This window comes from Heterodontus francisci, chromosome 5 (assembly GCF_036365525.1).
Source record: "Heterodontus francisci isolate sHetFra1 chromosome 5, sHetFra1.hap1, whole genome shotgun sequence".
In the NCBI taxonomy this organism is placed as follows: Eukaryota; Metazoa; Chordata; class Chondrichthyes; order Heterodontiformes; family Heterodontidae; genus Heterodontus; species Heterodontus francisci.
In genome coordinates this window covers 76366269-76438357 of record NC_090375.1, presented here as the reverse complement: position 1 = coordinate 76438357, position 72089 = coordinate 76366269, and the positions used below count along the sequence as shown (strand labels likewise).

General features: G+C 43.9%; 1 protein-coding gene and 1 non-coding gene across 2 annotated transcripts; both read left to right on the top strand.

Annotated features, from left to right (window-relative positions):
* Nucleotides 1-16791: 16791 nt before the first annotated feature.
* Nucleotides 16792-41146, top strand: LOC137369921 (carbonic anhydrase 13-like). Its single transcript, XM_068031661.1, has 7 exons — nt 16792-16972; nt 19747-19947; nt 23180-23298; nt 31163-31258; nt 35442-35504; nt 37056-37211; nt 40552-41146. Exons 1-7 carry the CDS (start codon nt 16936-16938, stop codon nt 40660-40662), a joined length of 783 nt encoding a protein of 260 aa, XP_067887762.1. The 5' UTR covers nt 16792-16935; the 3' UTR covers nt 40663-41146.
* A 1282-nt stretch (nt 41147-42428) lies between these two features.
* Nucleotides 42429-42587, top strand: LOC137370363 (U1 spliceosomal RNA). The gene has a single exon (XR_010975126.1). It is a non-coding gene; the product is annotated as a U1 spliceosomal RNA (small nuclear RNA).
* Nucleotides 42588-72089: the final 29502 nt, after the last annotated feature.

Here is a 72089-nt window from a genome sequence, read left to right as displayed (position 1 = left end):
GGGGGGTACTTAAAAAAGTAATGAGGAGAGCGAAGAGGGGGCATGAGAAAACACTGGCAGGCAAGATAAAGGAAAATCCCAAAGCATTTTATAAGTATATTAAGGGCGAGAGAATAACCAGAGAAAGAGTAGGGCCTTTTAGGGACCAAAGTGGCAATCTGTGTGTGGAGTCGGAGGATATAGGTGAGGTTTTAAATTATTACTTTTCATCTGTGTTAACTATGGAGAAGGACGATGTAGGTGTAGAGATCAGGGAGAGGGATTGTGATATACTTGAACGAATTAGCATTGAAAAGGAGGAAGTATTAGCTGTTTTAGTGGGCTGAAAAGTGGATAAATCCCCAGGCCCAGATGAGATGTATCCCAGGCTGTTGAGGCAAGGGAGGAGATAGCATGGGCTCTGACACAAATTTTCAAATCCTCTCTGGCCACAGGAGAGGTACCAGAGGACTGGAGGACATTATTCAAGAACAATAACAGGGATAAACCAGGTAATTACAGGCCGGTGAGTCTAACATCAGTGGTAGGGAAACTACTGGAAAACATTCTGAGGGACAGGATTAATCTCCACTTGGAGAGGCAGGGATTAATCAAGGATAGTCAGCATGGCTTTGCCAGTGGGACATCGTGTCTAACAAACTTGATTGAATTTTTCGAGGAGGTGACTAGATATGTCGATGAGGGTAAGGTAGATGATGTAGTCTACATGACTTCAGTAAGGCTTGTGATAAGGTCCCGCATGGGAGATTGGTCAAGAAGGTAAGAGCCCATGGGATCCAGAGTAATTTGGCAAATTAGATCCAAAATTGGCTTAGTGGCAGGAGGCAGAGGGTGATAGTCGAGGGTTGTTTTTGCGAGTGGAAGCCTGTGACCAGTGGTGTACCACAGGGATCGGTGCTGGAACCCTAGCTGTTTGTAGTGTACATTAATGATTTAGATGTGAATATAGGAGGTATGATCAGTAAGTTCACAGATGACACGAAAATTGGTGGTGTCGTAAATAGTGAGGAGGAAAGCCTTAGATTACAGGATGATATAGATGGGCTGGTAAGATTGGCAGAGGAGTGGCAAATGGAATTTAATCCTGAGAAGTGTAAGGTGATGCATTTTGGGAGGACGAAGAAGACAAGGGAATATACAATGGATGGTAGGACCCTAGGAAGTACAGAGGGTCAGAGGGACCCTGGTGTACTTGTCCATAGATCACTGAAGGCAGCAGCTCAGGTAGATAAGGTGGTTAGGAAAGCATATGGGATACTTGCCTTTGTTAGCTGAGGCATAGAATATAAGAGCAGGGAGGGTATGATGGAGCTGTATAAAATGCTGGTTAGGCCACAGCTGGAGTACTGTGCGCAGTTCTGGGGCACCACGCTATAGGAAGGATGTGATTGTACTGGAGTTGGTGCAGAGGAGATTCACCAGGATGTTGCCTGGACTGGAGCATTTCAGCTATGAAGAGAGACTGAAAAGGCTAGGGTTGTTTTCCTTAGCGCAGAGAAGGCTGAGGGGGGACCTGATTGAGGTATACAAAATTATGAAAGGCATTGATAAGATAGATAGGAAGAAACATTTTCCCTTAGCGGAGGGATCAATAACCAGGGGGCATAGATTTAAGATAAGGGGCAGGAGGTTTAGAGGGGATTTAAGGAAAATAAATTTCATCCAGAGGGTGGTTCGAATTTGGAACACACTGCCTGAAGGGGTGGTCGAGGCGGGAACCCTCACAACATTTAAGAAGTATTTAGATGAGCACTTGAAACGCCATAGCATACAAGGCTACGGGCCAAGTGCTGGAAAATGGATTACAATAGATAGGTGCTTGATGGCCGGCACAGACATGATGGGCCGTAGGGCCGTTTCTGTGCTGTACAACTCTATGACTCTATGGTTTCTCCATCCCCAGCATCTAGCATGACTCTAAGTCAATGGGGAGTCATGGCGGGGGGCCCGTAAAATGCCTCCAGCAAAGGATGCTGGGAAGGCTCGGCCCGATATTGCTGGCAGTGGCAAGGCCTCGTGGCAGCACCCACTGCCCCCCCCCTCCAGCCACTTGGTGAAGGGAGAAAAATCTGCATATTTTAAAAAATGCAAAACAATTAATTAATTACTTACCCGCTCCCGCCATCCGTCCCGCTCCAATATTGGTGCCAGTGGCCGGCACTCTCATGTCTTTGGATCTCCTAGGTGGAATACTATTGGGGGGGCAGGGGTGCAGGTAAGTTTCTCTGTGCAGTGGTGGGGGGGGAGTGGCGTCAGAGAAATTTCATTGTTTTAGGGGTGGTGGGAAGGGGTAAAGTTTAAAGTTTATGAACTTTAGGTAGGGAAGGTCAGGTGCATTAGGTAAGTGTTTTGGGGGATGAGAGGGCAGGTACTTAATTCTATGGTTATGGGGGTGGGTGGAGAGGGTCAGGATCAAGTTATTTATTTAATTTTAATTAAAAAATGTCCCTTTAAGTTTTAAATGGCAATGTAAGGCTCTAAGCCCTTTTAAAATGGCATTAGTGCCTGTGCAATGGGGTCTGACGCCATTGCTGGGACAGACAGCCCACCCCCTCCACGTCATCAGGGTGGGCAGTCTGCCCCAGCCATTTAAATTAGCCACCGCAGTGAATATCATAGTGAGTCTGCGACATGCGGTCTGCGCAGGTGGACTGCCATTTTTGAATCTTGCCGGCAAGATCAGTGGCAAGCTTATAAAATCCAGTCCAATGTGTCAGGATGGCCTTGAAAGTTGTGCTAATGAAAGCAATCTTAGATAATTCAATCACTAGAGCAAGCCTTTGGTTTGGATACAGGCTTGCCAGATATGTGTCTCTGGTAGGAGGCTTTGGAATGTGTAAAGTGTTAAAATGGAAATTGTGGTGGCCATCTTGGCTGCCAGCATTTCTTAAAATTAACTGTAGGATTTTTTTCCATTAAAAGTTTAATGTAAGTTTCCAACCGATGTATTAAAATTCCTCATTTGGCATATTGTGTTTTCTTGACAGATATAATGGACTGGATGCAGTTGACCTATGCGGAGTCTATCGGGCAGCACAGAACAGAGAGAGGTGGAGATCCATGTCAACCAACCTTCTGGGAATGAACAAATGATTCCAACAAAGACTGGTCGGACTGAACAACCTGCTTTTTGTTACAATTTTTATGTAATTTCCTCTGTGCCCTATTTTTAGTTAAACTTTAAATGCGTGAAAAGACTTTCCAAAAAGTGAGAACAAAGGTTATCTTTCCCTTTTCTGATGAAAAGACATTTCTTGAAAAATAATAAACACAAGGGGAAGATATGAGAATCCTGACCATTGTTAGTTGATAGCAATGTTGTATTTGCCATGTATTAGTGTTATACGTTCCTAAGAAGGAAACTTGTGCTAAATAACTGAGAATCAATGATTAATGGATTAAGTATTGTTAAAGGTTATATTGTTAAAACTAGATTTGGCACATGCCCAAGTCAAATGTGTAAATGGAGTCTCCAAAAATATATACTGGTATTTTGCTAATGAAACTGAAGTTTTTTTTCCTTTTTGAAGATTTTTGTCTTTTTGTAAGAGCCAGCGCAGACTAGATAGGCCATATGACCTCCTTCTGTTCTGTAATGTTCTATGATTCTTATTTCACTTAAGGTGAGAATAGTGTGTGTCTTCCAGAAATAAAAAAACAGGAAGTGTTGGAAATACTCAGCACTTCTGGCAGCATCTGTGGAGAAAGAAACAAGAGTTAACGTTTCAGGTTGATGATCTTTCATCAGAACAGCAAAGGGAGTAGTAATAGTTGTAGTAAAGGACAAAGCATTTGTCCAGAGAGAGTGTTAATGGCAGAATAATGAACAGCTCTGTCCGAAAGCAAGCACATACAAAACAAGTTTAAGAACAGCTCATGGTTAAAAAAGCATTCAAAATGAGGGTCATGTTGTGAAATTGTTGAACTCAATGTTGAGTCCAGAAGGCTGTAAAGTGCCTAATTGGAAGATGAGGTGCTGTTCCTTGAGCTTACATTGAGCTTCACTGAAATACTGAAGCAGGCTGAGGACAGAAATATGGGCATAAAAGCAAGGTGAATAAAAATGGTAAGCAACTCACAGCTCGGGGTCAAGCTTGCGGACTGAGCAGAGGTGTTCCCAAAGCCATTACCCAAACTGTGTTTGGTCTCCCCAATGCAGAGGAGACCGCATTGTGAGCAGTGAATACAGTACATGAAATTGAAAAAAGTACAAGTAGATTGCTGCTTCACCTGGAAGGAGTCTTTGGGACCTTGGATGGTGAGGAGAGAGGAGGTAAAAGGACAGATATTACACCTCCTGTGATTGCAAGGGAAGGTGCCGTGGGAAGGGAACGAGGTGTTGGGGGTGATGGAGGAGTGGATCAGAGTGTCGCAGAGGGAACAGTCCCTTCGGAACGCTGACGGGAAGGGGTAGATGTGTTTGGTGGTGGCATCGTGCTTGAGGTGACGAAATGGTGGCGAATGATCTTTTGGATGTGGGGGCTGGTGGGGTGTAAATTGAGGACAAGGGGAACCTTGTCCAGAACTCTGGTTCTGGGAGGGAGGGGAAGGGGTGAGAGCAGAAGTGCAGTAAACGGGTTGGACACGGTCGAGGGCCCTGTCAACCACAGTGGGGGTAAATCCTCGGTTGAGGAAAAAGGAAGACACGTCAGAAGCGCTGTTGTGTCGTCCAGATTCTGCAACCAAAGTGGATATTGACGCAGTTATAATGCAGATTGTCACTTGATGCCAGTACTGTTTTTGGAGTGGTATAAATTGACTCACAGAGTTATAATTTCTCCCCTTTCTTTAGTTAGGGGATAGCAGAGCTATGCTGGTGTGAATCTGTTCATAAATGCATTCATAGAAAACTGTTCCCTCGCCTTCTTCTGCCATCAAAATTTCAAGGGCTAGAGGCTGCTCTTTCCTAAAACTAAAAATTTAAGGGTAGTCCAGAAGACTGCTCAGGTGCTTTTAAAACTCAAATTTTAAATCTAAACAAGTTGGCTCTGTGCCATTTGCAATTATAGAAAGATGAAACAGTGAGAGACAATCTCCTCCAGATAAATTGCTCCCAACCGTCTCTTAAAATGTTAGACTTTCCTGCATAACTCATTATTTAGTAATGGACTGCCATCTGGCCTGTACTGTGTTGTAGAAACAGGCTTTAGTATTAACACAGCTTACTGTGTACCACACAGCAGATATTTTCTGAAGTATGTGGCCAGTGTTAATCCAGACCCTAGTGGATATGAAGTTAACATCACGGACTGATTTCAGGACAATATTTTTCAAACAATATTGCCATTTAACACATTTCATTCTTCTTTTTCTTCTTCTTTGGCCTCCTTGTCTCGAGAGTCAATGTGTAAGCACCTGGAGGTGGTCAGTGGTTTGTGAAGCAGCGTCTGGAGTGGCTATAAAGGCCAATTCTAGAGTGACAGACTCTTCCACAGGTGCTGCAGATAAAATTGGTTGTCAGGGCTGTTACACAGTTGGCTCTCCCCTTGCACTTCTGTCTTTTTTCCTGCCACACTTTAGCCCCGCCATTATGGCTGCCCACCAGCTCTGGCGATCACTGGCAACTGACTCCCACAACTTGTGATCAAAGTCACAGGACTTCATGTTGCGTTTGCAGACGTCTTTAAAGCGGAGACATGGACGGCAGGTGTGTCTGGTACCAGTGACAAGCTCGCTGTACAATGTGTCCCTGGGGATCCTGCCATCTTCCATGCAGCTCACATGGCCAAGCCATCTCAAGCGCCGCTGGCTCAGTAGGGTGTATATGCTGGGGATGTTGGCCGCCTCGAGGATTTCTGTGTTGGAGATACGGTCCTGCCACCTGATGCCAAGGATTCTCTGGAGGCAGCGAAGATGGAATGAATTGAGATGTTGGTCTTGGCTGACATATGTTGTCCAGGCCTCGCTGCCGTAGAGCAAGGTACTGAGGACACAGGCTTGATACACTTGGACTTTTGTGTTCCGTGTCAGTGCGCCATTTTCCCACACTCTCTTGGCCAGTCTGGACATAGCAGTGGAGGCCTTTCCCAAATGCTTATTGATTTCTGCATCAAGAGACAGGTTACTGGTGATAGTTGAGCCGAGGTAGGTGAACCACTTCCAGAGCATGGTCGCCAAAATTGATGGATGGAGCATTTCTGACGTCCTGCCCCATGATGTTCGTTTTCTTGAGGCTGATGGTTAGGCCAAATTCGTTGCAGGCAGCTGCAAACCTGTCGATGAGTCTCTGCAGACACTCTTCAGTGTGAGATGTTAATGCAGCATTGTCAGCAAAGAGGAGTTCCCTGATGAGGACTTTTTGTACTTTGGTCTTCGCTCTTAGACGGGCAAGGTTGAACAACCTGCCACCTGATCTTGTGTGGAGGAAAATTCCTTCTTCTGAAGACTTGAATGCATGTGAGAGCAGCAGGGAGAAGAAAATCCCAAACAGTGTAGGTGCGAGAACACAGCCCTGTTTCACGCCGCTCAGGATTGGAAAGGGGTCTGATGAGACGCCGCAATGCTGAATTGTGCCTTTCATATTGTCATGGAATGAGGTAATGATACTTAGTAGCTTTGGTGGACATCCGATCTTTTCTAGTAGTCTGAAGAGACCACGTCTGCTGACTAGGTCAAAGGCTTTGGTGAGATCAATGAAAGCAACGTAGAGGGGCATCTGTTGTTTGTGGCATTTCTCCTGTAGCTGGCGAAGGGAAAACAGCATGTCAATGATGGATCTCTCTGCTCGAAAGCCACACTGTGCCTCAGGGTAGACACGCTCAGCCAGCTTCTGGAGCTTGTTCATAGCAACTCGAGCGAAGACTTTCCTCACAATGCTGAGCAGGGAGATTCCACGGTAGTTGTTGCAGTCACCGTGGTCACCCTTGTTCTTATACAGGGTGATGATATTGGCATCGTACATGTCCTGTGGTAAGGCTCCCTCGACCCAGCACAGGCAAAGTAGTTCATGTAGTGCTGAGAGTATAGCAGGCTTGGCACTCTTGATTATTTCAGGGGTAATGCCGTCCTTCCCAGGGGCTTTTCCGCTGGCTAGAGAATCAATGGCATCACTGAGTTCCGATTTTGTTGCCTGTACGTTCAGCTCATCCATGACTGACAGAGACTGGGCTGCATTGAGGGCGGTCTCAGTGATAACATTTTTCCTGGAGTACAGTTCTCGGTAGTGCTCCACCCAGCAGTCCATTTGCTTGCGTTGGTCAGTGATGGTGTCCCTGATTTAGATTTGAGGGGGGCGATCTTCCTGAAGGTTGGCCCAAAAGCTCTCTTAATGCCATCATACATCCCTCTGATATTTCCTGTGTCAGAGGCCAGCTGAATTTGACTGCATAGGTGTTGCCAGTAGTCATTTGCGCAGCGCCTGGCTGTTCTTTGTGCAGCGCTTCTGGCTGCTTTAAGTGCTACGGATGTTAACTCACTGGGGGCTTTCTTGTAGTTCAACAGTGCAATGCGCTTAGCGGCTATGACAGGTTCCAGCTCTTCAAAGTGAGATTGAAACCAGTCTGCATTCTGCTTCACACGTTTACCGTAGGTGGTCATTGCTGAATCATCGATGGCATGTCTGATGTGGGCCCACGTGGTCTCTGCATCCTCTGTAGGAGTGTTTTGAAGGGCTTTTTCAGTGAATTTAGAAACTTATGTAACAGCTGTGGATAGGAAATTCTGCTAGTGTTGATGCATGGGCGGCCCTTCTGCTTGGAGTGATGCAACTTCTTTGGTTTGAGTCTAACCTTGCTGCACACCATTTAACACATTTCATTACATTCACCTTACTCTGTACATTTTCTATTTTCATAATCTGCACAGGTTAAATACATTAACCCTGAAATTTTATTTTGTTTTACCATTTCTGGGACCTAAAATCTGGCATTACTTTTCTCTGGCCTGGAAATTGGCAACAAGGCATTTTCACTGGTATTCCAAAGTTCTCTCAATTCAGGAACTGTTCCTCTAGATTGGAAAATTAGGCATGTCACTCTGTTATTTAAGAATGGTGAGAGAGGGAAAACAGGGAATTATTGACCAGTTAGCCTAACATCTGTAGTCAGGAAATTGCTACAGTCTATGATTAAGGATAGAGTGACTGAACATCTTGAACATTTGAAGCTGATTAGAGAGATTGAACAGAGTACTTTTTAAATGGTGAAAAGCTAGAAACATGGAGGTCCAAAGAGCCTCAGTTATTCATGTACATAGATTATTAAAATGTCATGAACAGGTACAGAAAATAATCAAAAAGGCTAATGGAATGCTGGTCTTTACATCTAGAAGACCAGAATACAAGGGGGTAGAAGTCATACTTCAGCCATACAAAGCCCTGGTTAGAACACACCTGGGTTACTATGAGCTCTTCTGGGCACCACACCTTGGGGAGGATATTGGCCTTGGAGGGACTGCAGCATAGACCTATCAGAATGATGTCTAGACTCCAAGGACTAAATTACGAGGATAGGTTACACAAGCTAGGGTTGCATTTCCTGGAATTTAGAAGGTTAAGGCGTGATTTGATTGAAGTTTTCAAGATATTAAGAAGAACTGAGTAGATAGAAACTATTTCCGTTGGCTGGGGGGCAGAGGAAATGCTACAAAGATGTCCTTAAAGCCTTGCTGAAAAAATGTGACATCTCCACCGATTGGTGGGAATCTCTTGCCCGAGACCACCCAAAATGAAGAAGAAGCATCTGTGAAGGTGCCAGCCAGTTCGAACACCATCGACATACCCAGGCAGCGACCAAGTACAAACAGCGGAAGGAGCGTTCAGAATTCAGAGCATTCCATTCACTCGACTCACCAAACACCACCTGCCCCACCTGTGGCAGAGTGTGTGGATCCAGAATTGAACTATTCAGTCACCTAAGGACCCACAACATTGGAGTGGAAGAAAGTCATCCTCATTCCCAAGGGACTACCTAGGAAGAAAAAGGTATTCAAGGAAGAAAAGGGACTATGGCCATTCTTTTATCTTTCCTGCACTTGGCTGGTTCTTGAACTTTTTCTGTCACTGGTCCATAGTTCCAAGGAGGAGAAAGATAGTGTTCGGTATAACTTCAAACTCCCTCTACATGGCACTAAGCACACTTTCTTTTGCAGTTTGGATATCCAGTAGTGTTTCTCCTTTGCTAAATCTGATTCACAAGGGTTTGTAGGTCAGTCCCATTGAAAATTTGTACTTTCCTTTTCTCCCTCTGTGCAATGCTCTTCTCCCGTCTTCCAGTGTACGTCATTCTTTAAATGTGGCATTAAAGCACACATGAGCTATCCAGACCAGCTAACTGAGGTCAGATCACTGAGCCAAGCACTTTTCTCGTCAAGGTAGCTGTGCGACTTGATGGATCTTGTTGAATGGTGGAGCAGGCTACTTCACTGTATGGTCTACTCCTGCTCCTATTTCTTCAGTTCTATCCTCAGAAATGGCCATCAGAGATGGGGGTGTCCCAGCTACCCTGGTGATAGAATTAAATAACACACATTTACATGGCATACAACACTCACTCATGTTGACCTGCCTGCAGCCTTTGACACGGTTGAATACACAATCCTCCTTTTACGTCTCGCCACTGTCGCTAAGCTGTGTGGGACTTCTCTCACCCGATTCCAATCTTAACTATCTAATCGTAGCCAGAGAATCACTTGCAATGGCTTCTCTTCCTGCTCCCACACCGTTACCTCCTTGGCCCCCTCACCTTACCAGCGACACCCACATCCCATGAAACAAATAAAAAAAAGACAAGGCTGAAAGGTTCGCAAACACTTACAGCCAGAAGTGTCAGGTAGGAGTATCTTAAAGGACGAAAGTGAGGTGGAGAGGTAACGAGGCCTATGGAGGGTATTCCAGAGCACAGGGCCTAGGTAACTGAAGGTTCAACCACCATTGGTGGAGCAATTAAAATCAGGGATGCTCAAGAGGCCAGAATTGGAGGAGCACAGATATCTAGGAGGATTGTGGGACTGGAAGAGATTGCAGAGATAGGGAGGGGTGAGGTCATGGAGGTATTTGAAAACAATGATGAGAATTTTAAAATTAGGATGGTGCTTGACTGGATGCCAATGTAGGTCAGTGAGTACAGGAGTGACAGGGAAAACGGGACCTGGTGCGAGTTAAGACACAGGCAGCTGAGTTTTGGATGACATAAAGTTTACGGACATTAGAATGTGGGAGACCAGCCAGGAGTGCGTTGTAATCGGCAAGTCTAAAGGTAACAAAGGCATGAACGAGTGTTTCAGCAGCAGATGAGCTGAGACGGGGCGGAGTCTGGCAATGTTACAGAGGTGGAAATAGGCGGTCTTAGAGATGGCACGAATATGAAGTTAGAAGCTCATCCCTGGGTCAAATGTGACACCAAGATTGCAAACAGACTGGCTTCATCTTAGACGGTTTCCAGGGAGAGGGATGGAGTCGGTAGCTAGGGAACGGAGTTTGGAACGGGAACCGAAAATAATGACTTTTTTGTATATTTAATTGGAAGAAATTTCTGCTCATCCAGTACTGGATGTCAGATAAGTAGTCAGATAATTTAGCAACAGTGAAGGAGTGGAGAGAATAGTGTTGAAGCTGCAAATGTGTGAAAACTAATACTGTGCTTTTGAATGTTGTCTCCAAGGGGCAGCATGTAGAAAGGAAATAGTAATGGGCCAAGGATCGATCCTTGGGGAACACCAGAGGTAATGGTGCGGGAGCAGGAAGAGAAGCTATTGCAAGTGATTCTCTGGCTATGATTAAATAGATAAGAATGGAACCAGGTGAGAGCAGTCCTGCCCAGCTGGACAGTAGTGGAGAGGCAGTGGAGGAGGATGGTGTGGTCAATTGTGTCAAACGCTGCAGACAGTTCAAGAGGACCAGGTAGGAAAATTTAACTTTCTAAGTCACATAGGATGTCATTTGTAACTTTGATAAGAGCTGTTTCAGTACTGTGGCAGGGACGGAAACCTGATTGGTGGGATTCAAACATGGAGTTCCAGGAAAGATGGAAACGGATTTGGGAGTTGACAACGCGTTCAAGGACTTTGGAGAGGAAAGGGAGGTTGGAGACGGGACGGTAGTTTACAATGGTGGTGGGGTCAAGGGTTGGTCTTTTGAGGAGAGGGGTGATGATGGCAGATTTAAAAGGAGAGAGGAACAACACCTGACGAGAGAGAATCGGCTAACATGGGGACCACCCTGAATGGAATCTTTTCTTTTTATTGTGGTAATTGTGTCTTTTACCAATATTGCTGCTCCTTCTCCTTTTCCAATTTCCTTTTCCTTTCTAAAGATCCTATAGCCTTGAATATTTAGCTCCCAATCATGCTCAACATGTAGCCAGATCTCCATAATGGCTATTACACCATATCCTTTAAGTTAAATTTGTACTTCTAATTCACTTGTTTTATCTATTATGCTACATGCATTTGTATACAGACCTCTTATCTCAATTACTGTCCCCACCCTGCCCATAAACCCTATTCTCACAGTTCTTGACTTACAGTGTGTATTTTCCCCTCCCATTCCCAAACTAGTTTAAATCTTCCCCCCTTCCCTATTTACCCCACCTGTACAGCCTTCCCTAATCCCAAAAGTGGTCCCAGTGTCCCTGGAATATGAAACCCTCCCTTTTACACCATCCTTACACCAAAACGTTACTAATGTTTCTCTTTCTGTCTAGTCTAGCGCACGTTGTACTGGGAGTAATCCAGAGATTACTACCCTAGAGGTTTTGCTTCTTAAGCTAGAACGTAATTCATTGAAATCCCTTTACAGAATCTTGAATCTACTCCAATTATGTCATTAGTTCCTAGATGAACCTCGACATTTGGATTCTTGACTTTCTATTTCAGAAATTCTTGTATTTGCTCTGCCAAGTCCTGGTCCTTGGCACCCAGGAAGCAACTTAACATTGGGGGCTCTGGATCATGTCTATGAATACAACAGTCTACCATCCTGACTATAGAATATCCTACAAATATCACTCACTTTTCCTTACTACTCATATGGCTTTCACTTGCTCCTCACTAACTTATAGTCACCCATGATTACCCTCCTCTATCACCCTTTTAGTCCACATCACTGTATCTAAACAGATAAACCTATTCGACAAGTCCAGCTCCACAGATGATGCCCTTTCTACTCTCGCCTCTTCCTACCCTGTCTGCTGATGGTTTCCCAGTTCTCTTCACCTGCTTCACTGCTCCTAGTGGCCCGTGAGGTAACTGCCCTCTGGAACGTCTGCTCCAGCAAACTTTCTCTCTACCAGATGTTGTGGAGTGTGCCCAGATTACTTTCAAGATGAGCAGCTTTCTGCTCGAGGATTGCAACCTTTGTATACTTCATCCAAGTGTATTCACCCTGGATAGCACATGAGTCCAGGTAGGTCCACATCAACATAACTTTAGTCTCAGATTCTGCCATTCTTATTTACATACTCAACCCCAATAGTAATTCTTTTTAAGTTATTGTTTCTTGAATGACTACTATTTATTCACGCAAATTTATTATTTTTACTTAACATGTTTTGGAAGTATCATTCTGTCCTACCCCCTGAAGCTATTCTATGGTACAAAATAATCGAAGAGATGTCCTGTTGATAAACAAAGGACCTCACCCCTTATGCCAGGTGCCTTGTATCAAATAGATCAAAAGATTGTTACAGTGAGTACAATCAGTATCTTACTGTTACAATAAATGTAACTAAATCTAATGAACCAACTGTCAACCAACAGGTGCAAAACTTCACTAGGTCACCAATCCCACCTTACATTAAAGCATTCCACAAAGCAATGCCCACAAATCCAACAGAAGTTGTCCTTTCTTTAGTGAGTCTCCTCTGTGGGTTCAGTTGGCCAAGGTATCAATCCCTAACCTATCCTGATTCCTTGATAATGTACTGGGCAAAGGCACCTCAGTCAGTGTGCAGCTCTTTCTCTCTCTTCATGGTTCAGTTATAATACACCTACCAGTTTGACACCAGTAGCCCGTCTCAAATGGTGCAACTGAGCTGCATCATTATTTAGTCTAAGCAGAGTTCTATTCAAGTGTCTTAAAATGCATTCACTGAACTTTGACATTCAACTGCAATCAAATCTCTAATCTTACAAAAGAGGCAATGGGATAGTCAGTACTTTTTCAATACTTGCAACATATAATGGGTTGATCAATTGATTTGTTTTTAAACATTAATTTTACAATAATTGGCATTTGAACTACTGCGACTGCTGAAAAACAGAATTATTTTACATTTCTGCTATGACTTAGATTGGTGCTCTGGTGGAGACCCACAATGTCCAAGCATTGATCTCCCTTTTTTGTTTTTGCAGTATGCTACTGATGATCGTGTGTTCCTTTGGGAGAATAACAGAAAACTGCATTTATTTCAGTACGTCTGCTAATTGAATCCACATGAAGTTGAAATCCATGGGTGCAGAGTTTGCCTCCTTTACATTATAATGTACCGTCAGTAGTGGGAATACACCACCCCATTCCGACAAAGTCAGTGCCTATCTAAAGCTACTTCATCCAAGTGATCTCACATCCAATGTCAAAAGTAGTTTCACTGCTCATCTTGTATTTGTATGGTATAAAACTTTGGAGTGACACACCACATGCAATATTTCACTGCACTATCTGGTTCATTCTGTTAACATAATTAAACTAGTTAATAGCAGAAAATCACCATTTTGCAACTGAAAAAAACAAATTCTAAAATAACTTCCCATAGCGCTGAATATACTGCAATTCATTAATGAGGGGGATTGCCTTGAAACAATTATCTTTGCAAAACTATAGGATCCTTAAATAATAAATTGTCTATTTTAACCATGGAAGCAAGTACAATTAACCCTAGGACAGAAAAGGAATAATTGGCTTGGGTTCACACTCCCAATTGTTACCTAGCAGGCCTTGAGAGCACTGGGTAAGGACAGACTGGGATTGGGTTACAATAACCTTGTGATAGACCCCAAACATTGTGAAGACTAACAGAAATAAGGGCCACTTGGGTAAGGCGTTAAGGACATCAAGCACACGTGGAATTATAGCCCAGGATGGAGGCAACGCCTTCAGGGAAGAAAAATTTGAAAAACTCCATACATATGATTGTCAAAATAGCTAATAATAATTGAATATTTAAGCAACAATTTGTTTCAGATGTCACAATTATTAAATTACCAATAGGTTGCAGTCTTATGGTGTACAAAGTGTTCAAACCCAAACTGCATCTTGTATGGTAATTTCACTAATCTAAACGCATTATTTGAAAGATCTTTTTGATTGTAAATGCATTTAGACTTTCAGGGTCCCTGCCCTGAAAAGCTGCAGAGTGACAGAGAAAAGATTCCATTCTGAGGATTACATGACAAGGAAGATTCACAAATTATACTGGCCTCACCTGAACATCTGAGATCTGGGATCTCTGATAATTCTTCTTCTGGAGGAAACTTGTGCCGTAAATTAAGAAAAGCAACGTTTTTAAGTGAATTCTCAAAAAGAACATTCATATATGTATTCATGAAGCCATTTAATTGTATATTCACATGATGATTACAGCTGAGGAAAACCATTCAACCAATTCCAATTTATCCATCCAGGAGGACCTTACCTCCCCTCCAGTTTAGCATCTAGTTGTCTCTTAAATGATTCCAGAGTTTTCTCCTCCACTACTCTATTTAGAAGATTATTCCATATGCTGATCACTCATAGTATGAAGGACATTTTGACATCAGTCATAAAATTCCCTTTTAAAAGATTGACTATTTGGCTTTGTTGATTACTGATTTGCATTGACTGGAAATGTTGAACATTGAACCTATTAAGATCCCCAGGTCTCTTTCAACTTCTTCCTTAGCTATTTCAAGACCATTCTTCGAGTATGTCTCACCCATTTTTTATTCTTATGCGCAATATTTTACATTTGGTAATATTAAATTTCATCAGCCATTGTTCTGCCCACGAATATATTTGCCCAACCCATTCTGTAATTTCCAAACTTCCTCCTTCATTTTCACTGACTTTTCTACTTTAATATCATCTATAAATTTGATTAATTTGCAATGAGCTTTTGAATCCCACTCATTACTATAAATTAGAAACAGCAATCCCAACAATGAGCCTTGGGGCACACCTTAATCTTAAATATTCAAGATTTACCCCAAAATTCTGCAGCTGTGAATTAAAGGTCTTTCATGTGAAAATTTGTCAAATGCATTTTTAGGTATACAACATTGTGGGGTTTACCAGAATCTAGAAGGTTTGTCAAATTGGAACTTCTTCCAAGCCCACATTGACTGCAGTTAGGTTATTGTTCACATATATGTAATGAAGTCATTGTACTTTTTGATTGCATGGTGCTTGTGGGAGAGTACATTGATACATCCAGTTTTCTTGGCGTGACTGTGGTTATGTTAGGAGCAGTGCGGGCCTAGGAAGTGAGGTGTACCATATCGGGATTAGTTAGGCCTAGGGCCCGAGGTGGAAAGCACTGTATACTAGTGGCCATATTGGTTGGGATCATTATCCCTCATAGTCAATGGGTGGATTGTTGTGCTGTGAGACATCTTATGCTGAGTGAGCCTGAAGTCTTCATTGCATTTACATTTCCCTCTAGATGGCAGCAAAGTAATGGCTTTCGGTTATTAAGTCATCAGTAGATGGCAATTTATTTAAACCATTTTTTGCACATAATGAACAAGCATGATCAGTAAATGATTTACTAGTGAACCTAGGCAAACTCATCCCGCAAAGATGATTATGCAAATAAGAAACTGTTATTTACAACCATCTCTATTCAGTATGACAGAATTCATCCAGTGCCACCTTTCACTTTTTAAACACTTTAAACCCACAAAACCCAGTAGTTCTAATCATTTACTGCTAAGCTTGTGGATTGTTGGACTCTTAATAAAGTGAAACAAAATGCTGAGGCGCCAGTGAGGTCGCAGTGCTCTTAAGCATCAGTCGGCTTAGCAACTCAGTCCAACCGGAGGCTTGCAAGTAAATACTACCTAATGCCCAGTGCCTCGAAACTGCACTCGACGAAATCTAACAGAGCATGACAGATCCTACATACCTCATTCAGATCATTTGTAGGTACATACAAGCTGAAATCAAAAGAGAATGGTTGGGAATAAGATTGTATCGTGAGCTATTAGGGATTCATAACGACCTATTACCTGATGATTAACAAACATAAGCTCCCATCGTTGCCAAACCTTGTGCTGCAGTTTAACACAGTAAATAGTGAATGCGGTTTTATATTGAACATGTATAAAAATAAATCTGTCCGAAATCAAGACTATCAGTGTAAGGTAAAGTCGAAGATGCAGTTCAGATTGGACGTGTGAACGGTGAAGATTTATATTCCCACTAATATAGGGCACTGCATTTTTGCCAACCAATTTTAGCAGGTCTGTATACAGGTAGGTTGCTGAATAGATGCAGGTTGGATCAGGGCGCTGCTGGGCAGTGGGAAGAGGTTGCACGGAGCTGTCAACTCAAGGCGGATACCGTCCCCCCCCCCCCCCCCCTCACTGCCCGTGGCCGGGGGGCGGGGGCGGTGTACAGCCCCTCGGATATGTTAAGACATGGACCCCTTCCCTCCCAAGCCACTAACCCAGGCTGGTGCAGTGAGTGGGTGGCTGGGACCTACAGCTTTTGCGGGGAAAAAAACACCGCCAGCAAGCCGGAGAGAAGAAATATAAAGCAAACCAAAGGTGCACATTTCTCACCCTCATCCCCTCCCACTGCCCCCTCCCCCCAATTCCTCCCTGTGCCACCTCGTCCTCTTTTTTGCATTACTATTGGTGACATAAGGAACACCAAAACCGGCTGATCCAATGATGTGACACCGTGCAACCTATAAAAGCTGGTCCGGAGCCAATCCTCCCGACAAGATATCGGCTTCAGTCATTAGAGCAGAACATCCAGGGGCTTGTGTGTGAGTGTTAGCCTGGGACTCGGGAGCTGCGGCCATGGCGGGATGTTCGTGGGGATACGGACCCAAAAACGGTGAGGATTTCCTGCAGTGTCGGGGCGCTGCCCCCCTCGCCCAGGACAGGATTGTTACCCCCTCTCCCCCCCCCCCCCCCACCTCGCCCAGGACAGGATTGTTACCCCCCCCCCCCCCACCTCGGACAGGACAGGATTGTTACCCCCTCCCCCCCCCCCCCCTCGCCCAGGACAGGATTGTTACCCCCTCCCCCCCCCCCCCCTCGCCCAGGACAGGATTGTTACCCCCTCCCCCCCCCCACCTCGCCCAGGACAGGATTGTTACCCCCCCCCCCCCACCTCGGACAGGACAGGATTGTTACCCCACCCCACCTCGCCCAGGACAGGATTGTTACCCCCCCCCCCCCCACCTCGGACAGGACAGGATTGTTACCCCCCCCCCACCTCGCCCAGGACAGGATTGTTACCCCCTCCCCCCCCCCCCCACCTCGCCCAGGACAGGATTGTTACCCCCCCCCCCCCCACCTCGGACAGGACAGGATTGTTACCCCCCCCCCCACCTCGGACAGGACAGGATTGTTACCCCCCCCCCCACCTCGGACAGGACAGGATTGTTACCCCCCCCACCTCGGACAGGACAGGATTGTTACCCCCCCCACCTCGGACAGGACAGGATTGTTACCCCCCCCACCTCGGACAGGACAGGATTGTTACCCCCCCCACCTCGCCCAGGACAGGATTGTTACCCCCACCCCCCCCTCGCCCAGGACAGGACAGGATTGTTACCCCCTCCCCCCCCCCCTCGCCCCAGGACAGGAATGTTACCCCCCCCCTCGCCCCAGGACAGGATTGTTACCCCCCCCCCCCTCGCCCCCTCTCCAGGACAGGATTGTTACCCCCCCCCCTCGCCCCCTCTCCAGGACAGGATTGTTACCCCCCCCCCCCCCTCGCCCCCTCTCCAGGACAGGATTGTTACCCCCCCCCCTCGCCCCCTCTCCAGGACAGGATTGTTACCCCCCCCCCCTCGCCCCCTCTCCAGGACAGGATTGTTACCCCCCCCCCCTCGCCCCCTCTCCAGGACAGGATTGTTACCCCCCCCCCTCGCCCCCTCTCCAGGACAGGATTGTTACCCCCCCCCCTCGCCCCCTCTCCAGGACAGGATTGTTACCCCCCCCCCTCGCCCCCTCTCCAGGACAGGATTGTTACCCCCACCCCCCTCGCCCCCTCTCCAGGACAGGATTGTTACCCCCCCCCCCCTCGCCCCCTCTCCAGGACAGGATTGTTACCCCCCCCCCTCGCCCCCTCTCCAGGACAGGATTGTTACCCCCCCCCCCCCCCTCGCCCCCTCTCCAGGACAGGATTGTTACCCCCCCCCCTCGCCCCCTCTTCAGGACAGGATTGTTTACCCCTCGCCCCCTCTTCAGGACAGGATTGTTTACCCCTCGCCCCCTCTCCAGGACAGGATTGTTTACCCCTCGCCCCCTCTCCAGGACAGGATTGTTACCCCCCCCCCTCGCCCCCTCTCCAGGACAGGATTGTTACCCCCCCCCCCCCTCTCCAGGACAGGATTGTTACCCCCCCCCCCCCCTCTCCAGGACAGGATTGTTACCCCCCCCCCCCCCCTCTCCAGGACAGGATTGTTACCCCCCCCCCTCGCCCCCTCTCCAGGACATAATTGTTACCCCCCCCCCCCCCACCTCTCCAGGACAGGATTGTTACCACCCCCCCCCCTCTCCAGGACAGGATTGTTACCCCCCCCCCCTCGCCCCCTCTCCAGGACAGGATTGTTACCCCCCCCCCCTCGCCCCCTCTCCAGGACAGGATTGTTACCCCCCCCCCCTCGCCCCCTCTCCAGGACAGGATTGTTACCCCCCCCCCCTCGCCCCCTCTCCAGGACAGGATTGTTTACCCCTCGCCCCCTCTCCAGGACAGGATTGTTTACCCCTCGCCCCCTCTCCAGGACAGGATTGTTTACCCCTCGCCCCCTCTCCAGGACAGGATTGTTACCCCTCGCCCCCTCTCCAGGACAGGATTGTTACCCCTCCCCCCCTCTCCAGGACAGGATTGTTACCCCCCCCCCTCGCCCCCTCTCCAGGACAGGATTGTTACCCCCCCCCCCCTCGCCCCCTCTCCAGGACAGGATTGTTACCCCCCCCCCCCCCTCTCCAGGACAGGATTGTTACCCCCCCCCCCTCTCGCCCCCTCTCCAGGACAGGATTGTTACCCCCCCCTCTCCAGGACAGGATTGTTACCCCCCCCTCTCCAGGACAGGATTGTTACCCCCCCCCCCCCCTCGCCCCCTCTCCAGGACAGGATTGTTACCACCCCCCCCCCCCCCCCCCTCTCCAGGACAGGACTAGGCTGGGCTGTGACTGGGGTCCCAGATACTGTCTGCGATCGTCCTGAACTGGCAGGTTTGACATTGCAAGGAGAGTGCAGCGTGTTGAAATGCGATCTCTTGCGGTGCGCTGGGCTTCTTAAAGTTTCCCCCCGCTTAGCTTTCTAAGAGTGGATTTCCAAAGCTGCTCAAACAAGAGCGAAAGTGACTTTTTGTAAAAAGGCAAGTTATTTCTGCAGGTTATCACAAATAAAAGTTTATTTGGTTTAAGATTAATCATTGATGGAATGGAAGAACTAATCCTTCAAGGCTGCCTGTCTTCATTCTCATGCAGTTTTACACTTTAGTGGATGCAAACTATTTTTGCAACCAGACAGTATCAGTTTTCCGTTTGCAGAAGCACAATCCTCTTCCCCTCCCCTCCTGCTCCTGCTCCAGCCTTTGAGGTGCAGTGACCTTGAAGATTTAGATTACCGGCTCTGAATTCTTGCTGCAGGTCCAGCCCAATGGCATGAACAATTCCCCATAGCGAAGGACGGTACCCGCCAGTCACCGATCGAGATCAAGAATGCGGAAACCAAGTACGATAAGGACCTGAAGCCACTGACACTCAACTACGATCCATCCGCCGCAAAATGCATCGCCAACACCGGCGCCTCGGTCGGTGTGGAATACGATGATAGCTCAGACCGAGCAGGTTAGTAAGAGAGGGGCTTGTGTTGTGCTTGGATGAGATTATTGTCTCTCCCGAGCCTGTTAGTGTGGAAATTGTGAATACATGATACGACAGATCGAGTAAAGTGCTGCAGTAGATTTGCAAAAGCTGAGTCTTTCGGACTCTGTTAACACTCTATCTAACCCGCTGCTGTATATTTCACAACAGAATTGCACTAGTGGGTCGTAGTTTCCAAATATACTCCCCATAAAAATTCCACCTTTCGATCAAAGTGCAGTCCTTACTTTTCTTGAAGTTAAGTGCTCGAGGTGCAGGGCTGAGGGGAAAGAGGGAGGCGATTAACATCGTTGCTGTTGCGTTTATTGAAACAGATTTGGACAGAACTTGTATTGCAACCCGGGTAGAACCGCAAAGGCGGTCTAAAAGTGTCAGGGTTGCAAAAAAAGTCGCATCGGGGAATTTGTGAGGATAATCAGGTTGCCAAAGGAGCTGCTATAATGAAGGGAACAGATCAGTTTGAAGGACTGGATTGTATTACAAGGCTGTGTAATCTGATTTGACTCATATGCAATTGAAGTCAATTGCAACCAATAGACATGAACCGTTTTAATTAGAGCAAAGCTTGGCTGCTTGACGAAATTGTAACATTACAGTAAGAATGGGTGAAGGGTCGTCGTACTCGACTTGCAGTAACCTAAATGTTAGGGGAGTCTGTATTGCCCTCTTATCTCCCAGCCCAAAAGGAAGGAATAACCTTTTCTGGTTCCATGCTTTGGTATAGCCAAGTATGGCTTTCACTGCAGGGGGTTTTGGGAAAACTGGAAGAAATCTGTAGCAACAGAAGGTGTGGGTCAATTGGGAGAGAGTGGGGTTAGTTTTGGATCCTACACTTTCAAACCAAAGTTATACTCCATGTTTTGCATCACTGCAACGTGGTTGTAGTTTTGCACTCTGACAAAATGTATGTCAGAACATGTTCTGCTTTTTGTGTAAAGTGATCATTCTTCACTTTAATCCCTTGCCTGGAGTATGCAGTAAGTATATATGTGAAGTTACAATACAAATGCCTACCTGTGCTGCCTTCTGACTTGAATGCAGTTGGGATCATCTTGTAAGAAACCATATCAATGTATGATATAATATGGTAGGGACACTATTGGAGAAAATTCTGAAGGAGAGAATCTATCACCACTTGGAGAGGCAACATTTGATTAGGAATAGGCACCATAGCTTTGTCAGAGGGAGGTCATGCCTAACAAATTTGAATTTTTTGAGCATGTAACCAGGTGTGTAGATGAGGGTAGTGCAGTTGATGTAGTTTACATGGATTTCAGCAAAGCCTTTGACAAGGTCCCACATGGGAGCCTTATCAAGAAAGCGAATGCATTTGGGATACAAGGTAACTTGTTAAGGTGGATTCAAAATTGGCTTAGCTGTAGGAGACAGAGTGATGACAGATTGCTGTTTTAGTGACTGGAAGCCAGTGTCCAGTGGCGTACCACAGGGATCTGTGCTGGGTCCCCTATTGTTTATCATTTATATAAATGACATAGATGACTATGTGGGGGGGTAGGATCTGTAAGTTCGCGGATGACACAAAGATTGGCCAAGTGGTTAACAGTGAGGTGGAATGTCTTAGGTTACAGGAAGATATAGACGGGATGGTCAAATGGGCAGAAAAGTGGCAGATGGAATTTAATGCTGAAAAGTGTGAGGTGATACACTTTGGAAGGAGTAATGTGACACGGAAGTATTCAATGAATGGCCTGACACTAGGAAGTTCTGAGGAACAAAGGGACTTTGGTGTGTTTGTCCATAGATCTCCGAAGGCAGAAGGGCAGGTTAATTGGGTGGTGAAAAAGGCATATGGGACACTGGCCTTTATCAATCGAGGCATAGATTACAAAAGCAGGGAGGTCATGTTGGAGCTGTACAGAACTTTGGTAAGGCCACAGCTAGAGTACTGTGTGCAATTCTGGTCGCTACATTATAGGAAGGATGTGATTGCATTGGAGGGGGTGCAGAGGCGATTCACCAGGATGTTGCCTGGGATGGAACATTTAAGCTATGAAGAGAGGTTGGATAGGCTTGGGTTGTTTTCGCTGGAGCAAAGAAGACTGAGGGGTGACCTGATCGAGGTGTACAAGATTGAGGGGCATGGATAGGGAGCAGCTGTTCCCCTTAGTTGAAGGGTCAGTTACGAGGGGTCACCAGTTTAAGGTGAGGGGCAGGAGGTTTAAGGGGGACTTGAGGAAGAACTTTTTTACCGAGAGGGTGGTGACGGTCTGGAATGCCCTGCCTGGGAGGGTGGTAGAGGCGGGTTGGCTCACATCCTTTAAAAAGTACCTGGATGAGCACTTGGCATGTCATAACATTCAAGGCTATGGGCCAAGTGCTGGCAAATGGGATTAGGTAAACAAGTCAGGTGTTTTAATGCATTGGTGCAGACTCGATGGGCTGAAGAGCCTCTTCACTATTATTCTGTGATGACACTGCGACTTGCTGTGGAGGAGCACACTACCTGATTTCCTCTGTTTTTAAACTCTCCTGGACCATTCTCCTGCTGCACTCACTCTGTCCTCTCCCAGTCTGTTCCCAGCTCAACCACCTGTGTTCTTCAGTCAGGGAGTGGGATAGAGGACATGGAGCAAGGGAAAAAGGTACCAGAAGATTGAATTTAGAGGGAAGTTGGAAACTGGGAACCAGTGAGAGGAGCAGGTGTTGAAAAATGGAGACTTATAATTTTCCAGAATTCCAGTTGAAATTTCTTTTTGCTGCTTTTTGAAGGGTTGGCTGATTATGTCACCTGCTGCACTTTGACCCTTTTCAGTGATTGGTTTCCCATTCTTTATCCTTTGCTGCTTTTGAGGTGTCATGGTGGATAATGACAAACTATTGATTTCCACTTCTGTACAACATGATGGGCCAGATTTTCTTTGTCTTTTTCTGCTGTCATTTTTGTTTGTTCATGTATAATGAGATTGGGCTAGAAATGACGTTGGTTTTATTTTATTGGCTGAGGAATAGAAGACAGCAGGGATCTACAATGACAATTTACCTACTATTGGTCTGAATTTTATCAGCCTCTCAATATGAATTGCTTATTGGTCTTCCTGTTATAGACTTAAACTATGGATTAATTTCCCTAATAAAATTTAACATGATAGCACATTAATTAGAGTTAGATTGTACTAAATGTCTTTGATACATGTTTTGTAATGTCAACATTAGTGCTTTTTCATTTGTATGACAGTGCTGACAGGTGGCCCCCTTTGTGGAAAATATAGGCTACATCAGTTCCACTTTCATTGGGGAGCCTGTGATAGTCGTGGCAGTGAACATGTAGTTGATGGAAAAACTTTTGCTGCAGAGGTAAGTGTGCAATAATGTTTGGACTTCTAAGGAATTTCAGGGTGAGGCAAATTTAGTGTTTTAAAAAAAAAGTCAGGTAATTTTGCTTCATCATTAGATTTTACTGTGGACTCCTACCCATGAACACAATTATTATAGCAAAAGGCAACCATGAAAAGATAAACCTTTTTCTAAAATGTAGATCTGCTCAGCTGAGATCAGTTTAAAAATAATCCTGGAGGATACTTGTATCATGAAATGTTCCAAGATTTTGCAGGTCACATTTTGAACTGTATTGGCTGATTTTTGATGTTAACTATGATAAATAACTATTATGACCAGGTGCAAAGGGTGTCTCAGGGGTCTGTTAATATCTTCACCTGGTCTTATTGTAACAGTGTTTAGTTTCAAACCATGTTTTGAGTTCCCCCTTTGTGAATCTTTGTTCACAGCTTTCCAAGTATAAGACTAAAAACAATCCACACAGGTTTTCTGAGGTTTAAAGAAGAAAGATGAAATTTTATTAAAACAAACTTAAACTCTAATACAGTTAACGCCTACAGATATACGATGCACCCACGCTAGCATGCACACGCGATACACATGGGAATAGGGACATAAAAGAGGAGAGGGAAAATATAGTAGAGAGGGGTTTGAGGCAATATGAGAAGAGTTTCTTGTTTACAGTGCTTCAAGCTCACTTGATTGTAGGTAGTCTTGCTGTTCGTCAGGGCCCAGTATTCTTCTTAAACCTTCATGTAGAAGACTTTTCTGTCTTTGAGATTCATGTGTTTTCACAAGATTCACTTTCGTGGGAGGCAGGACTGGAGAGGAGGTTCTGTTCCAACTGGGGGCACATGGCTTTGAGTTCAAATCCTCTGTTGGAAGTTCAAATTCAAAACCTCCAACAGTTAGTCAGTGATACAGCACTGAAACAGGCCTTTGGCCCACCGAGTCTGTGCTGACCATTAACCACCCATTTATACTAATCCTACATTAATCCCATATTCCCTACCACATCCCCACCTTCCCTCAATTCTCCTACCACCTGCCTACACTAGGGGGCAATTTACAATGGCCAATTGACCTATCAACGTGCAAGTCTTTGGTTGTGGGAGTAAAACTGGAGCACCCGGCGGAAACCCATGCGATCACAGGGTGACCTTACAAACTCCCCACAGGCAGTACCCAGAACTGAATCTGGGTCGCTGGAGCTGTGAGGCTGCGGTGCTAACCACTGCAACTGTGCTGCCCTTAGCACCATGTGACCAAAACTGGTCTGACCACTTCTGTGTTGGGGAAGCAACGACTGGGTCCCCATTGTTCCAATATTGTTTTTTATGCAAACGAGGAAATTTTTTTTTTACCCAGAGGATGGTTGGAATCAGGAACATATTGCCTGAAGGGGTGTTAAAGGCAGGAACCCTCACAACATTTAGCTATTTAGATGAGCACTTGAAACACCATAGATACAAGGCTATGGGCCAAGTGCTTTCACTGGCAAGTTCCAAGAAACCAGGAAAACCTGTGGACCCACAGTGAAACTGGAACAAGCATGCAAATATTATTGTAATTGGCTGACTAACTTGAGAATGGTTGCTCACACACAGCAGGTAAAATTGAAGTTAATAGGATTAGAATAGATAGGTGTTCGATGGCTGGCACAGACAAAATGGGCCGAAGGGCCTGTTTCTGTGCTGTGTAACTCTGACTATGACTCTGTGAAATGTCTTTCCAGTCAGGGGCTTGCAATTTTAAGCTTTAATGTTCATGTGACAAAATCGTGTGTGCCTCAGTCTTGGCAGGTGGGTGGGGGGGGTGGTGGTTTGCCTGTCACTGTTATTCTGCTGGAAATGCTCAGCGGGTCAGGCAGCATTGTGGAGGGAGAAACCTGTTAGTGGGCTGAATTTCAAAGTGCAGGAGCAGGTTGGGGGTTAAAACCAGGGAAATTGACAGCAGGTTGAGAAACCGGCTCAAACATAAAATTCCCTTTTCCCTGCTGTGTGTGAGCAACCATTCTCTAGTTAGTAAGCCAGTTACAATAATATTTGCATGGTTGTTGCAGTTTAACTGTGGGTCCACAGGTTTTCCAGGCCTCTTGGAACTCACCAGTGAAAGCAAGGCGAGAACAGTGGCAATTGAGGGGGTTGAAGGCGTGATGGAATTATGCCAATAAATACTGACACCTTGCAGCTTTGTGTGAAAGGCTTTGTTCACAGTACTTGTGCTGGGAGGTTGCTTTACAAATTTGAAATTTGTGTATTTGATCTATACTTTGGAGCTCTGATCTATCAAATCAGCATGGGTGTCACATATGCTGTTACTTTGGATGTCATGAGGACCAAAATGGCCAGCAGCAACAGACCTGCAGTTCCATAGATTAGATTAGAGATACAGCACTGAAACAGGCCCTTCGGCCCACCGAGTCTGTGCCGAACATCAACCACCCATTTATACTAATCCTACACTAATCCCATATTCCTACCAAACATCCCCACCTGTCCCTATATTTCCCGACCACCTACCTATACTAGTGACAATTTATAATGGCCAATTTACCTATCAAAAGAGGATCAGTAGAGAACTCAAGTTGCAGGAGACCACATCTGACACAAGCTCTACAAGCAGAGGATAAGCTTCCTGGATATGTGTGAACACCAATGCATCAGGTGGTAGCATACATTTGCAGCCTGCTGGAACAAGACCTGCTGCCAAGCAGGCAAGCTCAGTCACCATTACCCTCAACTTTGCCTCTGGGTCTTTCCAGGGCTCTGCCAGACATTTGCAGGATCTTGCAGTCAGGGGCCCACAAGTGAATAAGACAAGCGACTTATTTACCAGAGCAGGCAATTATGTTAACTGCCTGAGACAATACCAGTCAGAATGAGTGGGCATTCAGGTTTGTGGCTCTGACTGGTTTCCCATAGGTGCAAGGTGTCATCGACCTCAAATTTGAAGCACTTCCAGATCACCCAGGAGTATTGGTCAACTGCAAGGGCTTTCACTCCAGTGTGGAGCTAGTGCACAACCAAAGATAAAGGTATGCGCTAGATTCCTGGGCAGCTACCATGATGCTTTCATCCGGCAGCATTCCACCTTCGCTGATCTGAATTACAAGGTATCTAGATATGCACCTCAAGTGCCGTAACCTGCAGGGCTACAGACCAAATGCGGGAAGATGGGATTAAGCTGGGTGGCTCGTTTTATCAGCTGGTGCAGACACGATGGGCCAAGTGGCCACTTTCTGTGCTGTAAACTTTCTATCTCTCCACCTTGCAGACTTACCAGCTGGCTGCTTGCAGGCAAGTGATCACACACTTAATGTGGCTGACACCTGTGAGGAACCCAACCAAGGCCCAGGAGCAATTCAATAAAAGCCGAATGATGACCATATGTGTCATTGAGTAAGCCATCTGCATACTGAAATGTGCTGGACAGATCTGGAACCGCCCTTCATCGGCACCAACCAGGATATCTATAATCGTGGTGTGCTGCATTCAGCAGTAAGTTTTGGACTTGCAGGAGGAACAAGGCGCAGAGCTGCTTCGAACGTTGGAGGAGGACGTGCACTGTGATGTGACCAGTGTAACCAGCAGCAGCACTCATGAATGCCCTCAATCACAAGGCTCACTTAGGTTCCACCCGTACACTCTCCTGCAAAAGCCACTCGTGTCCCCTAACAGTTGTCCTGCAAAAGACCAAGCATTCCTTTCTCCACCCCTGTTGCTCAGTATCAATTCATGTCTTGACACTCCAAGTGAAAAGGCCACCTGCTAGTCAGCAACCAAACTGCAAGTTTGGAGAGAGATTAAGTTTGTTTTATTTAACTTTGTAACACACCTTTGTGCAATTACAAAACTTTACCTTTCCTCCTCCCAGCACTTATATGTGGTGTAACCCCTGTTCCTGCCTTGATGTGACATCAGCAGAAGTAGAGGCAGGCTGTTCAGATCCCTGTTCTGACAGCTGAATTGCTCTTTGCTGACATCCTCTAGGTTTTGGTGCCTGTGAGGGACCTGGAAAAGATTTCCCCACCTGCACCTGCGCGGGAGCAGACTCTGCCACCGGGACCCAAGGTGGCATGCAAGATTGTCCGGGTGGGGGTGGGGGAAGAATGTCAACAGGTGAGAAGTGGGAGTGCTTTGAACCAAGACCCACTTCTATGTCCCCTTTCACTATATTCCCTCATGGCCTAGCTGCACTTCCCTGCTAGCAATGAGCGGGAGAGCACTTTGCTGGAAATGAAAAGGGTGATGAATGACCAAGACTAGGGAATCATTCCACCTATCTAAAGTGGCATCCATTCCTGCCCTGCGTAGATCATTATACCACTTTCAGCACTGAATCCAGGATCACCATACTCCTGCTCATGTCCTTATGGGCAAAATCCAGCCATGCTTTCTTTGGCTGGAATTTTACATTGGATGGGAGGCCCCGCCCACTGGCCAAAAAGTCTGGGGGGTGGGGGGATTGGCGAGTCTGCCTCCACTGGGCCTGGGGAGCCACTCCAGGATTTTTAGCTCCCCAGGCCCTTAATTGGACTTGAGCAGGACTTCCTCTGAGGTAGGAAGTCCTGCCTCCAAGAGCTGCTAGCCAATCAACGGGCTGGAAGCTCTGTCCCAGCAGTACCACTGGGAGTGGTGGCCACTGCTGGGACTGCACCCAGCCAACAGCAAGATCATCAGCCACAGAAGAGAGTTCCCGGTGAGGCCCCAAAAATTGGCTGGGCCCAGGCAAGTGGGGGGTAGGAGTTGGCTGGTGTGTCTTTACTGCAGGTTGGGGCTTTGGGGGGGCCCTCCATGAGGCACAGGGTGCCCAATCAGGAGGGGCCCTTCCCCCAAGCCTACAAGGAAGGCTGCCAGGTTTTATCTGGCTGCCTTCTGTCTGGCTTAAGGCAGTTGCTGGTCAAAAACAAAATACCAGCGGCAGCTGGAGGAGGCCCTTAAGTGGCAGTTTATTGGCTATCTATGGGCCTTAATTGGCCTTGGGGAAGGGGGGCTGTTTCTCACTGCCACAATCCCAGTAGAATTGCAGCAGGGGCGGGAAGGCATCGGGAATGGCACCCCCACCCACACTACCACGAGCCCACTCCTGTGGATGAGGTGGGGGCACAAAATTCTGGCCTTTGTTTCACACGCAGGCTTCTTCCTGTCACTAGGGAAATGTATCTTCCCTATGGGCAGTTACAGCCCCCAGCATCAGATCCAAGGAGGCATCACTAAAATGAGGTGCAACCTTTGAACGTTGGGACTCCATTTTACCAATTTCTTATGTTGGGCTCCAAACTCCATCAAATTGCAAGTTTGGAGTGTCTCAAAACTGGAGATGAAATTGTCTCATGTGGAACATATCACGCCTGCTCATGCTAATTGGCTGGGAAACCCAGTAATACAGTAGCTAGGTTAAAAAGCTACTGACAGATGTGCTGCACTTACCTTTGTTTTCTGCAAGCTACCAGACTCCCTGCCACCCAATCTCAGCATGTCAAACTTAAAATCCAGCTCAACGTTTCAGAATACTCAACAGGTCTGGCAGCATCTGTGGAAAGAAAAACCGTGTTAACGTTTCAAATCAATGACTTTTCGTCCAAATTGTAAAAAGTTAGAAATGTCAGGTTTTGAGCAAATGCTGAGGTAGGGAAAGTGGGTGGGGAGAAAAAAAGGAAGTTCTGATGGTGTGGAAGGCAGGGGAGGTTAAATGACAAAAGGGCTGATGGTGCAAGGCAAAAGGCGATGGTAACAAAGAAAAAAAAAGTAGTCTTGGAGGTGTAAATGGGAATAGTAGAATTAACAGCTACTGTCTTGGAGGGTGAAATGGGAGCAGAGGTTATAATCTGAAGTTGTTAAACTCTGGTGATCCTAGTCTGAGTGTGCCTTACAGTTTGTGTGCATTTACATTGTGAATTGAGAGTAAATCACTCCTGAGTTTGTTGCAGTTATATTGGGGATCTCCTGTTCAAGTCTGAGTCTCAGTTGCTGTGAGTTTTACTTCAAGTTTCCAGAGTGTTAATTGTTAAGTAAATGCACCCTCAGTGTAGACACATTTCCTGTAATATATCTAGTACCCAGAATACCAAAATCTAGAAGTAGTTCCTCCTTGCACAAACCCGAGGCAGGTCGAAAGTGCAAAATGCTGCAGGTGGAAATCTGAAATAAAGACAGAAAATGCTGGAAGCACTCCGATCAGGCTTTCTCTGGAGGAAGAAAAACCAAGAGGTAATGTTTCAGGTTCATAATCTATTCATGTTACGGCCAGATGAGGAGCGGGATCTCAGGCTCCCCTCTCGCCCTTCCTCTTATTTGATCACAACAGGGTTTATTCCCTTTTTAAACAGTGGTTATGCTTACCGCCTCAGTGTTTTACCTTTTTTTCCTTTTAATATGATTGCAAAAGAATCAATCTGATAAGTTTTGAGTCTAAACAAGAGATAGGTTTATTATACTTAACACCCTAACCTAATTTAAAAATACACTACACATTCTCACAAAAGAATCTCACACACATGGATTACAGGAGGAAAAATAGATTTGGTTGGATTAAAGTCCAGAATAAATGGAACTTAAATACAGTCTGCGAATCCAGTAGTCCTCGGCAGATGCTGCACTCTTAAAGTGCATGTTGGTTAGCCTGCTTTGCTCAGGGTTTCTTGAAGGCAACTGTAGCAGTCTGTAGGCTTGGAGGGTCCCCCAGTCGACGCTGGTTTTCGCTTCATCTTTTTTAGAAAGAGATGGGGAGCAGCAGCGTTCTCAGCTACTGTCAACTTGGTTACTGCTTGTCTGTTACAAAACTTGTTTCTTCAGAGATGAACAGGTGGTCACATGGTTCTTCTCAATCCCCTTTTGTTTCAAATGAGGTTTTTTGGAATCTTCTAATGCCCCAGGGTGTCCATTCCTTGGAAGGGGGTTGGCTCTTTCTAAGTCAGTGGGTGGGGATGGGTGTGCTAATGAAGCAATTCTAGGCAATTCAGTTAGTTCGAGCTAGCCATTGTCCTGGCTGGGCATCTTGTTAGACTTTTTGTCTCCAGTCCAATCTCCTGTATTTCAGATGTAAATAGCAGTGGCCATCTTGGTTGTTAGCTTTGTAAGTTATTCGTAGAGCTTTCTTCCATTAAAAGTCTAAGGTAAGTTTCCAACTGATGAAAGTAATATTTCCCATTTGGCATATAGGGTTTTTCCTGACAATCAGAACTGAAAGATGTTAAAAGTAAACTGTTTCTTAAGCAACTTCGAGGAAAAGGGTGGGTGGGGATGGGAAGGATAATGTAAGGCAGAATGAGCTGAGAAGTATAGTAAATTTAGTAAAAGGAAGGCCTTTCTCCCAGGAACCTGGTGGAAGAAAGATGGGTAGATTTTCCATGAGTCCCTTGCCCTCTGCTATCTTGCAATAACCAATTACACCTCCTCTGGACCCACTTTTGTTTCTGTACTTGCTTCGTCGCATTCATTTCACCTTGCACTGTTATCATTTGTCATTTAATCACTCTAGCTCTCCACCATATCACAGACCTTTTTGGTTCCTTTCCTGCCTGCGCCACTCTATTTGTTTAAAAGTTATTCATCTTTCACTTATGATAGTCATAAACTTGAAATGTTAATTCTGTAAAATGCACTAAATTTTATAAGCCACCAAAATGGAAATAAAGCTTTCATCAACTAAAGCTAGAAAGACCAAACTTTCTTCTCCACCCACCCCTCCCTCCAGCCAAATCTGAGATTAATTTAGTTGCCTAGTAACAGCCCAGTCCTGACTGAAATATCAGCAGACTTGCTTGAGTTTGTCCAAGCATATTCTAGTTGTGATCTATGTGTCATGACCCAGAATTCCACTTATTGTTTTGATGTGTTTAAGATACAAAAATGCTTTAACTGAGCCGATTGTGTTCTAGCTTCACCTGGTGCATTGGAATGCAGAAAAGTATGGTGACTTTAATGAGGCTTCTAAAGCACCTGATGGTTTGGCTGTCATCGGTGTCTTCTTACAGGTATGAATGTTTGTTTAATAAGACGGCTTTATATTATGTAAAATAATACTCACCTTTTTCTTAGTTTTCCTTTTTTTTGTTGTAAAGAAATCCATTAACAAGTACTGCACACCACATGTACTGCATTGACCACAGAGGGTAAAATTGGATATGAGTGGACTCGCAAGATGATTGCCTGATATGTGCTCCACCTGCTATTATGTTCCATTGACTTCAGTGGAGCTGAATTTCAAGGGTGTCTTACTTTAATGGTGGGAAAAGGAATTCCACCTGTTTTGTGCCCTTGCCCATGTCCAATTTTCACCTCCACTATCTCAGTGTCACCCTAGCTAGGTGATTATCAACTGCCAATATAGAAATCACCAAATTCACCAATAGTTACTGCAAGTCCTGTTGGTATAGTTACTTAGTGAACTTAGTCATCAGTTCATTTCCATGTACTGGCAGATACTAACAGAGACTAGGGATACAGAAACTAGGCAGCCTTTTGCAAAGACCGCAAGCAAAATAAACATAGCTTCCACAAAATTTAGTATTGTCAGATGCATTGATTTTGTTTCTGTAATGCTGCCACCAACAACTGGGAAAACTCTGCCTTATTTTTTCACTTGTAGCCTTCGAGTCATAATGGATGTGTTTGTTATGAAATCATAAGGTTCTAATAGTTTTTGTAATGTACTTGGGATTTTTTTGTACTTTCAGGAAGATTGAGAACAACTAGTTATATAGGGCTGAATTTTCTTGAGCTCCTGACATCAAGATCCATGGCGGGGGTGGGTGGTGCCAGAAGATCGCAGCGGCCCACCACTGAGCCTGACTTCGGGATTACCAGGCTCAATCTTCCCAGCGGCAGCAAGGCTCTTTGGTGGCACCTTCCGCCGCTTGGCAATGGGACCTGACTTTAAATATTTAAATAAACCTCATGAATATATTTACCTACAATTTTCCAGGATCTTCCATTTGGGAGGCACTCCTGTGCCTTCACCTTTCTGTCCAGATGGGGAGGGGGATCTTAGGATTTTTAGTGTAGTTGGAGGGTGGGGGGTGGTGGAGTGGAGAAAACTCATCAACTCTACATTTCTAGTGTGGGGGGGGAAGGGGCAGGGGTGACCTCTGCACTTTGTGCAGGGGAGAAAGGGGTCAAATGTTCAATCTAAGTATTTTGGGGGGAGGGGGAATGGGGCAGCCATTTATTTTCACTGTATTGGGGGAACAGGTCAGAAATTTAGTATAGTGGGGGGTGAGGTATGTGCTTCAACTGTGCAGGTCTGGCAGCTCTTTTAAAAATGGCACCTGTGCAGAGGCAGCTGACTATTCACGGCGTTGCTGAGGCCACCCCGCCATATGATGAGGGGGGGTGGTGGGGTGCGGCCTGTCCTGCGTATTTAAATGAACCACCACATGCTACATCATGGCAGCACGTGGCCTGTGCGGCGGGAGAATAAGATTCAGTCTATAGTGTTTTTTGTAGCAGAACATCCCAAGGTACTTCACAAACTGGACAATTGGCAAAAAAAGACTATTTATATAGCACCCCCTCTCTTCACAGAATAAATTATATTGTGCAATTACTGATACGTGGATAAACACAACAGCAGTTTTATACAGGGCAAGGTTCCAGTTACAACAATGAGATGACTAATCATTTAATCTATTTGGTAGCGTTGGTTGGAATCATAGAACAATATAGCACGGGCTGTCATGCCTGTACTAGCTCTTTGGTAGGACTGTCCACTTAGTCCCACTCCTCTGGTCTTTCCTTGTAACCCCCTCTTTTTTTTTTTTTTCCCCATTCAAGTATTTATCCAATTCTCATCTATTAAATCTACTTTTACCACCTGCTCAGGCAGTGCATTCCAAATTGTAATTCGCTCTAATTTTTAAAAAAAACCTCTTCGACTTAGTGGCTGGCAAAGAACATCTTTTGTTTACTGACACTTCTGTCACTGGAAATGGCTTTACCTTATTTAATCTAACAAAACTGTTCATGATTTTTGAACCCCTCCTCTTCTTGACCTCTGTACTATGGAAAACACCCCTAAATTCTCCAGTCTCTCCACATAACTGATAGTAAATCTCTTCTACACCCTCTCTAAGGCCTTGATGTCCTTCCTAAAGTTTGGTGCCTAGAATTGAACAAAATACTCCCAGCTGAAGCTGAAAGATTTGGCAGTAGGTTTTGTGCTATGGGAACTTGTAGTCCATCTGAACTATTGGACCAGGTGGAGGGCCTTGATGTGTAATAACTTACCTGAAATATGTTACTGGCCTGGAGTATCCAAGTCCTGGACTTCAGCCCATAACATTTCTGCGGAGTGGTAAAGTTGCTACCAACTGATAGGTACACATCAGTCTATATTTGCGTTTCTGCAGTCTGTTTTATATCTTGCTTAAAATTTAGCTTGCGTGTCACATGAGCTTCAGGACCTTGAGCAGAGCTGTAAACTTAATTGAAAAATTCATCCACCCTCTGACTATTGTAATCAACATACTGCCTTAGATAGTGGACAGAATTAAAATTCACTGATAAAACTAATTTGAGAATGAGAAGAATGCTGCAATAAAATTTGCAGTTCAAATGTTTTTATCTGATGAAATGGCACAAATAATTTCCATATTTTGGGATTTGGCTACTAGATTATATTTCAGTAGTCTGCATAAAAATATTTAAATACTTGCATAATGTATTAGACAATAACTTCATGAACCATCAGTTGCATATATGCCTTCAGTTCAGCAATTAGATGATATTTGTAAGTTTATATAACAGTCACATTACATTTATCTAAATGCTTCTAACTGTAAAATGAATATTTGATACAATCTATTAATGTGGGCATTAATGACCTGAGAAGTCACTTTGACTGTGACATGGGTGACAATGGAGCTTCTAACAAAGGAAGATTATTGGTCTCCAACAATCACTATCATCTTAGCCCCAAGATACTGATGCAGGAATTCCTCAAGACTGCATCTAGTTTGAACTACCTTTAGCTGTCTTAATTGATCTTCCTTCCACCATAGTCAGAAGTGAGGCTGTTCACTGACTAGTGTTCAGTTCAATAATGAAATATTCCATTCCTCCTGACGATATTCAGGCCTATGTTGATAAGTGGCAATTAATATGCACCACACAAGTGCCAGACAATGACCATCTAAAACAAGATAAAGCCTAAACATTCAATGGCCTTCCCCTTCACCAAATTCCCCACCAACATCCTTGAGGGGACCAATGACCAGAAACAACTGAACCAATCCCGCAAAAGCTCTGACTATTGGAGAAAGCCAGAGGCTAGGTATTCTGCAGGGATCTGCTCACCTTTTCTCTCCTGAATGCTCCTCCATGTACAAGGCACAAGTCAGCAGTGTGATAGGATACTCTTCACTTCCCTATATGTCGTGGCAACTGCATTCCAGAAATTTGACTGACTGCATCCAGTACAAATTAGTCTGCTTGATTGGCATTCCATCCATTAGCCTAATCTTGTACTCCCTCCATCGTGTGCACCATGACAAAGACTACAACACTTTCTCAAGTGCATGTAGGGATGGGCACTAACTGTCAGCCTTGTTGGTGGCACCCAGATCCTGCAACTGAATTTTTTTTAAAATCCTGTGAGGCAAGGGTCCAAAGCGGTCAATCAGATTTCCATGATTTTTAAAAAAAAAAATTTAACTCTTCTGATTTGGAGATGGTAATGGGATCCATGGAAAGCACAAGTGTGCAAAATTACTTGTATTTCCAGTGTCCTGTATATAATTGTGCAACTCATTCTTGCTTGTGAATAATTTGTCAACTTCAAGTGTCCTCTTTTTACACAACATAATAGTTCCTTTCATCTTTGTTTTGTCTTTACTTAATTTTTTTCATCCAATTAGTGAGCATTCCTCTGCATTGTCATGTGAGCAACCTTTAGTTGAACTCCTAATACCAGGCATTACTTAGCAATTGTTCATGGTTGCTACATGCAGAATTTTGAATAAAATCCTCAGGACATTAAGGAAGTGGAACATAGTATCATTCATAGTAAAATACAATTACAATTTTGATGAATAGTAAAACATGAATCTAATTTGTGGGCTTTAGATTCCTTGGTAGTTCAACTTCCTTTTAGTCTGTTGAAGTGATGTGAATAACTGCAGGAGACATGTGAACTCAATTGGTACTTTTGGTGACTTTCAGGTATGTGATGAAAATCCAGCCCTGCAGAAGATTATCAGTGCTCTAGAGTGCGTTAAAGCAAAGGTATAGTGAGTCCTATTCTATACAACCAGTGTATATAGATGTAAACACAAATTTGGTACCGATTTTTAAAATTGCAACCTTATAGTTTCCTTAAATGAAAATGTCCAAGAGAAGATTTGCATGATGTCTCTTGTTTCTGAGGCCAATGTAAACAGCTGGTTAAGAATTGAATTCATCCTTTATGACACTAATAATAAATGTATTAACTTCTGGCAAATTATCTGCGTGCTGTTATGAACAGGTTAACCTCTTGTTAAAATAGGGGGACAAACAAACCTCAAATATTTACTTGTAATATCTCAATATGATTTCAACATATACATGTAGAATGGTATATGCTGTGTGTTTAGCATATACTAATGCTTGCTTCTAAGGGATTTAAACTCCACTAGAATATTAAAGCAGAAGGATAAGTGGTGGTCCTTTTTCTGTAAATCCATATTGTCTGATTTTTACAATTTATTTTACAAAACCTGTCTGTTTTGTGATCAAATCAGCATGTGCACTACTCTGCAGCTGTTTCTGCATCCATGTTAATATGGCCGAAGTACAAAATAACAATTCTTAAGACCTAGTCATTTTTATAACTAGTTTTGTTGCATATGGGGAATGAAGACTTAGCCTGCTTTACACACTACCCAATTTCTTCTCTCATAATGGACTGGGGATAAAGCAGGCTGTCAATTTGCAATAGCCCATTTTGCTACCACGCGAGAACAAATCCTTCTCTTCCCCTCTTTCCCCACACACACACCTACCTGTCAGACTGCAGTCCTAAGGTAAAAGGGACTTTGGGGTTTTTAATTGGACTTGGGCATACAGATAATTCAGTCCCTATTTTAAAGTCATTCATTCTGTCTGTTTAGAAATTCTTATGTCCACATATATAATAGAAATTGCCTCCGTAAACTTGTCATGCCTTAATGACGCCCTCCTGCCAGTGGTAACATTACAGCACCAACACTGGTTGACAGTTCAAACAATGTGACAAACTGAGACAAATAACTTGCATTATAAATATGAACATTGAAAATTGTAGTTGGCAACTGTTGATAGGAAGTACAGCAAACATGAGATTTTGCGTAAAGACAATGTCACTAATACAAAAGCAAATACTGAGGATGCTGGAAATACTAAGCAGGTCAGGCACCTTCTGTGGAGAGAACGGTCAACATATCAGGTCAATGAGTATTTCCAGCATTTTCTTTTTTATTGTGCTGAAATTAGTCTTCGGTGATGGCACAGAACAGTTGAAAGCAAATCAGCAACCTCTTTACACTTCACCTGATTTTCAGGCAGGGTGTGAAATGGCTGCCAATTCATTATTGACTGTTTTGATATTGGGAATGAAACTGGACTATGTGCCACAGTGATTGGTTTTCATACATCACTTAAATATATGTATCTGACCTTGTGCAGTGGCTTGTTATCCATAAACATCGTGTCACTGATACCTGATGCAGACTACTTCATTTTTACTTCTCAAAACTGATTTTTTGACTCTAAAATGTAACTCATTACTGAAGCTCTAATCACAGTTCTTTGTCTTAGGATTCTAACGCTGACTTTAAAGACTTTAGCCCTTGCTCTATCCTGCCTCCTTGTCTCAATTATTGGACCTACCTAGGATCCCTGACCACTCCTCCTCTGCTTGAGAGTGTCATCTGGATTCTGCTTAAAGAGCCTATCCCTATTGGCTCAGAACAGGTAAATAATTAAGCATGGCTTGTCCAAAAATTTCAAACTTTTCCTAAATGTGATTTTCATTAAATGTACTTGGTCATTGAAAAAAACTAATGTTCAGCAATACCTCCAGTCAATAAATGCTTCTAAAATCAAAATCTGAATAGAATGCTTCTGAATATTTAAGTGTTTGTCAATTTTAATTGAAATAACATTCTAGAGACATTTTATTGTGCTGGATGTGTTGCATAAATACAAGTTATTTTTGAAAAACCAAAAGTATGGTTGCTAAATTTGACACAAAGAAATGTAGTAAGGTAAGTTGTGAAGTGGACATAACGAGGCTACAAAGGGACGTAGATAGGGTAAGTGAGTGGGAAAAGATTTGGCAGGAAGAATAGTGTAGGGAAAATGTGAAATTGTTCATTTTGGCAGGAAGAATAAAAAAACATATTTACTGAATCGTGAGTATGCAGAGGGATCTGGGTGTCCTAGTGCATGAATTGCAAAAGGTTAGTATGCAGGTTCAGCAAGTAATTAGGAAAGCTAATAGAATGTTATCATTTATTGTGAGGGGAATTGAATACAAAAGTAGGGAGGTTATGCTTCAGTTATGCAGGGTGTTGGTGAGACCACATCTGGAGTACTGTATGCAGGATTGTTTTCCTTATTTAAGGAAGGATGTAAATGTGTTGGAAGCAGTTCAGAGAAGACTTGCTAGAATAATACCTGGCATGGGTGGGTTGTCTTAGGAAAGGTTGGACAGGCTTGGCTTGGATCCACTAGACTTTAAAAGAGTAAGAGGCGACTTTATTGAAACATAAGATCCAGAGGGGTCTTGACAAGGTGGATGTGGAAAGGATGTTTCCTGTTGTGGGAGGATCTAGAACTAGGGGTCACTGTTGAAAAATAAGGGGTCTCCCATTTCAGACAGATGAGAAATTGAGGGTCGTGAGTCTTTGGAGCTCTCCCTCAAAAGGCAGTGGAAGCCGAGTCTTTGAATATTTTTATGGCAGAGGTAGATAGATTCTTGATAAGCAAGGAGTGAAAGGTTATTGGGGGTAGGCGGGAATGTGGAGTTGAAATTGCAATGAGATCAGCCATGATCTTAGTGAATGGTGGAGCTGGCTTGAGCGGCTGAGTGGCCTACTCCTGCTCTTAATTCGTATGCATCAAAGTAATAGAAAATTGCTTTATTGGGTAGGTTGTATGCGCTATAGCAGCGTAGTCTCTGATTATCAGACCACATCTACATACTACATCCTTCAAGCTAAATTACTAATTCAGTTTTGTTGTAAGATATAAAATTATTCAAAAGCAAAGCATTATGCCAGCAGATGAGAATCCATACTTATACTAGTACATTAAACGTTATTGAGCCCAAAATAGCAACAGCTGTTTTTGTTTTGTGCTCACAGCTCCATCTTGCCACAGTGATTCCAGTGAACTGAACTAGCATTATGTCTGTTACAAGGTCTCTGAGCCTAGAGCTGTCAATTTAAAAAAAAGTATGAAAGATACATTAGAGCATCTTGACTGACACCAGTTTGATTGGATAATAGTTCATACCTTCTGTACACAGTGCGTCTTTTAAGACAATACTTCTATTTGACTTTCTTTGGTCAATGATGACTGGAGTCCCGAACAAGACAACATACATGCGTACTCAGCCAATGAAAGCCACTTGAAATTGTTCTAAGACTTGAGAATGGCAGCAAATCAAATTTTGTACAATCTTTTCATAAGCTGAAATAGAATGTTTCCTAAATCCATCACACTGGGGTTTTGAACAGCTGTGAATTTTGCTTTCATGGGCTGTGGTTGATTTGTGGGTGCAGGGAATAATTCAGCTAGAGCTTCACAGGTGGATGGGGAGACTTACAGGATTTCAGATCTGAATTGAGGGGCATGAAGCAATTGTGCTGGTGGTAAAAGGGTGTTGCCTTATGAAGCACAATGCTGTCTGTCCTGGAGAGGCAACTTAGGAGTCTGAAGGATAGTTGTGGGAAACTTCTACCCACTCTATATGGCCTTCAACCACCTCTGACATTGTTTGCCACATTCCGCAATATACTGTACATGCTTATATTTTTTAAAATAAAAGTATTTAAATTTTCTCATCTTAATGCTCAAAACCAAGCGTTTACATTTTTTTTAGAGCTCCAAGTTTGGAGTTGGGTGACAAGTGCAGAGGGCACAGAGAAATCAAAGGTCGAACATGAAGGAGCTATAAGCCTAGGCTGGATGACATTGATATAGATGTATACATAGAGTAGTTTGGTGCACATGGGGAGTCAGGATCGATCACCCCACTTCAGGTAAAGTGGGGGTCAGAGTGGACCAGGGTATACAGATATAATTTAGTCTCCATTTTAAATTAATTCATTTTGTCCTAGTTAAATTTTTTTAATAGAAATTCCTAAGTAAATGTACACTGTAGCCAGTTGAGATGCTGCTGTCTGCTGGGGAGGACTTTATGCACGCCTTGAAATAAATTCTCTGCCCACTAGTGCACCCTAATCAAATTTCCGATTCAGAGGTTCAAAATTAGAGACTTCAAATACAATAGAATTTATCTAAATGCATAGCTTAAACTCCCCAGTATGTATTTATCACTTGGGGGTATAGACTCATGAATTTTGGTACGTTTGCTATCTTTGTAACAAGAATTTTATTTTTAAAAAAAAAATACAGCTAGTCCGGTTTCTAATTAATCATTTATTAAGAGTTACAAATATATCTGTTGGCCCCTCAGTTGAGCAATATTAGTTGTGGTTGCCAAAGACAGTTAATTTGTGATTTTTGGAGAGGAAGTGAAACAAAACACACAGGACACGCACATAGTTATCTGTGATTGGGAGGCTTCCTGTTTAAAGTGAGATGCTGATCATGGAGGTTGATTAAATGAGCAATGGTGCCACTTCCAGTGACAGGAAAACAATACATCTGGATGGATCTTGTCTGGAATCCCTGAACTTGTCTGGGTAAAGATGAAAGAGCCCGAAAACCCACTCAAGTAAAACATGTTCACCCTGCAGGGCGTATTTCAGCACTCAAGTGTGATCATCCAGGATGTAGATAACTACATGCACTGTAACATCAGTGATCAATATTTGCAGAGTTCTCCCTTGTCAATGCAAAAACCTTAAATGATCGTAGTATCAAATAAAATTATTCAGTGCATTTAGTTGCAGCACAAAATAAATTACATTTGGTTAGCAGCCCTGGTGTTGCCAAATGACTGCAACAAAATTTGCCTTCTGTTTCTCCATGTATCAATTTAGTAAAGAATAGCAAGGGAATGGTGTAGAGTGGAGACAGATAGATGTTTTGCATTTACTATTCCCGCACTTGTATTTTCCAGATGGCAAAGTTCCGTACTTTGCAGTTCACAGGACCAGATGATCCCATGCAGGACAACTTCCGACCTCCCCAGCCTCTGAAATGCAGGGAGGTCCGAAGAAACTTTGAGTAAGGATTTGAGTACGCTTATCAGCTTGCCTTCCTGAACTGTCCCTGTCTAACCTGGGCAGCAGCAAATAATACCCCCAACCAACCCACCAACACTCCAAACATGCAGGCAACACATTTAAGCACAAGTTAATAAAATTGGGTCACGCAGATGGGCCTAAGCAGCCACTGGATTGTTATCGTGTTCCCGGATCCTCATGAGTGTTGCCAATTAACAAAATCTGAAGCAATCATTTGAAGATAAGACATGAAGGCAGTCTGTAATTTAGTGAAGGACTAATCTGTAGCACTGAATATATTGTTCAAGTTTAATGAAATTGTATTTTTTTTAGTGATGTTAACTGTAAAGCAGTTCTCAGTTTAAAAAAAATTATATTGAATATTAAAGCAATAATTCTGCAATTTACTCATTCATAGAATTATCCTAAAACCAATGCAGTAAGAGTTGTGAGCCATAAGATTTAGTAATAAACGTTTTGCTGACTTACTATGCTGTCTCTTTTGTTTTTAAACTGATGTAGTCATGTGGCAAGAGTAGATTTCCAGTGCTGCCTTAAATTTTCTGACTGCTCGTTTTGACTCTTGCTGCTTATAACTCCAAGCAATTTTGTACTTTGCCATGCATTTACATTTCAGCTCACCCAACGTGACACTGAAAAATATCTTTTCTCATTGCATTAATGTAATGAGAAGCTTCATCAATGTTGTATTCCTAAAATAAGCACTACAAACTTTTTAAACAAAGGTGAAATTTTAATTCATTCAAAACCCACCCACTTACATAGAATTGAAATTGGGCCCTAAGTCAGGGAGAAAAAAACACTTCCATCCTGCCTCCGATTTCTTCCTTTTTAAATTTCACTGCCTTCTCTAACCTACTTCCTAATTTTAATTTTAACTTTTTTTTATTTTGATTTGTGGCCAACGCTGTAAAGGTGATTGTTCATGCTGCAGATGTGACACTGATCTTTCTCAGCCAATTACAACAAACAGCTAAAGGACATGCCTCTCCCATACTGTATAATGGAGGAAAATCAAGTCATCAGACCGATCGCCAGATCTTCGCTCCAACCTAAACTTGCGTCTTCCTGCTCCCAACATGGAAGGCCAGAGGCTATTCTTTTCACACCTTTGCATGTAAATGCTGGTGGAGTGCGGGCCTGGCAACCTGCCCAATCCTCTCGGTTATTGCTGCTGATACTGATAACCAGAATATCAGGAGAGGTGTGGTGGTTGTCTATGGTGGCAGTGTATGACCTTGTAGATTTTCTTGCCTTGGTGTTGGGTGCTCTGTGATGGATGTCCTGTTGGGAGCTTGCTCTCCAGAAGAAGACTCATGGCATGGGATAGTGGGCAGAAATCATCCACTGACCCTCTTTTGTGGGTGGAGTGCAATCCAGGCCACCATTTCCTACAACTAACGGTGAGAAAGTTCTGTAGTGATGGGGAAAAAAATTGCACAAGTAAACATGAGCAAAACATTTGTCATACTTTGGCCTGATTTGGATGAAATTACATATTTATAAAATAGCAATTGATCTAATTAATTGATGTGCATATTTCATAGTAGCCTTCAAGGTGTTGGCCGCTGCACACTAATTAAAACTCTTACCACCTGAGTCATAAGGTTGTAGGTTCAATCTCCATTCCAGTCTTGAGCACATAACTGAGGCTGGCACTTCTGTGCAGTACTGAGAGTGTTGCACTGTTAAGTGTTGCCTTTCACATAAGGCATAAAAACAAGGCCCCATGTGCTTTCAGGTGGACACAAGACTTACCTGGCAGGGGAGAGACCATGATCAAGAAGGTGGTTCTCCCAGGACGAGGCTAGCCCATTGCACTTCGGGTGTGCTGACGCCTGCGATGTCCCCAAATGCGGGATACTCGACTGCGAAATTTGTGGTAGTGGGGGACTGCGTTCGCGCTCTAAATGGGCGGCGCAGTGGTTAGCACCGCAGCCTCACAGCTCCAGGGACACAGGTTCGATTCTGGGTACTGCCTGTGCGGAGTTTGCAAGTTCTCCCTGTGTCTGCGTGAGTTTTCTCCGGGTGCTCCGGTTTCCTCCCACAGCCAAAGACTTGCAGGTGGTAGGTAAATTGGCCATTGTAAATTGCCCCTCGTGTAGGTAGGTGATAGGGAATATGGGATTACTGTAGGGTTAGTATAAATGGGTGGTTGTTGGTCGGCACAGACTCTGTGGGCCGAAGGGCCTGTTTCAGTGCTGTATCTCTAAATAAAAATAAATAAAAGACTCTAGTTCTAAGTGGAGAGCAGGGAAATTTTGCCAGTGTCCTGACGTCCCTAATCACCTAAAACAGACTGTTGGACCACGTGCTGAGGTGTGGGTAGTTTCTACTTTTCAACTCCCACCTGACCACAGCAAGTGTTTTTTTATTGTTGGGGGTTAACTCATTTGTGTTTTATTTGTCAAATAAACAGACAGCGACAGGTTTTCTTAGGTTTAAAACATCAATTATTTATCAAGCAATATGCCTTATCCCAAAATTGTCACAACTGCATCCACTCATGCATTCACTTGTGTGTGCGCACACACCGACACCCACAAAGAGACAGAGGAAAAGGGTTAAGTGGTTTTCCAGTGTGGTAGGGTTTCGGGGTTCACAGTAAACTTGTTGATTTCTCTCTGAAGTCAGGTTCTCGTTGGTTGCAGGCCTGAGGCTCATAGATTTCTCTCATTTTTGAAAGTTCAGTTTGAAGACAAAAGATCACTTCCAATTTCACTGCTGCATAAGTTAAAAATGTAGAATTTTCAGCAGGGGCCTCCCTGCGTGCTGGATTTTTCTCTTGGCCCTTAGCTGGACAAGCTGTTCGGTGATGCTTCTTTCTGGGTGTCTGTCTCTGTCTCTTCGAGGTCTGCCTTTTTAAGGTAAAAAGTTTGTCGCATCATCTTCTGGTAGGAGACATTTTGGTCTCTTCCCCCATGGTGATCACACAATGGCCCAGGTTAAGAATAATCAGGTTATGAAGTTTCATACCTTCTTTGTTTCAGTAGAAACTATTCAATTCAGGATGGGTGCAATTGACACCTCTTAGCTTTGGAAGGTATTCTTTGTTCTAAACAGAGAGTGGCAATATTCAAATGCACATGCAGCCATCTTTTGCAGCATTGTCCATTTTCTTGAAAAGGCAAAGTCAATTTTTACAACTTCTCAGTTTTAGTCTGTAATTTTCCATTGTCGCACTTCTCGTAAGTGTGACAAGACGGTCTGGTCAATTTCATGGCTGTAAAGCATTTTGGAATGTCCTGAGGTCATGAAAGGTGCTATATTCATGCAAGTCTTTCTTTCTTGGTCATGATTAATCCAAGCACAATTCTCTTCAGAAAAGATGAATCAATCAAATTGTTCAAAATACATCCCACTAAACTGTTGACCATCCACCTTCCCTTAATGATGTCCATGAAAACTAATATTGTAAATGATTTCCTCCCTTTCAAAACTCATGTCATCCTCAATCTCTCTGTCCTTCCATACAATCACACCATTTCCAATCTCTCTTCCATCTCCAAAGTTCTTGAACATTTAGTTGCCTCCAAAATCCATGTCCATCTTTCCATAACTTCATGTTTAAACCTCTTCAATGAGGTTTCTGCCCCTGCCACAGCACAGACCTAATCAAAAGTCACAAAGGACATCCTATTAGACTGGTCATCGTGCATTTTCCCTCTTCAACGTGTCAGGTCCATTGACAGTCAATCGCACAATCATCCTCCAATGCTTATCCTCCACTGTCCAGCTGAGCGGGACTGCACTCTTGGTTCTACTCTTACTTATCTGGTCATAGCCAGAGAATGTCCAGCAATGGATTAGCTTCCTTTCCCCCACTCAGTTGTCTCTGGAGTCACCCAGGATCCATCATTGGCTCCCTCTTCTTCCTCATCTGCAAATTATTCCTTGGTCATATCCGCAGACTTTGGGTCAACTTCCACGTGTATGTTGGCAACAACCTGCTGTGCCTCTTCACTACAGCCATGTTGTCAGATCCAATTTTGAATGGGCCACAATCTCCTTCAGTTAAAGAATGGGAATGCTCAGCCACCAACTCCATCACCTTCCCTGGCCACTGTCTCAGAATGAACTAGATTGTTCACAACCTCAACTTATCATTCAGCTTGATCTGAGCTTCTGACCCCATACCCTTTCCATCACAAAGAATGCTTATTTCCACCTCCATAATATTATCTGACTGCCCCAGTCCGCCTGCTGCTGAAACCCTTACCCAAGCCTTTGTCGCCTCTAGGCAGAACTATTCTACTGTTGTCCTGACCAGTATCCCCAGCCTCAATAAACTCAAGTTCAATCAAAACTTTGTTTCCTGTACTTTATCCAGCTCACCCAGCACCACTCTTCTCATTGACCTTCATTGACTTGTATTCTCCTAGCCCCTCAAAGTTGAAATTCTCATCCCTTCACAACCTTGCCCCTCCAGCCCTACAACATCCCCCTCTTGATCTATCTGTTGCTCTGAATCAGACCTATTGTGCATATTCCCCTCCCTGTGCCCCTTTGTTGGTGATTGTACCTTTATCTGCTTATGTCCCACACTCTGGATTTCGCTCTCTAAATTCTTGATGTTTGTCTTCCTCCGTCTCCTACTTTAGACCCTCCTTAAAATCTACCCTTTCGGACTATGCTTTTGGTTATGCTTCCCAATAGCTTTTTTTTTATCTTGGCATCCTTTTTTTGATTATGCTTCTGTGAAGCACCTTGGGAGGCTTTTCTATGTTAAAGCTGAAATCCAGAGTCTGGTTGCAGTGGGGAATGAGTGCTTGAGGATTTTAGTATTAGGGGGAGAAATAGAGCGTTGTAGAGCACTGGACAAATCTGAACAAAACAAACTGAAGGTATGAGAGACAAGGTGGCTAAGGTAGATGGGGAACTAGATTCAAAGATATGACAGTAGATAAGCAATGGATAACATTTAAAGAATTAATTCATAATTTGCAACAAATATACATTCCCTTAAGGACTAAAAAAACCCACTGAAAAAGTGATCCACGGTGGCCAACCAGAGAAGTTAAAGGTAGTCTTAGATTAAAGGAAGAGGCTTGTAAAGTTGCCAAAAGGGGTAATAAGCCTGAGGATTTTAGAATTCAGCAAAGAATGACAAAGAAATTGCCAAAGAAAGAGAAATGAGAATATGGAAGTAAACCAACAAGCAACATAAAAAATATAGGTATGTAAAAATGGAAGGTGGAATTTTGAGCTAGCGGTGGGGGTCTCGACGTCAGGGGAAACCAATGCCGAGATCCCCGCGTCAGTTCTTGTATGGAAGATCTGCTGAATTTAGTGCCAATCAGGCACTTAACTGGACACCGGAGGGCCTTCCATACAATTTAGGACACTGCTGCAGCGACCAGACACCAAGGAGTGGTGCTGGAACCAGGCTCAAGGTAAGTCAGAGGAGGAGGGGTCTCACAGGGTGGAGGTTATGGGGGACGGGGGTGGGGGGGGTGGTCGGCAGCAAGGGCAGGGGGTGACCCCTTATTATGCCTGGTCCCTCATTCAGGCACTATGTGCCTTTGAATAAGGGACCCCCCCCACTCTCCCCCCCCCACTCTCCCCCCCCCACCTCCTCTGCAGCTGGGAAGCAGCCCGTATGGTTTTTCATCCTGTGTTTCCCGTCTGGCGACAGGGCTGCCTGCTGCATGGGTAATTGTGGCTGCAGTGAGAAGAGGCCCTTAATTAGGGGTTAATTATCCTGTTAAGGGCCTCAATTGGTGGCAGGGCGGGAAGGCTGTTCACAGGTCTTCCCATGCCAGACTAAATTTCGGTGCAGGCGGAATGGTGGTGGGGTCCCCCCTGCTTCCATCCCACCCGATTTTATGCTCTCCCTGCCTCCAAACCCACTGCGGAGGAAAGTATAAAATTCCCCCAGAAGGGATTAGTGAAAGTAAGCATGGGCTCATTAGAGGCAGAGACAGGTGAAATTATAATGCCGAATAAGGAAATGGCAGAGACACTGAACTAATACTTTGTTCTGTCTTCACAGTAGAAGCCATAGAAACTATTCCAGAAATAATGGGGAACCAAGGATCTAGTGAGAATGAAGAACTTAAAGAAATTAGTATTACAAAGAAATAGTACTGCAGAAAGTAATGGGACTAAAAGTCGACAAATTCCTGGGCCCGATGGCCTGCATTCTAAGGTTTTATAAGAGGCAGCTAGAGATAGTGAAAACATTGGTTTTGATCTTCCAGAATTTTCTAGATTCTAGAACATTCCATTTGGAAGGTAACAAATGTTGTGTGATTGCGTTCAAGAGTAATGTACCTTTCAGATTTTATTAATATTAATGAGCTGAGTACCAGGATGCAGTCATGTGACTACATGCCACTCTCGACTACTGTAATACCAAGAGGTAAGGCCTGTAAATAGATAGCTCTGTATTGTCTATATTAGTTAGCTGTTTAATAAACCTGTTTGAGATCTTCAATCAACCTGAACTCTACGCATCTCATTTATGTTGCATCAGATAACATAAAAAAAAGCTTCTCATTGCAAACGTAACCCTGCCATTCAAAAAAGGAGGGAGAGAGAAAACGGGAAACTATAGGCCAGTTAGCCTGATATCAGTAGTAGGGGAAATGCTTGAATCTATTAGTAGGGATGTGGTAACAGTGCACTTCGAAAATCATAATATGATTAAGCAGAGTCAACATGGATTTATGAAAGGGAAATCATGTTTGACAAATCTGTTAGAGTTTTTTAAGGATGTAACTAGTAGAGTCGATAAGGAGGAACCAGTGGATCTAGTGTATTTGGATTTTTAAAAAGCATTCGATATGGTGCCACACAAAAGGTTATTACACACAATTACAATAATAACTTGTATTCATGTAGTGCTTTTAACATAAAACACTAAGATTTTTCACATGAGCTTTATTAAGCAATATTAACACTGAGCCACACATGGAGATATTAAGAAAGATGAGCAAAACTTGGTCAAAGAGGTAGGTTTTAAGAAGCGTCGAGGAGGGGGTAAAGCGAAAAGTAGTAAAAAAATGGGAAGAAAAGCTTGGAAATAGAAATATGGCCCAACCTCATGAGATTGTTGATAATATATTAGCACAGACTGAAGATTATTTAACAGACAGAAACAGAGTAGGAATAAATAGGTCATTTTCAGGTTGGCAGGCTGTAAATAGCTGGATTTTGCAAGGATCAGTACTTGGGACTCAACTATTTACAGTCTATGTCATTAACGTAGTTGAGGGGCCCAAGTGTTATGTATACAAGTTTACTGACGATATAAAGTTAGGTTGGAAAGTAAGCTGTGAGGAGGATGCAAAGGGGCTGCAACGGTGTATAGACAACTTGGGGAGTAGGCAAGAACATGGCAAATGGAATATAATGTGGGAAAGTATGAAGTTATCCACTTTGGTAGGCAAAATAGAAAAGCAGGATATTTTTTAAATGATGAGAGACTGGATAACTTTGGTAATCAGAGAGTCCTGTGTGTCCTTGTACATGAATCACAGAAAGTTAACATGCAGGTACAGCAAGCAATTAGGAAGGCAAATGATCTGTTAGCCTTTATTACAAAGGGCTTGGAGTATAACAGTAAATAAGTCTTACGTCAAATATATAGGGCCTTGATGAGACCACACCTGAAGTACTGTGTACAAGTTTTGGTCTCCTTACCTAAGTAAGGATATGTTGTACATTGAGGTGGCGATATTATATGTTGTTGGTAGCATAGTTATAGGGCTCTTCACAAAGGTCTCGGAGTCTGGCTGGCTAATCATCAACTCTTTATTTACATTTACATTCTATTTACACTCTCCATGAGGATCTCTAGCAGCTCTAATGGTGTTTCTAGCTCCTTCCAAGCCTAGAGCCCATATGACTATTCCCACATCATCACTACATTAGGAGGGGTTACTCTCACGGTCTCAACCATTAGCCCTTTCAGACCCTTACATTACAGGATATACTCGGCTTAGAGGGAGTACATCTAAGGTCCACTAGACTGATTTCTGGGATAAGGGGATTGTCCTATGAGGAGAGACTGAGTAGACTAGGCCTATATTCCCTAGAATTTAGAAGAATGAGAGGTGATCTATTGAAACATAAAATTCTTAAGGGCTTGACAGGGTAGATGCTGACTGAGGGGTTTAGAAATAGGGGTCACAATCTCATAATAAGGGGTCAGCCATTTAGGAATGAAATGAGGAGAAATTTCTTCATTCGAAGGGTTGTGAATCTTTGGAATTCTCTACCCCAGAGATGTTGATGCTCAGCCGTTGAATATATTCAAGACAGAAGTCGATAGATTTTTGGATATGCAGGGAATTAAAGGATGTGGGATAGTGCGAGAAAGTGGAGTTGAGATGGAAGATCGACCATGATTATATTGAATGGCGGAGCACACTAAAAGGGCTGAAAGGCCTAATCCTGTTCTGATTTCTTATGTTCTTATTATCTGGGTGCATCATGGCAGGGGTCTGGAATAGGCAAATATTGGTCAGTACATCATAAGATAGAGGAGTACTGGGAGGTTGTCAGTTTCTGGCTGTACTGGGAGGGGAATAGTGGTCTGGGATGTTTGAGTTGTTGTAGGACGACAGGGAAGGAATCCTTGGTGTAGTCCCAGGATGCAAGTACACTGGGGAGACAGATCCAAGCATCTTGAACAACTGGGGAGAATTTTCTTGAAGCATTGAGGGAAGGTAGGGTGTGACAATTGAAAAACATTTTATAAATTACACATGTTTCTAAATGGTAGCGAGCCTCCTGAGCTTTTCATTTTGTTAAATAAAACAAGCTTATACATAAAGGTATATGATGCAGCTTCTTGCACTCACTCCAAGCCATAGAACCATAGAAAAGTTACAGCACAGAAAGAGGCCATTCAGCCCATCGTGTCTCTGCTGGCTTAAAAAAAACCACCTTCCAGCACCTGGTCCGTAGCCTTGCAGGTAACAGCACTTCAGGTGCAGGTTCAGGTAAAATTTAAACGAGTTGAGAGTTTCTGCCTCCACCACTGATCTGAGCAGTGAATTCCAGACACCCACCACCCTCTGAGTGAAAAAGATTTTCCTCTAATCCTTCTACCATTCACCTTAAATCCGTGCCCCTGGTAATCGACCTCTCCACTAGGGGAAACAGGTCCTTCCTTGTCTACTCTATCCAGGCCCCTCATAATTTTGTACACCTCGATTAAGTCACCCCTCAGCCTCCTCTGTTCGAAGGAAAACAACCCTACCCAATCCAATCTTCCTTCATAGCTGCAACTTTCAAGCTCTGGCAACATTCTTATAAATCTCCTCTGTACTCTCTCCAGAGCAATTATGTCCTTCTTGTAATTATTTAGATTTTTTTTTTAGATTTAGAGATACAGCACTGAAACAGGCCGTTCGGCCCACCGAGTCTGTGCCGACCATTAACCACCCATTTATACTAATTCTACACTAATCCCATATTTCTACCACATCCTCACCTGTTCCTATATTTCCCTACCATCTACCTATACTAGGGGCAATTTATAATGGCCAATTTTACCTATCAACCTGCAAGTCTTTTGGCTGTGGGAGGAAACCGGAGCACCTGGAGGAAACCCACGCAGGGAGAACTTGCAAACTCCACACAGGCAGGACCCAGAATTGAACCCGGGTCGCTGGAGCTGTGAGGCTGCGGTGCCAACCACTGCGCCCCTGTGCCGCCCAATGTGGTGACCAGAATTGTATGCAATACTCCAGCTGTGGCCTAACCAGCGTTTTACACAGTTCCAGCATTACATCCCTGCTTTTGTATTCTATACCTTGGCAAATAAAGGAAAGCATTCCATATGCCTTCTTCACCATTTTATCTACCTGTCCTGCCACCTTCAGGGATGTGTGGACATGCACTCCAAGGTCTCTCACTTCTTCTACCCCTCTCAATATCTTCCCGTTATTGTGTATTTCCTTGGGGTTTGCCTTCCCCAAATGCATTACTTACACTTCTCTGGATTGAATTCCATTTGCCACTTTTCCACCCACTCAACCAAACCATTGATATAATTCTGGAGTCTATAGCTACTATCCTCTTCACTATCAACTACATGGCCAATTTTTGTTTCATCAGCAAATTTCCCAATCATGCCTCCCATATTTAAGTCCAAATGATTAATATATACCAGAATCAGCAAAGGACCCAACACTGAGCCCTGGGGAACACCACTGGAAACTGCCTTCCATTCACAAAAATATCGGTCGACCATTACCATTTGTTTCCTGTCACTAAGCCAATTTTGGATCCAACTTGCCACATTCCCCTGTACACCATGGGCTTTTATTTTTCTGACCAGTCTGCCATGTGGGACTTTGTCAAATGCCTTAATAAAATGCATGTAGACCACATCCACTGCACTACCCTCATCAATCCTCCTTGTTACTTACTCAAAAAATTCAATTAAGTTAGTAAGACATGACATTCCCTTAACAAATCCATGCTGACTATCCCAGATTAATCCGTGCCTTTCTAAGTGACAGTTTATCCTATCTGTCAGAACTGATTCTAATAATTTGCCACCGAGGTTAGATTGACCGGCCTATAATTATTTGGTCAATCCCTCACACCCTTTTTAAACAATGGTACAAGCATTGTATTGAATGACGTGATATTTTCCCCTAATTGTCATAGGACATTAACATGTTTTCTCCAAATCAAAATGTCTTTTTGGCAAACTCCAGGGAAAACTAGTGGTGTTAGGTGCTTATGCTGTGAATTATGTTCTGTGTGTTAACCAAAACACTGCCTTCAAAGCTAGTATCTAAATCTCTTGGGGTGGATATTGCTGAGCTAGTTCTTGGCAAGGTAAGGCAGAGTGATGGTGCATCTTGAAGTGGGTTTTCCATGACCATGTCACTGGATTCCACTGGACAAGGATTGGGATATAGCTTTGCAATAACTTGGTTTGCAAATTGACAGACAAGGAATTGATGTTTATGTTCTGATTTGGTTGGGAGGCCTGCGTGGAAGGAGTGGGAGGATTAGTTCGAAAGGAATTCCTCCTGTCTTGCATTTTCCTCTCTTGTTATGAATGGACCCCTCCTGCAAGCAGTGTACAGTAGTTAAATAATTGAGATTGGCAAGAGGGTCTTCAGCCTGAGCCACTTAGCAACCTGCTAATCATAGTATTATGATTACAGGAACAAACAATGCTGGTTAACTAGATGAAGAGAGTAGACAGAACAAAGAGCATTTCACGGTATAAGCTAAAGAAATAGGCAGGTGTAGTGAAGTCTTCCTTGCTACCAAGTGAGAAAACATGGGACACGTTCAAGGAATCGTCAAATTGCATAGAGGTGAAGGCACTGGTTATGCCTTCTACAATTGAAACAATGAGACATGTGGGCATGGCTTCTTAGCTTGGCACATCTAGCGAGATCACTCAGCTTTTGGTTCTTGAAACAACGCTGCTGGCGTGGTCATGCATAATGGAATGTTGTGATGTGTAAGTGTATTATATATCATATCTTATAACAGCTAAAGTAGTTGGGGGTGATTTTCCTCGCCAATTTAGGTGCTGAAGCCTCTTCGAAGTGGCCAGGAGGGGATCTTAAGCTGAAATGCTGGTTTAACTCTCTTCCCAAAAAACAGACCCTTGACTCCTTCATCCTTGCAAAGCACACCACCATTACCACCCCCACCTACCCCCCCCCCCCCGCCCCACCCATTTCAAACCTCCCTTTCCTCTTTGTAATCCTTGATTGTGCTGTCGCCTCTCAAATCTGTGCCTATCTTTCATGGAACTCCATGAGGTTTCTGCCACTGCTATAATACCGAAGCGGCTCTTATCAATGTCACAAATGGCATTCTATGTGACTGTGATAATGCTAAACTTTCCCTCCTCATTCTTCTTGACCTGTCTGCAGCCTTTGACACAGTTGACCACACCATCCTCCTCCAACACCACTCCACCATCATCCTGTTAGGTGAGGCTGCTCTTGCCTGGTTCCTTTATTATTTATCTAGTTATGGCCAGAGAATCACCTGCAATGATTTCTCTTCCTGCTCCTGCACAATTTTGTCTTATGTCCCCCAAGGATCTATCCTAGGACTCCTCTATTTTTCATCTACATGCTGCCTTTCAGCGACATCATCTGAAAACACAACGCCACTTTCCACACCCAGCTCTACCTCACCACCACTTGTTTCAACCCCTCCATTGTCTCTAAACTGTCAGCCTGCTTGTCCAACATCCAGTACTAGATGAGCAGGAGTTTCCTCCAACTAAATATTGGGAAGACCGAAGCCATCGTCTTCGGATCCCACTACAAACTCTGTTCCCTGGCCACTGACTCCATTCATCTCCCTGGCAACTGTCTGAAGCTGAACCAGACTGTTCATAAGCTTAGTGTCACATTTGACCCCAAACTAAGTTTCTGCCCACATATCCAAGCCATTACTCTGAATGCCTATTTCACTTCTGTAACATCACCCAACTCTGCCCTGTCTCAGCTCATCTGCTGCTTAAACCCTCAGCCATGCCTTTGCTACCTCTAGCCCTTACTATTCCAATGCTTTCCTGGCTAGCCCCACATCTTTTACCCTCCTTAAATTAAGGTAATCCGAAACTCTGCTGCCCAGGTCCTATCTCACATCAAGTTCCATTCACTCACTACCCCTCTGCTCACTGACCTACATGGGCTCCCCGTTAAGCAAGTTTAAATGTAGCAACCAGGTGAGAAAGGGGTCTAGGGGTTCCCTCTCAGCCTTTTCATGGTTTGACCGTAACAGGGTTTAATTTTTTGAAACACTGTGTTTTTAGCTTCCCCTCAGTGAATCCTTGTTCACTGCCTCTCCAATTGTAATGACAAAGAAATCAACCAAACAGGTTTTCTTAGATTTAAACAAGAAAGGTGTAAGTTTATTAACCTTAAAACGCTAATTCAGTTAAAACTAAATATACATGATGCGACCATGCTAGCATGCACACGTGATAAACACACATGCACATGGAGACAGAAAAGGAGAAAGAATCAAGAGGAAAGGTTTGAAGCAATAGCTGGAGTTCATTTACTTTCTTTTGAATTCGAAGTAAAGTCTTTGGTTGCAGTTAAATCTTGCCGTCTCGTTGGGGCCCAGTACACACTTTCAAACTTGTTTCGATGATTTTCTGTCTTCTTGAAATCCAGTTGCAGTCTCTCCTTTTCATGAGAGAGAGAGAGAGGGGGATGCTCTTTCTTCAAGTTCAGTTGCAGTCTGACCTCAAACTGTTCTGTGAACACAGGGCCAGCAGGCCAGTCATGTGACTAGCTCTTTTTTTCAGGACACCCTACCTGGTGAGGTTTTGTGCATTCTTTAAATCTTAGTAGACATCCTCAGTAGGGGTCTGGAATGCTGACCTTCACACACTCAATATCTTTTGATCAAAATCCATTTGGTTAATTGAATCAGGGAGCAGTTCCATTGTCTTCTCCAGGCAACTGTCTCTTAGAATGCAAATGCTTCCAGCCTTTTTCCTTTAAGAATACAGGTGCAGCCATGTTTTCAGTCCAGTAAGAGTTTAAAATTAATGTTCCATATGATGAAATTAATATGCCTCATTCTTGGCAGGTGTGGTTTTCCTCACACCTCCACATCCAGTGGAATGAAAAGTGGTTTTAGAAGAGCATTTCATTAAAAAAGAATAGAAAGCCAAGTAAGTACAGGAAAACACAGATGCATGTCTCTCATTCATTCTCATTCATTCAGAAATCCTAAAAATTGTTACCGCCTGTCTTTTCTTGGTAGCAGTGCTGCTTTAAATGGCCTTTTTTGGCATCTCAATGAACATGTGAGTTTTTGGGGAGGTTTGCAGTTTGCATATTTCCATGACTGTCTAGGGTGCCTTTGTTCCTGTTGAGGTCTGCAAGGGAAGGGTTAGATTTAATTAGCCCTAGATTGGTGTTCTGCTCATGAGAGTCAGTAGTGGGTGGATCTATTCTGAATTCTCTTTCAGTGCTTTGAGTCATTTCACCTTAGGGGATGGTTGGTTCCATTTTCTCTTGACGGGGGGGAAGGATTCTTTGCTAATCTTCCCTTAGTCCTCTGGGACAGTCCTGCTTGCAGGTATGTGTCCAGATTCTACTGCACTCCCCATGTGGCACTTTGACTAGGTGAGGCATCACCCTCACAGTTTCTCTGCCCTCTTGAGGACTTTTGGATTTGGGCGACTGGACAGTAGGGGTTTTTATCTGGGATTCCTCCCAGACTTCCTTTAACCTGCCCTCTTTGTCCCTTTTTCCTCTTTCCTCCCTAACCTTCTGCCAGCCTTGTGCCAGCCTGTCCCCTTTTAATCTTAGCAGCGGTCCCTTACAGTTCACCAGCCCTCTGCTGGAGGGTCCTCCAAACACCGATACAGGACTTAGGGGTGCAGATTTCACTGTAGGTTGGGGTTCCCCTCAACGTGGCACATGTGGCAACTCCTACAGTACTCCACCACATCTTTGTGGAGTTTTGACCAGTCAAACTGCTATCTTATGCGGGCTTTGCTTTTTCGTATACTGACATGTAGCGCCACTGTAATCTCATGGACTATTCTTAATATTTCTCTCCGGTACCTCAGCAGCACCACTATCCACTGTTTGTCCTCAGTTCTGTGAGAACTCTACTTTTTCATCAGTACCTCATTCTTTAAATAGTAGCAGTCAGGGACTCCCTCTGCTTCAATTTCAGACTGGGCAGCCTGTGCTAACTCTCTCAATACTGGGTTGCCTCGCTGAGCCTCAGCTAGGGAAGATTCATTTAATTCATTTCTTGGGGCTTTTAACTTTCCAAAGAAAGTCTCGGACAGACAGACCTGGTCATTGCCTGCAGTGCCAATTCAGTATCCTCTGGGGGAGCTGGTTTGGTCATGGCCCGATTCACAATACAAGCAGGGGAACTGCAGGGGACCGTCTCCTGCCACTGCCCTGTCTCTCTGACTTCCTGCAGTCTCTCTTTCACTACTGGGGGCTCAAGCACCTTCGCCCCTGCAAGATCATTACCGAGGAGCAGGTCAACCCCGTCCACAGACAAACTAGGATCACCAGTCCAGAAATTAGGTCGCACTCCAAGTGCACCCGACATAAAGGTACAGGCATACTCTGCCCTCCAATACCATTCACCACCATTTTGGTATTTACTGTGCTCTCTGGGGGAAAGGTCAGGCCTTTTCCCAGTAAAAGGGATCTAGTGGTCCCTGAGTCCCTGAGGCTTACTTGCCCCACTCGAGGGGTATGGGGTTACTCTCCCTTCAGACACAAAATCCTGATAACCTTCAGGAATCCTATTAAATTTTCCTGCAGCTACAGCAGTATGCTTCCTGAGTCTTACTATTGCTGCAATTAAAACCACAGCTTGTTCTGCCGTGCTTTCCATCAGGGTCCCTTCTCCTGCATGGAGCTGGTGTGCCCGCTACAGGCTTTCCCTATAGTTTCCAGCAGTCAACTCTCAGCTGACCTGCTTTATTACAATGGAAGCACATTGGTCTCCGAGTCTCACTCCTACTTACAGCACCTTCCTTTTTGGCTGGAGCAGGGCTCCCTGTGTCTCTCTCCCAGGACTGTTTGGGCTTCTATCACCTTCCCACCCTTTGTCCTTTTTGGATTTGTGGGGGTGACTAGGAAAGGTTTTCCCCTGGGAAACTGACTTATAGATGAGAGCAAACTCATCAGCCAGAACTGCGGCTAGCCTGGCTCTATAAACTTTTTGTTCCTCTACATGTGTCTTTATGGAGAGTGGGAGAGAGTTTTAAAATTCCTCAAGCAAAATTACCTGAGCTGCATTTTAAGAGCCCTCAGCCACTGGTCAAAAGCCAGCTGCTTACTTCTCTCAAACTCCAAGTAGGTTTGATCAGCTTGTTTCTTGAGGGTTGTAAACTTTTGGCGATCGGCTTCTAGTACTAACTCATTTGCCCCGAGGATAGCATTTTTTGTCAGTTCATAGACTCAGAGTTATGCAGTACAGAAACAGGACCTTCGGCCCACCGTGTCTGCACCGGCCATCAAACCTATCTATTCTAATCCCATTTTCCAGCACTTGGCCCGTAGCCTTGTATGCTATGGCGTATCAAGTGCTCATCTAAATACTTCTTAAATGTTGTGAGGGTTCCTGTCTCTACCACCCCTTCAGCAGTGCATTCCAAATTCCAACCACCCTCTGGGTGAAAAGGTTTTTCCTCAGATTCCCTCTAAACCTCCTGCCCTTTACCTTAAATCTATGCCCCCGGTTATTGATCCCTCTGCTAAGGGAAATTGTTTCTTCCTATCTACCCTATCTATGCCCCTCATAATTTTGTATACCTTAATCAGGTCCCCCCTCAGACTTCTCTGCACTAAGGAAAACAACCCTAGCTTTTTCAGTCTCTCTTCATAGCTGAAATGCTCCAGCTCAGGCAACATCCTGGTGAATCTCCTCTGTACCCTCTCCAGTGCAATCACATCCTTCCTATAGTGTGGCAACCAGAACTGTACACAGTACTCCAGCTGTGGCCTAACTAGTGTTTTATACAGCTCCATCATAACCTCCCTGCTTTTATATTCTATGCCTCAGCTAATAAAGGAAATTATCCCATATGCCTTCCTAACCATCTTATCTACCTTTGCTGCTGCCTTCAGTGATCTATGGACATGTACACCAAGGTCCCTCTGACCTCTCTACTTCCTAGGGTCCTACCACCCATTGTATATTCCCTTGCCTTGTTGGTCCTCCCAAAATGCATCAACTCACACTTCTCAGGATTAAATTCCATTTGCCACTGCTCTGTCCATCTTACAAGCTCATCTATATTGTCCTGTAATCTAAGGCTTTCTTCCTCATTATTTACGACACCACCAATTTTTGTCTCATCAGCGAACTTCATAGTTCATAATTTGATGATCTCTCATCTGGGAACAGGGAATAAACCTCATGGGCTTTTTCTGTTAACTTGCTTTGTAGCAGGAGAGTCCAAACCTCAGCTGGCCACTTTAACTGCCTTGCAAGTTTTTCAAAAGATGCAAAACATGCTTCCATGTCTCCCTCATTGAATTTTGGGATCAGTTAAGTAAAGTTTAACAATTCAGTACCAAGCCCTGTATTACGATCCTCCATATTTGCTATGCTTTCACTGGGGTTACTCTGTTGCCACCTAGTAAACCCAAGCTGCCTCAGCTCTCTCACCTCGCATTCCTTCGGGAAGGTTCTTTCTCTTTCTCTCTCCTCACTCTCTTTTTCTTTCTCCTGTCTCTCTCTTTTTCTTTCAATCTTAGTAGATATCCTCAGTAGGGGGCTGGAATGCTGACCTTCACACACTCAATGTCTTTTGATCAAAATCCATTTGGTTAATTGAATCAGGGAGAAGTTCCATTGTCTTCTCCAGACAACTGTCTCTTCGAATGCAAACGTTTCCAGCCACTGTCCTTTTAGAATACAGGTGCAGCCATGTTTTCAATCCAGTAAGAGTTTAAAATTAATGTTCCATATGACAAAATTAATATGCCTCATTCTTGGCAGGTGTGGTTTTCATCACATAAATTTTTCATCATTATTTTCAAATTCCTTCATGGCCTCAACCCTCCCTATCTCTGTAATCTCCTCCAGCCCTACAACCGTATGAGATATCTGCATTTCTCCAATTTTGGCCTCTTGAACATCCCCAATTTTAATCACTCTACCATTGACAGTTGAGCTTTCAGCTGCTTAGGTCCTAAACTCTGGAATTCCCTCCCTAAACGTCTATGCCTTTCTGCTGGGTGGGCAGGATTAATATCATCCCATAGTTACAAAAAAATAAAGAAACAAATGGGATAACTTTTATTCTAAAATAGTTTGTTCTTTTATTTCAAACTATACAACCATGGCAGATAAACACCAATCAGACAATCAACATACACCAAATTGTACCAACATCGACTTTTGACAGCTGAGGGTTACTAATGTCTCTGCAAAATGCTTTCACACCAAGGAACGTTAACAAACAGCTTGCTTCAGAGGAGAAATCAGTGTGCTGCAGTAATATGCCATTCAAAACTCTCATACCTCGCTTTATATTGTGAATTATAAAGACAATTATGAATTCCATAATCTATAGAAAACAAAAACATTTCCAGATACCCACATAAAATAAAAAAGAAAGCAAACACTCATACTAAAATCAGACAATTGGAAACGGTAAAATTGCCCCAAAAGTTTAATGTATGTAAAGTAATGACAACCAAACAATGAATTAATTTACTTTTCAGTTAGCAGGCTACGTGGGTGGTTGGATTAAGTTCATTATTTATTTACGCCTTGGCTTGGTGCCGTCAGGTTCTCATTTAATTTTATGCTTCCACAATTGAATGTTCTGAATCAACCAGGAGGTCAGCTTTTGAATTCTGGTGGCTTAAATGCATCAGTTGAAACTTGCAGCACAACCATTTATTTGTTTAATTTTTGGCCAGCTGTTCGGGTGGATAGACTAAATTAATTATTTGCTTACGTGCCAGCTTTGTATGGTCATAAATGCACACAATTTTGTATTTACAAATTTAAAAGTTGTGACAGAAGAATGAAGCAATTCTTTGCATCTTTTCTTTCCTCTTGAAAACAAACAAATCGAATTTGTAGAATTCATAGAACATAGAACATAGAACATACAGCACAGAACAGGCCCTTCGGCCCACAATGTTGTGCCGATCCTTTGTCCTCTGTCAAGGACAATTTAATCTATACCCCATCATTCTCCTTTATCCATATACCTATCCAAAAGCCTTTTGAAAGTCCCTAAAGTTTCTGACTCAACAACTTCCCCGGGCAAGGCATTCCATGCCTCGACCACTCTCTGGGTAAAGAACCTTCCCCTGACATCCCCCTTATATCTCCCACCCTTCACCTTAAATTTATGACCCCTTGTAACGCTTTGCTCCACCCGGGGAAAAAGTTTCTGACTGTCTACCCTATCTATTCCCCTGATCATCTTATAAACCTCTATCATGTCACCCCTCATCCTTCTCCTTTCTAATGAGAAGAGGCCTAGAATGTTCAGCCTTTCCTCGTAAGACTTATTCTCCATTCCAGGCAACATCCTGGTAAATCTCCTCTGCACCCTCTCCAAGGCTTCCACATCCTTCCTAAAATGAGGCGACCAGAACTGCACACAGTACTCCAAATGAGGCCTTACCAAGGTCCTGTACAGCTGCATCATCACCTCACGGCTCTTAAATTCAATCCCTCTGCTAATGAACGCTAACACCCCATATGCCTTCTTCACAGCCCTATCCACTTGAGTTGCAACTTTCAACGATCTATGCACATAGACCCCAAGGTCTCTCTGCTCCTCCACATGCCCAAGAACCCTACCGTTAACCCAGTATTTTGCATTCATGTTTGTCCTTCCAAAATGGACGACCTCACACTTTTCAGGGTTAAACTCCATCTGCCACTTTTCAGCCCAGCACTGCAACCTATCCAAGTCCCTTTGCAGACGACAATAGCCCTCCTCGGTATCCACAACTCCACCAACCTTTGTATCATCTGCAAATTTACTGACCCACCCTTCGACTTCCTCATCCAAGTCGTTAATAAAAATCACAAACAGGAGAGGACCCAGAACTGATCCCTGCGGCACGCCACTGGTAACTGGGCTCCAGGCTGAGTATTTACCATCTAAGACCACCCTCTGCCTTCTATCAGTTAGCCAATTCTTAATCCAACTGGCCACATTCCCCACTATCCCATGCCTCCTGACTTTCTCCATAAGTCTACCATGGGGGACCTTATCAAATGCCTTACTAAAATCCATGTACACCACATCCACTGGTTTACCCTCATCCACTTGCTTGGTCACCTGCTCAAAGAATTCAATCAGGCTTGTGAGGCAAGACCTACCCCTCACAAAACCGTGCTGACTGTCCCGAATCAAGCAGTGTCTTTCCAGATGCTCAGAAATCCTATCCCTCAGCACCTTTTCCATCAACTTGCCTACCACCGAAGTAAGACTAACTGGCCTGTAATTCCCAGGGTTGTTCCTATTCCCTTTCTTGAACAGGGGCACAACATTTGCCACCCTCCAATCACCTGGTACCACCCCCGTCAGCAGAGAAGATGAAAAGATCATTGCCAGCGGCTCTGCAATTTCATCCCTTGCTTCCCATAACATCCTTGGATATACCCCGTCAGGCCCGGGAGACTTGTCTATCTTCAAGTTATTCAAAAACCCCAACACATCTTCCCTCCTAACGAGCACTTCCTCGAGCTTACCAGTCTGTTTCACACCGTCCTCTTCAGTAATACACCCCTTCTCATTCGTAAATACCGAAGAGAAGTACTCATTCAAAACCTCACTTATCTCTTCCGGCTCAACACACAGTCTCCCGCTATTGTCCTTGACCGGACCTATGGTCCCCCTAGTCATCCTCATATTTCTGACATACGCGTAAAAGGCCTTGGGGTTTTCTTTTATCCTACCCGCCAAGCATTTTTCATGCCCTCTCTTAGCTCTCCTAATCCCTTTCTTCAGATCCTTCCTGGCCATCTTGTATCCCTCCAGAGCTATGCCTGTGCCCTTTTTCCTCAACTTTATATACGCATCCTTCTTCTTCCTAACAAGACTCTCAACCTCTCTTGTCAACCACGGTTCCCTCACATGACCATCCCTTCCCTGTCTGACAGGGACATGCTTATCAATGGCCCCTACTATCTGCTCCTTGAAAAAGTTCCACATTTCGACCGTGCCCTTCCCTGCCAGCATATGCTCCCAACTTATGCTCCTCAGTTCCTGCCTGACAGCATCATATCTACCCTTCCCCCAATTGTAAACCTTGCCCTGTTGCACATACCTATCCCTCTCCATTACCACAGTGAATGCTACAGAATTGTGATCACTATCTCCAAAGTGCTCGCCCACCAACAGCTCTATCACTTGCCCTGGTTCATTACCTAGTACCAAATCCAATATTGCCTCCCCTCTGGTCGGGCAGTCTACATACTGAGTCAGAAAAGCTTCCTGGACATACTGCACAAACACTACCCCATCCAAACTATTCGATCTAAAGAGTTGCCAATCAATATTTGGGAAGTTGAAATCCCCCATAATTACTACCCTGTGACTTCTGCTCCTTTCCAAAATCTGTTTCCCAATCTGCTCTTCCACCTCCCTGCTGCTATTGGGGGGCCTATAGAAAACTCCCATCAAGGTGACTGCTCCTTTCCTGTTCCTGACCTCAACCCACAGTGCCTCAGTCGGCAGATCCTCCTCGAAAATTCTTTCAGCAGTTGTTACACTATTTCTAACTAACAATGCCACCCCCCCACCTCTTTTACCACCATTCCTAATCTTATGAAAACATCTATAACCAGGTACCTCCAAAAACCATTCCTCCCCCTCACCTATCCACGTTTCAGTGATGGCCACAACATCGTAGTCCCAAGTGCCCATCCACGCCTTCAATTCACTCACCTTATTCCTGATGCTTCTTGCGTTGAAGTATACGCACTTTAACCCTTCTCCGTGCCCATCTGTCCTCTGTGACAGTGCTACCTTCCCCAATACCTCACTACACTCTTTGTCTTTCTGAGTGGACCCACTGGTCCCTGGATTACAAGTCCGGTTCCCATCCCCCTCCCAAACTAGTTTAAACCCTCCCGAACAGTACTAGCAAACCTCCCTCCCAGGATATTGGTGCCCCTCTGGTTCAGATGCAGCCCGTCCTGTTTGAACAGGTCCCATCTTCCCCAGAATGCAGTCCAATTATCCAAGAACTGGAAGCCCTCCCTCCTACACCATTCCTGCAGCCACGTGTTCAGCTGTGCTCTCTCCCTATTCCTAGCCTCACTATCACGTGGCGCCGGCAACAAACCAGAGATAACAACTCTGTCCGTCCGAGCTTTCAGCTTCCAGCCTAACTCCCTAAACTCACTTCTAACATCTGTGCCACCCTTCCTTCCTACGTCGTTGGTGCCAATGTGCACCACGACCTCTGGCTGCTCCCCCTCCCCTTTAAGGATCCTGAAGACGCGATCACAAACATCACGGACCCTGGCACCAGGGAGGCAACAAACCATCCGTGCGTCTCGCCTGCGCCCACAGAACCGCCTGTCCGTACTCCTCACCATCGAGTCCCCGATGACTAGTGCTCTCCCATTCTCCCTCCTTCCCTTCTGAGCCACAGTGCAGGACCCCGTGCCAGAGGCCCGGTCACTGCAGCCTGCCCCCGATAGGCCGTCCCCCCCAACAGTATCTAAAACTGTATACTTGTTGTTGAGGGGAACGACCACAGGAGATCCCTGCACTGACCTCTTCCCACCTCTAACTGTTACCCAGCTGCCTTTGATTTGTGGAGTAACGACCTCCGTGTACTGAACCCCATTTGCAGAACTGATACAGAATATACTGCTGCCAGAATCTGTACCGAAAAAATTCCTGCAACTGAGTGGTTTAAAAAACATACCATGTGTGTAAGGAAACACTTATAATTAGTTTTAAACCATCTTCTGCTGCTGGCTGACATTCCTGGCTGCTGTTGTGCATGGGGATAATTATGAAATAGAACCCGTGGAAATGGTCCAAAATTGTGAGGGTGTCTATATAAGGTTAGATGGTTCAATGTTCTGAAGTAGATCAGAATGCAGAATAATGTTAAAAAGACAAAGTTAAAGGCACTCTATCTGAATGCACATAGCATTTGCAACAAAGTAATTTGAAGGCACAAATAGAGGTAAATGGGTATGATTTAATTGCCATTGGAGCGACATGGTTACAGGGTGATCAAGACTGGGAACTGAATATTCAAGGGTATTTGTCATTTAGGAAGGATAGGCAAAAAGGAAAAGGAAGTGGGGTAGCATTCTTAATATGGGATGAGATCAGTACATTAGTGAGAGAGGATCTTCGATCAAAGGATCAAGATGTAGAATTAATTTGGGTGGAGCTAGGAAACAGCAAGGGGCAGCAAACATTGGTAGGAGTTGTTTATAGGCCACCAAACAGTAGTGGTAATGTTGGGCATGGTATAAATCAGGAAATTAGAGGTGCATGTAACATGGGTAATACAGTAATAATGGGCGACTTCAGTTTACATATAGACTGGGTAAACCTAATCAGCACTGATGCTGTGGAGTATGAATTCCTGGAGTGTGTAAGAGATGGTTTCTGGAGCAGTACATTGAAGAACCAACTGGGGATCGGGCTATTTTAGATTGAGTATTTAATAATGAGAAAGGGCTAATTAATAACCTTGCTGTAAAGGAGCCTTTGAGAAAATGTGACCATAATATGATAGAATTTTACATTAAGTTTGAAAGTGATATCGTTTATTCTGAAACTAGGATCTTAAATCTGAACAAAGGAAACTATGAAGGTATGAGGGGCAAGTTGGCTATGATGGATTGGGAAAGTACATTGAACGATTTGCCAGTGGACAGGCAATGGCTAGTATTTAAAGAAGTATTACATGGTCAACAACAAATATACATTCCTCTAAGACACAAAAACCCAACAGGAAAGATGAATCAACCGTGGCTAACAAAAGAAGATAAAAATTGCATTAGATCAAAGAAAGTGGCTTATAAGGTTGCCAGAAACAGTGGTAAGCCCAAGGATTGGGAGCAATTTAGAATCCAGCAAAGGATGACCAAGAAACTGATAAAGAAGGGGAAAAGAGAATATGAATGCAAACTAGCAAGAAACATAAAGGCGGACTGTAAAAGCCTCTTTAGATATGTGAAAAGGAAAAGATTAGCAAGGACAAACATGGGTCCGGAGACAGGACAATTTATAATGGAGAATAGGGAAGTGGCAGAGAAACTAAACAATTACTTTGTGTCTGTCTTCAGGAAGGAAGATACAGAAATTCTCCCAGAAACACTAGGGAACCAAGGGACTTGTGAAAATGAGGATCTGAAAAAAATTAGTATTAATAGAGGTAATATGCGAAAAATGAATCAGATGAGCTACATCCCAGAGTGTTGAAGGAGGTGGGATAGAGATAATAGATACATTGGTGGTCATTATTCAAAATTCTATAGATTGTGGAAATGTTCCTGTGGACTGGAAAGGAGCAAATGTAACCCCACTATTTAAGAAAGGAGGGAGAGAGAAAGTGGGGAACTACAGACCTGTAGTCTATTCTAAAGGATGTGATAACCAGACACTTAGAAAATAATGATATGATTGGGCAGTGTCAACATGGATTTATGAAAGTGAAATCATGTTTGACAAACCTGTTGGAGTTTTTTTAAGGATGATACTTGTAGCATAGATAAAGGAGAACCAGTGCATGCGGTGTATTTAGTTTTTCAGAAGGCTTTTGATAAGGTCCCAAACAAGAGGTTAGTAAACAGAATTATAGCACATGGGATTGGGGGCATGGATTGAGAATTGGTTCACAGACAGAAAAGAGAGTAGGAATAAATGGGTCATTTTCAGGATGGCAGGCTGTTACTAGTGGGATCAGTGTTTGGGCCCCAGATATTTACAATCTATATAAATGATTTAGATGTGGGGACCAATTGTAATATTTCCAAATTTGCTGGGTGGAAATGTAAGTTGTGAGGAGGATGCAAGGAGGATTCTTGGGGACTTGGGCAGGCCAAGTGAATGGGCAAGAACATGGCAGATGGAATATAATGTGAATAAGTGTGAAGCAATCCACTTTGGTAGGAAAAACAGAAAGACAGAGTATTTCTTAAATGGTGAGCGATTGGGAAGTGTTGATGTCCAAAGGGACCTGGGTGCTCTTGATCATGAGCCACCAAAAGCTAGCATGCAGGAGCAGCAAGCAATTAGGAAGGCAAATAGTATGTTGGCCTTCATTGCAAGGGGTTTTGAGTACAGGAGTAAAGAAGTTTTGCTGCAATTGTATAGATCCTTGGTGAGAAACCACCTCAGGTATTGTGTACACTTTTGGTCTCCTCATCTAAGGAAGGATATACTTGCCATAGAGGGAGTGCAATGGAGGTTCACCAGACTAATCCCTGGGATGACGGAATTGTCTAATGAGGAGAGATTGAGGAAACTGGGCCTGTATTCTCTAGAGTTTTGAAGAATGAGAGGTGATCTCATTGAAACTTGCAAAATTCTTACAGGGCGTGAGGCTAGATTTAGCTAGACTGTTTACCCTGGCTGGTGAGTCTAGAACCAGAAGACATAGTCTCAGAATAAGGGGTAGGCCATTTAAGACTTAGATGAGGAGGAATTTCTTCACTCAAAGGGTAGTGAATCTTTGGAATTCTCTACCCCAGAGGGCTGTGGAAGCTCATTCACTGAGCATGTTCAAGACAGAAATTGATACATATCTACATGCTAATGGCATTAAGGGATATGGGGTTAATGCAGGAAAGTGGCATTGAAACAGATGATCAGCCATGATCCAATTGAATGGTAGAGCAAGCTCGACAGGCTGAACGGCCTCCTCCTGCTCCTATCTTCTTCCGATGTTCCTATGTAACCATTTTATTGATTTTTAAAAATTCATTCATGGGATGTGGGAGTCACTGCCAAGGCCAGTATTTATTGTCCATCCTTAATTATCCTTAAGAAAGTGAGCCACCTTCTTGAATTGCTGCAGTCCAAACTCCCGCAGTTCTATTAGGGAGGGAGTTTGGAGTCTCAGCAATGATGAAGGAATGGTGAAATATTTCCAAATCAGGATGTTGTGTGACTTGGAGAGGAACTTGGAGTTGGTGGTGTTCCCAAGTGCCTGCTGCGCTTGTCCTAGGTGGTAACGGTTGCAGGTTTGTGAGGTACCATAGAAGGAGCCTTGGCAAATAGCTGCAAACATCTGTAGATGGTACACACTGCTGTCATGGCGCATTGGTGGTGGAAGGAGTGAATTTTTCAGGTGCTGGATGGGATGATGATCAAGTGGGTTGCTTTGTCCTGGATGGTGTCAAGATTCTTGAGTTGGAGCTGCACTCATCCAGGCAATTCTCCTAACTTGTGCCTTGTAGATGATGGAAATACCTTGAGGAGTCACAAGGTAAGTCACTCACTGTAGAATACACAGCCTATTCCTGTAATTACAGTATGTATGTGGCTGCTCAAGTTAATTTTTGGTCAATGGTGACTCCCATGTCCTGGACTATTCTTGCTGTAATATATATTGCAAACAACACTACTCATCTAAGTCTACAACCTAAATGTTGCTTTTGACATGAAACTTCTACAGTCCCAGCAGCATGTAAGAGAGACATTTGAGAATATGGCGTGGTCTTTTGTGTCAAATACGGCAGAGAGGATGTGCAGATGAGGAGGGATAATCATCCCAGTCACAGAGGATGTCATTGTGAATTTAATTAGGATTGTTTCGGTCCTGTGACAGAGGCAGAAATCTAATTAGAAATCTAATTCACAATTCAACCAGCTGAGACCCTGGTTGAATTTCCCATCCCTCGCTCTGCATTGCTGAGTCTAAGTACGATACCTTAACTGTTTTCCTCTTTAAGACAGCCAATTCAGCACAGACCGGGAATCAATTATGAAAACAGACAGCTTTTAAAACCCAAAAGGGAACTTCCTGTGGAACAGAATTGCACTTGAAGCTGCAGCATATTAAGCTAATGAGCTTTTAATGCTTCATTAACTCGTTCCTTTTCAGAAATAGGAGCAGGAGTAGGCCATTCAGCCCCTCAAGCCTGTCCCGCCATTCAATAAGATCATGGCTGATCTGTCCCACGCCTCAACTCCTCTTTCGGGCCTGTTCCACACAACCCTCAACTCCCCCAGATTTCCAAAATCTATCTACCTCCTCCTTAAATACATTTAGTGACCTAACCTCCACAACTCTGAGGTAGCAAATTCCAGAGATTCACCACCTTCTGAGAGAAGAAATCTCTTCACATCTCAGTTTTAAATGTGTGCCCTTTTATTCTGTAACTATGTCAACTAGTTTCAGATTCCCCCACCAGTGAAAACATATTCTCAACATCCACCCTGTCAAGCCCCCTTAAAATCTTATGTTTCAATAAGATCACCTCTCATTCTTCTAAACTCCAATGAATAAAGGCCTAACCTGTTTAGCCATTCTTGATAAGACAGCCCCTTCATCCCAGGAATCAGCCTAGTGAACCTTTTCTGAACTGCCTCCAATGCTAGTATATCCTTCCTTAAATACGGGGACCAAAACGGGCCTCACCAACACCCTGTATAGTTGTAACAAGACTTCCCTATTTTTAAACTCTAACCCCCTAGCAATAAAGGCCAAAATTCCATTTGCCTTAATTGCTGCACCTGCATGCTAACTTTTTGTGTTTCATATACAAGAACACCCAGATCCCTCTGTACTGCAGTATTTTGTAGTCTTTCTCCATCTAAATAATAATCTGCCTTTTTATTCTTCCTACCAAAGTGGATGACCTTTCACTTTCCCACATTGAACTCCATCTGCCAAGTTTTTGCCCACTCACTTCACCTATCTATATCCCTTTGCAGATTCTTTGTGTCCTCATCACAACATGACTTCCCACCTGTTTTGGTATCATCAGCAAATTTGGATACACTGCACTCTGTCCCTTCCTCCAAGTCATTAATGTAGATAGTAAATAGTTGAGGCCCTAGGACTGATTCTTGTGGCACCCCACTAGTTACAGCTTTCCAACCTGGAAAAAACCCATTGATCCCAACTCTCTGCCTTCTGTGTGTTAGTCAATCCTCAATCCATGCCAACACATTACCCCCAATACCCTGAGCTCTTATTTTGTGCAATAACCTTTTATGTGGCACCTTATCAAACGCCTTCTGAAAATCCAAATACCATCTACCGGTTCCCTTTTATCCACCCTGCTTGTTATATCCTCAAAGAACACTAACAAATTTGTCAAACATGATTTCCCCTTCATAAAACCATGTTGACTCTTTGATTGCATTATGTTTTTCTAAATGTCCTGCTATTTCTTCCTCAATAATGGACTCTAGCATTTTCCCAATGAGAAATGTTAAGCTAACTGGTCTATAGTTTCCTGCTTTCTGTCTCCCTCCTTTCTTGAATAGGAGCGTCACATTAGTAGTTTTCCAATCTGCTGGTACCCTACCGGAATCCAGTGAGTTTTGGTATATTATGACCAATGCCTCCACTATCTCTGCAGCCACTTCTTTTAAAACCCTTGGGTGCAGGCCAACAGGTCCTGGCGACTTGTCTGCCTTTAGTTCCATCAGTTTGTCCAGCACCTTTTCCCTTGTGATAGAGATTGTTACAAGTTCCTCCCTCCCATTTACACCTTGCTCATCTATTATTGTTGGGATGTTTATAGTGTCCTCCACCGTGAACACCGATGCAAAATATTGGTTTAAGTTATCTGCCATTTTCCTGTTCCCTGTTATTAATTCCCCAGTCTCATCCTCTAAGGGTCCCACACTTACTTTAGCTACTCTCTTCCTTTTTGTATACCTGTAGAAGCTCTTACTGTTTGTTTTTATATTTCTTGCCAATTTACACTCATAATCACTTTTCTCCCTCTATTAGTTTTTTAGTCATCCGCTGCTGGTTTCTAAAAATTCCCAATCCTCTGGCCTACCACTAACTTTTGCTGCTTTGTACACCTTTGTTTTTGATTTGATACTCTCCTTAGCTTCCTTTGTTATCCACAGGTGGTTCATTATTCTCATTGAGTCCTTCCTTCTGACTCGAATATATGTTTGCTGAGTGTTATGAAATATCTGCTTAAAAGTCTGCCACTGCTCCTCTACTGACTTTCCCTGTTGTCTATTTTCCCAGTCTGCTTTAGACAACTCTTTTGGTTCTTTACTGCACTCTGCACTGAAAAAACAGCTCAAAATAAAAACCATGTTCTACATATGCTTAGAGAAATAAAAGGACTTACATTTATTTAGTACCTTATCATGCCCATCAGAAACACCTCAAAGAATAAACTACATTAAAATTGTGTGACTGTCAATGTATTGGGAAACAGCAGCCATTTTACACATGGAAAGACCCCACAACCAGTGATGAGATGAATGATCAGTTGACCAAGTCCAGGACTTGCTACGATTGCTAGGACCAATGTTTACAATGCTCTATCACAAGTGAAAAAGGTCACTGAAGGCAGGCACACTGCCTCACACCCCCAATTCGCAGAACACTAATTTCACATATTGCTGGTTCAGCCAAGAGGAAACTTAATTTAAGTGATAGAAATAGTACATTTCATGGGCTTCAGATAATACCACTCCGAGCACATAATTCACCCATATAGAATAAGCACTGGACCAGAGAAACTGGGATTGTTCTGTTTAGAGAAGAGAAGTTTAGAGGTGTTCAAATTCATGAAGGGTTGTTATTGTTTCCTGTGACAAAAGGTTCAGTAACCAAAGGACAAAGATTTAAAATAATTGGCAAAAAGAACCAGAGGTGACATGAGGAAAGCCATTTTTAAGCCATGAGTTTTTATGATCTGGATTGTACTGCCTGATAGGGTGGTGGAAACAGTTTCAATAATAACTTTCATAACTTTAATAAAATACAAACTGGGTGGTTTTATTTTAATTAAAAAAAGTCAACAGATGAAACTCTCCGCCGAACAAAGGCGGTGGAGGGGTGCCACCACCACCCGGTAAATGGGACCTGGAATAAGCAGAGATCACCAGCCGCCAGCCTCTCAATCCGGTGCCAGGGATGAGGGTGGGTGGGGGTGGGGTGGGTAAGGGAGGTGGGGGGGGTGGGGGGGAGGGGATGGCCAACAGTTGTAATCTATCTGGGGATTGGATAAATCCTTGGAGGGGAAACATTTGCAGGGCTATGGGGAGAGAGTGGCAGTAGGATTAATTGGATAGCTCTTTCAATGCGCTGGCAGGGAATGATTTGCTGATGCCTTTCTTCAGTGCTGTATCATTCTATGATTCTAAGCTTCTAGGGCCTGGCTTGCTTTCATAAAACTGCAATTATTGAAGCTTGTGCTGAACTATTGCTTTTTTGGCAGTGAACATTTATGTGTTACTGCATTTTAGCAGCTTGTACAAGTTTTTTTACATTTCTGAAAAAGCCTTTTCTTTGCAAGGTAACACTTTCCTGCAGCTTTTTCAATTGCTACCACATTACAAGTTGTAGGTAACAAAGTTGTGAGGATGTTCATCCTTTTGGTTCCCATTTTGCTACAAGATTTAGATGAGAAGGATGATGTCACAAGAAGGCAAATTCTTCAGGTGCAACACATTTCATTGAGTACATGCACTGCCATTAAGACACAAAGATCCTAATTTATACACTGTGTTAATTCAATCTGGATATGTCAGAGATGTTCTGTGTTCTCAGCAGAGGCAATGACTGAGCTATGTCATTTGCTGCAGGTTGACTTACAAACAACTTTAAGGAATGGGATGGTTCGTCCCATGGATGTGTAAATCACAATGGCATTAAGCTTCCATGTTACAGCATCCTTCCAAGCCACTGCTAGATAAGTCGGTCTACATTGTGCACCGGCTTAAAGTAAATGACTGCTGCTAGGTTTGCTAAAGGAAAGGAGACACTAACTAGAGAGGAAACAGAGCTTTAGAAACTGGAAGGCTTCCCAAGTCTACCTATGCAAGAGTCTAAGACATTATAGATGGCACCTTTGTGGCTATGACAGTTTCACACACCGACCTTAATGCACATAGGAACAAGAAGGGATACCACTGCATAAATGTGCAAGATGGGAAGATAGTGCAAAACAATAATATTTATGTGCTTCCGGTAAAGAACAGAAACTTAACAGAACAATTCTAAGACACCCATATGCATGCCCTTGTGCAACTACAAATAGCACTCCTACATGGTGCAATCCCAATGGCTTGAGCAGAGGTAGAGGAAAGCTGGTCAAATCCCTGCTCTGACTGTTGACATGCTCTTGGCCAACATCCTCAGGGTTTTGGAGCCCATGAGGGCCCTGCCAAGGACTGCTCCATCTGCCCCTGAGCAAGGGCAGACTTGGCATTGGGACATGCAGCAGTAAGTTGTGTACGGACAGAGGGGTGGAGCAGTGGGTGAGAAGTAAAAGCACTATGAGTGAAGTCCTCACTTCCACGTCTCCTTTCACCATCATTATTCACATGGCCCGGCTGCACATCACCGCTATCACACCGCTGGAAAGCACTTTGCTGCAGTCAGTGGGGTGCTGCAAGACCAAGGTTAGGGTATGCATTGTCCTACTTAAGGTAGCATTCAGAGTCTGCAAACACCTGTTCAAGGCTTCCATGAACTCATGCGATTGTTGCATTTGATGTTCCCTGCAGTGGGCCAGTCTACCTATGCAAGAATACATCATTGCAGTGCCATCCGACATCAACCCACTAGTGCTTGACAATCATGATAGTGCCGACTCATTGACAATCTCACTGCAATCATGGGCAATGTGCTTGGAAGGCCTGTTAGTGCATCACACATTCTCTGCTGATGCTCAATGATTATCCTTTTCATTGACAGCCCCCAAGATACAGTCCAGCTGAGCAGAACTTGGAAAAGGCTGCGCCCTCTGACACAGACTCTCCACCTCTGTCCCCGCTACCACCAAATGCTCTTGCTTACTT

What these genes read in the sequence shown, in the direction of transcription:
- LOC137369921 (XM_068031661.1), top strand. Translation starts at nt 16,936, where the DNA reads ATGGCGGGATGTTCGTGGGGATACGGACCCAAAAACG. An exon ending in GGGATACGGACCCAAAAACG is followed by an intron (nt 16,973 to 19,746) that starts GTGAGGATTTCC and finishes TTCTTGCTGCAG; the next exon opens with GTCCAGCCCAATGGCATGAA. An exon ending in TCATCGGTGTCTTCTTACAG is followed by an intron (nt 31,259 to 35,441) that starts GTATGAATGTTT and finishes GGTGACTTTCAG; the next exon opens with GTATGTGATGAAAATCCAGC.